Source organism: Erinaceus europaeus, unplaced genomic scaffold (genome assembly GCF_950295315.1).
Source record: "Erinaceus europaeus unplaced genomic scaffold, mEriEur2.1 scaffold_401, whole genome shotgun sequence".
In the NCBI taxonomy this organism is placed as follows: domain Eukaryota; kingdom Metazoa; phylum Chordata; class Mammalia; order Eulipotyphla; family Erinaceidae; genus Erinaceus; species Erinaceus europaeus.
This window is the reverse complement of record NW_026647500.1, coordinates 3,059-75,147: the sequence shown is the minus strand read 5'-3', so window position 1 is coordinate 75,147 and position 72,089 is coordinate 3,059. Positions and strand designations below refer to the sequence as shown.

The 72,089-nt window shown below is 41.5% G+C and overlaps 1 protein-coding gene across 1 annotated transcript; it reads right to left on the bottom strand.

Annotated features, from left to right (window-relative positions):
• Positions 1–21,706: 21,706 nt before the first annotated feature.
• LOC132536357 (uncharacterized protein DOCK8-AS1-like) lies at positions 21,707–50,478 on the bottom strand (the record flags this gene model as incomplete). The annotated part of the gene is made up of 4 exons (XM_060184075.1): positions 21,707–22,650; positions 23,346–23,437; positions 23,726–23,801; positions 50,350–50,478. Coding segments are annotated over 4 exons (945 nt in total), but the record flags the coding sequence as incomplete, so codon positions are not given.
• Between the last annotated feature and the right edge of the window lie 21,611 nt (positions 50,479–72,089).

Genomic DNA, 72,089 nt, shown 5'->3' with positions numbered 1-72,089 from the left:
ATAACAAAGGTTTCTCTCCTTGTGTATTAAAGACCATGTTTATGTGTGTGTTTAAAGTTTGGTAACATTAACTTTAAGGTTAAAAATATAACTTTAAGGCTATATTCTTACCAGACAGAGTTAAATAAAAAAGGTTTTCAACATAGTTCTCATAAAGGTAAAATAAACTTACATTTAAAGTCTAAGTTAAAAATTAGTTAAAAATCAATATATTTTAACTAAGTTAGTCTAAAAAAAAAACCTGCACACACCTAGGGTGTGTCTCCATCTTCAGTGGGTGTAACAAAAGGTTAAATAGACTTGTTGATATGTAAAACTCTCGATTACCTTCTCAATTAGAAATGTTAGATTGTGCTATGGTTATGCTAATGATTCTCATGCCTGAGGCTTTTTTCTTTCCATGGTTCTTATGTTTACCTTTCCACATTCTATTGTTTAAACTTTAAACAACCTTAAAATCATACTAAAAAAGACCTCCAATTGTAATAGAGTTACCAATTGTGATAAACTTCTAACCTGCTACAAGTTTGGTTTCATAGTAAGTAAATTGCAGCTGTCAAGTTCTCTAAAGAAAAGCAGAATTCCAGCAACTGACCTTCCTCATACAACGTTCCACCCCCTGGCATTCTTCCGTGGACATCTGCTTTGGACTAGCACTTCTATCGGACTCACTGGTACACCTCTTGGACACTTTGCACAAAACTAGCAGCTTCCCTTTATGCTGCTGGTTTTCTCAAAGACTGACTGCAGCCAGCTGCCTTGGGACTCCAGGCCTTACCCTGCCCCCATGCTAAAAAATGCCCATCGAGGCAAGTAACGCCCCCCAGAGGCATAAATGGTCCCCCTCAGGCCTTCCCTTGGCAGCACACTGGTTCTTGTTGCTCGCTTACATGTTCCTCCATGTTTGTGCCAGTTTCTTTTTTTTAAATGCCTGTACGATATAGGTTTCTGTTCACCCCACACCCCTGATACTATGGTCATTTAGTTAAAAAGAAAAGGGGGAATTGTTGCTATGCTTTACATTGGTTTGGTCTCACCCCCCCACCCCCGCCTCTGGGAGATTGTGGCTTGGCCCCTGCTAGTTTTGCGGGCCCCCTTCTCCCCGCCCCTGGAACCCTACGGACTTCGAGAGTTCTTGCCGCTGCCGCTAGAGGAGAAGGATGCAGGACAGATCTGTGTGGTGATTGGTTTGGGTTAGTTTTTAAATCGTTGTTCGTGAATAAAGAAATACAGCTTCTCTGCCCAGCCATGTGTCCTCGAGTCTCTGTCTACCGCCGCAAAGCTAGCCCGGCCTGCTGGAGCCCCAAACCTTAATGACAATGCTGAGGTGGCACTCGTTGCATTGATTAGGTTGTGATAGGTGGATGCAATATTATTTGATATGAATTGAGAGAAGCATGCAGAAAAGTGCGCCCCACCCTAAGATTCCAGGATTGGGGGAAATATAGGCTCTATAGTGGAAATGTGAGGTTCCTGCAGTCTTAGGGTTGAAGAAGACAATGAATAGTTATTGTTATCATCACATTATTTGGTAATTGGGTTAACTTTGAAAAGTCCCTTTGTTAGTGTTTGCTGTATAGTACCCAACATCTTGTATATAGCTGTGCCACCAGTTGCTTCTGTTCTCCCTGGTCTAGGCTTTTGAAAGAGTCAACATATCAAAGACTCAGCCTGTGTATTAAAAAAGTTCAGTTTGTGCTAAGTCTGTGTCAATTTGAGACATACAATCAATTTTTCCCCTCTCATATTAATTAGTGATTTATATGACTACATTTTAACAGGAGTGTACATAAACACCATTCCCACCACCAATAGACTGTGCACCATCCCACCTACCCACTACCCCAGGAAATCGAATATCCACCCTCACCCTCAGCACAGGGTTTTTACTTTGGTGCCCTACTCTAGGTCTTTTTTTTTTTTTTTTTTAAACTACAACACTGCTCATCTCTGGTTTATGGTGGTGTGGGGGATTGAACCTGGGACTTTGAAGTCTCAGTCTTGAGTATCTCTTTGCATAACCATTATGCTATCTCCTGCACCATTTTTCTTTTAAGAGAATGATCAGAGCACTGCTCAGTTCTGGCTTATGGTGGGACTGGGGATTGAACCTGGGACCTTAGAGTCTCAGGCATGAAAGTCTTTTGCATGGCCATTATGCTGTCCCACAGCTTAAATAAAATTTTTTTAAATCTGTCAATCTGAGAGGTGCCGGGCAGTAGCACAGCGGGTTAAGCACACATGATGCGGAAGTGCAAGGACCCAAGTAAAGATCCGGTTTAGAGCCCTGGCTCCCCACCTGCAGGGGGGTCGCTTCACAGGCAGTGAAGCAGTTCTGCAAGTGTCTATCTTTCTCTCCCCCTCTCTGTCTTCCCTTCCTCTCTCTACTTCTGTCTTATCTAACAACAATGAGGTCAATAACAACAACAGTAATAATAACTACAACAAAAATAAAACAACAAGCGCAGCAAAAGGGGGAAAAATAAATAAACCCATCAATCTGGTGATAGAGGACCCATGTTCTTATAACTGAAATGAAGTAGCACTGTCACACTTTAACCGAGGATGTCCTCCTCTGCTTTCCTCAAACTCATTTACTTCCTATTTGGGAAGACTAAGACTGCTTCTTTCTTTACAGTTCCTTACTTAGCCTTAGTGGCGATCTGACCTTGTTATGTTAAAACTGGAACAACAGCTGTTGGATTGTTTGTTTCTTTGTTTTTAAATTGAGCCATAGCTAATAAAACAAAGCTCACTAATCTTGAATGTGCAGGCTGGTGATTTACTTACCTACTTGTTGAACCAGTACACACTACTATTTCCATCTCCTCACGCTTCCAATGTGTTTACCTTGCTTATATTAATATTTACTTTAACATCATGATGGCTGTGTAAACATTCACAGTTGAACTTCTTACTGTTCTGTGAGGATTTTTTCCTTTCCTATTCAACTGTTTGTTTTCTCTGAAATTAATACTTTATTGGTTCTGTTCTGCTTCCTTTATATCATACTTTTCCACTAACATGGTTAAACCTCTTAAATGCTTATAAAAAAGATCCTTTTAGGGGGTCAGGCGGTGCAGCGGTTTAAGCTCATGTGGTGCAAAGTGCAAGGACCTGAGTAAGAATCCCGGTTCCAGCCCCCAGCTCCCCAAATGCAGAGGAGTAACTTCATAGGCAGTGAAGCAGGTCTGCAGGTATTTATCTTTCTCTCCCCCTCTCTGTCTTCCCCTTCTCTCTCCATTTCTCTCTGTCTATCCAACAATAAATGACATCAGCCGCAACAAGGCTACAACAAGGGCAACAAAAGGGGGAAAAATGGCCTCCAGGAGCAGTGGATTCATGGTGCAGGCACTGAGCCCCAGCAATAACCCTGTAGGCAAAAAAAAAAAAAAATCATTTTACTGTGTTCAGTGGGGCTAATGTTCCCTTGATATTACACTTTTCAAGAAATGTATCCCAGGCGGTAGCACAGCCGATTAATCTCACTCACGTGGCGCAAAGCACAAGGACAGGCATAAGGATACTGGTTCGAGCTGGCTCCCCACCTGCAGGGGAGCTTCACAGGCAGTGAAGTAGGTCTGCAAGTGTCTATCTTTTTCTCCCCCTCTCTGTCTTCCCCTCCTCTCTCCATTTCTCTCTGTCCTATCCAACAATGGCAACAAAAGGGAATAGATAAATACTTTCTAAAAATTTCTTTAAAAAAAATAATGAGGGGGGGTCGGGTGGTGGTGCAGTGGGTTAAGCGCATGTGGCGCAAAGCGCAGGACCGGCGTGAGGATCTCGGTTCGAGGCCCCGGCTCCCCACCTGCAGGGTAGTCGCTTCACACGTGGTGAAGCAGGTCTGCAGGTGTCTATCTTTCTCTCCCCTTCTCTGTCTTCCCTTCCTCTCTCCATTTCTCTCTGTCCTATCCAACAACGAATTGCGTCAACAAGGGCAATAATAATAACCACAATGAGGCTACAACAAGGGCAACAAAAGGGAGAAAAAAAAATGGCCTCCAGGAGCGGTGGATTCATGGTGCAGGCACCAAGCCCAGCAATAACCCTGGAGGAGGAAAAAAAAAAATAATAATGAGGCAAAAAACAACAATAGCAACACAAGGGAATAAATAAATATTTTTTTAAAAAAGAAATGTATCCTGGTATTTAAAAATATATTTATTTATTTATTCCCTTTTTTTGTTGCCCCTGTTGTTCTTTTATTGTTGTAGTTATTGATGTCATCGTTGTTGGATAGGACAGAGAGAAATGGAGAGAGGAGGGGAAGACAGAGGGGGAAAGACAGATAGACACCTGCAGACCTACTTGACCACCTATGAAGCATCTCCCCTGGAGGTGTGGAGCCGTGGTTCCTTAAGGCGGTCCTTGTACTTTGTGCCACATGCACTTATCTCGCTGCGCTACCACCCAACTCCCCTCTTTAAATTTTTAATATAATTTTTTGGTGATTTAATTGTGACTTAGAAGATTATTTTGAAAGAATTTAAAAAATATTTATTTATTCCCTTTTGTTGCCCTTGTTGTTATTGTTTTCAGATAGTGTTGGGCATTATGCCAGCTCCCCTGCACTGCTTAATGCTGTGGTCTGTTTACATAATCATTATTTTGCCTGAGACCCGCCCTGCCTGCAGGGTATTAGTTAATCCCACTGGTTAAAACCTTCACAACAGCTGCTATGGAAGCTTTCTACCTTCCCAGAGTGCCTTGTTTTCTCCACCCCCTTTCCTAGCCAATCCCGTTCCTGACTTGCCACTTCTATTTTTACCCTATAAAGCCTGCTACTGTTCCTGGTTTCGCCCTCTTTCTTTCTCGTCCCAACCTGGATAAGACCTGGAGGAGGGCTGGCGTGCATAGTGGGAGGCGGCCATTTTGCTAACTCCACGTGGCCTAAACCCTCTGTGCTTACACCAGACTCATCAATAAAAAATTGTATTACCACGCCACCATGAGTTCTTCATCTCTCTCTCAGGCAAAGTTAGCCCACCAGGATAGGACAGAGAGAAATGGAGAGAGGAGGGGAAGACAGAGAGAGGAAGAGAAAGACACCTGCAGACCATCTTTACTGTTTGTGAAATGACTCCCCTGTTAGTGGGGAACCTTGAACTAGGATCCTTAGGTCAGTCCTTGTGCTTTGCGCCACTTGGCGCTTAACCCGCTGTGCTACCGCCTAACTCCTGTGATTTAAAAGACTTTAAAAAAATATTTATTTTTTTATTGCCTTTTGTTGCCCTTTTTTATTGTTGTAGTTATTGTTGTTGTTATTAATGTCATAGTTGTTGGACAGGACAGAAAGAAATGGAGGGGGGGAGACAAAGAGGAGGAGAGAAAGATAGACACCTGCAGACCTGCTTCACTGCCTGTGAATCGACTCCCCTGCAGGCGGGGAGCTGGGGGCTTGAACTGGGATCCTTATGCCGGTCCTTGCACTTTGCGCCAGGTGCTCTTAACCTGCTGTGCTACTGCGCAACTCCCTGATTTAAAAGATTTTTATGGTCCGGGAAGTGGTGCAGTCCACTTAAAATAAAGCATTGGACTCTCAAGCATGAGGTCCTGAGATCACATGTGCTGCTGATGACAGAGTGATGTCTGATTCTTTCTCTAGTCCTATCTTCTTCATGAATAAATAAATAAAACCTGTTTCAAAAAAAGCTTTTAAGATAATACAGGTATAACTGGGGAGACAGCATAATGGTTCTGCAAAAGACTTACATGCCTGAAGCTCTGAGCTCCCAGGTTCAATCCTAAACTAGAGCTGAGCTCTAGTAAAAATCACAATGAGATAAATAGAAATATATATATATTTAATTACGGGGGATAGTTTTACACAGCACCCAATGCCAAAGTTCTGTGCCCCATCCCCTTCTATGCCACCATTATCACCATAGTTTTCATGGTCTTAGAGACAAAACAAAAAAAGTCTTACAGACAACTTGGTTACTTCTTTTCCTCCTCCTAATCCTCCCACTTCCCTTCCCCTCTTTACCCTCCTTCTCTTCCCCTTCCTCTTTCCCTCCTCCTCCTTCACATCCTTCTCCTCCTCTCTCCTTGCTCCCCTACTTCTCTTCCTCCCCCTTCCTTCAGCTCTTCCTCTCCTCCCACTTCCTCACCCTCCTCCTCCCCTTCTCTTCCTCCTGTTGAGGGACAAGGAGTACCAGGATGGTTCAATAGTACCACCCAGAAAACATGAGTGGTTATAGGTGTGGCTTGGAAAGGTGGAGACAGGGCTTGGGTTTTAAAGCAAGATGGCTGGTTTTGAACATGCTCTTTGCTCTCTACCTGGACCATTATCTAAGTGATAATGTGGTTTTTTTTTTTTTTCCTCTTTTTCTCAAGCCCTAACAGATGAATGTTTAGGGAACAAATGCCAGCCTCCCTTTTCCTCCATAACACTCCTCTTACTATTACTGCACCTTTTCTTCCTTTTGCCCCTCCTTCTTCCCTTCCACTTCCCCTTTCCCTTCCCTCTTCCTTCTCCCCCTTCCATTTCTCCTCTCCCCTAGTTACTAGTCTACCAGTCTTCCCTCTACTCCCTTCTTTAAAAAAAAATTTTTTTTTTAATTATCTTTATTTATTGGATAGAGACAGCCAGAAATCAAGAGGAAAGGGGGTGGTAGAGAGGGAGAGACACCTGCAGCCCTATTTCACCATTCATGAAGCTTTCCCCTTGCAGGTGGGGACTGGGGCCTCGAACCCTGGCCCTTGTCCATTGTAATACAAGCACTCAACCAAGTGTGCCACCACCCGACTCCACCCTCTATGCCCTTCCCATTCCCTTTCTTTTCTACTTCCTCCTTCCCCTCTTGCCATTCTTCTTCAAGTTCAACTATTTCAATTCTCTATATTCTACATGTAAATGAAACCACCTCCTTACTTCACTGAGCATAATCACCTCAGTTTTATCCATTCTGTCCTGAAGGACACAGGACCATCTCTTTAATTACAAAGTAGTATTCCATGAAGTATATGTCCCATCCCAGAACTTCTTTGCTTAGCAAGCAACTCTGGCAAGAGTTTATTATCTTTATTTCCTGAGTGTTCTTTTGAAAAACAGTAGAGTCTTAGTGTTTCATGGGTGCAAGATGGTCTCTTATCCTCCTTGGGCAGTAGTAATTAAAGTTCTCTCCTTCCCTCATAGTCTTGCTTTCCTCCAAGTCATTTGTTGTTTGTCTTCTACATTCTTTGTTGGGCATTTTCCATATAAATCTGAAAAATCTGTGCTTGTCTATTAAAACCAATAATTTCTTGGTGAGTGAGCCTTGCACACTGTTAACTTCAGTTTCAGATTATCTGACAAGACCATTGAGTTGAACCACTCTTTTATTTTAGGGTTTTGTGCACAAATGATGTCACTCTTGGGTGGCTAAACTGAGTCATTTTTTAAAAAATATTTTATTTATTTATCCACTGCACCACCTCCTGGACCACAAATATGTTAATTTATTATTGGCTAGAGACAGAGAGAAATTGAGAGGGGAGGAAAAGATAGAGAGGGAGAGAGACAGAGAGACACCTGCAGCCCTGTTTCACCACTCATGAAGCTTTCCCCCTGCAGGTGGGTACCAGGGGCTTGAACCCAGGTCCTTGTGCACTGTAATGTGTACACTTAACCAGGTGTGCCACCACCTGGCCCCCAGTGATTTTTTTTTTTTTTTACAAGGAGAAACAGGAAGAGTGATGAGTAAGAGAGATGTTACATCACTGGTTCATCACCTATGGAGCTCCCCCCACACAAAAACACACACACACTGTTCCTAATGCTCTTATGATGGTAAAGTGGATGTTCTACTGGGTAAACTATATCCCAACCCAAGTCAGGGTGTTCATTATGCTGTGAGAAAGCGAGTTTACCAGAGGCTTTTCTCAGAGCTCTCCATTTTTTTTCAGGTGGCCAGACAGAGGCCACCTGGCTCCTCAGATATTGGGAAACTCCCTCTTGCTAAGCACCCAAGGCCAACTGGCTCTTCAGAAGTTAAGAGATTCCCTCCTGCTGAACGCTCCAAGGACAACTGTTTACAAAGAGTGAGATTACAGAACTCACAAAAGAAAAAACGCCCCTTTGCCCCTCTGCCCCTCTAGATAAGAATGACCATCCTGTTCCTGACCATTATAAAAAGACATGGGTTTAAAGATTCTCTGTCTCTCTCTCCCAGGCAATGAGGCCACTTCTGGCACTCCAGCTTGTGGGGGAGGGCACTCAGCTCTCTTGAGGTCCCTGTGTGTGTCAGTTCCTGTGTCTTTACATGTGTAACTTGTTATAATGTCTATTATATGTGATTGTATGAATAAATCATCTTCCTCTATTTCCTGTGTCGGCCTCAGTTTGTCTCAGTTTGTAATGGGTATGGTCTGAAGCAAAACTTAACAATGCCAGTATCCTTATTTATTTTCTTCTATTGGTCAAGTGAATACCCCAGAAAAGATCTCAATGTCCAGTACTCTGGAATTAGAAAGGAGGTGGAAGATTTGGGATTTCATTGGGTTAGAAATGTTTCCATAAGGAGGTCCAGGAGGTGGTGCAATGGATTAAAGTATTGGACTCTCAAGTATGAGATCCTGAGTTCATTCCCCAGGAGCACATGTACCAGAGTGATGTCTGGTTCTTTCTCTCTCTCCTTCTACCTTTTTCATTAATAAATAAATAAATAAAATATTTAAAAGATAAAGAAATGTTTCCATAAAGGTTCAACTAAAACCACCCTTTGTTTATAGTCCTGGATCCTAATCCCAAATTTGCTGAGTGCCTCCCAGAAAATGATTCTCCCCACCTTATCCCTCTTCTGCCAGGTCATATTATTTTTAGTAGGATCTCACACACATGCAATTGTAGAGAAAGAGGACAAGGAGATATTAATTTTTTTCCTTTTAATTTTCAGATGAGATCAGGTGCATTCAGGGTGTTATGGCTGTAGACTCCTTTTAAAATTTCAGACAGAGATGATCTGGTAGGCAGCACAGTGGATAAAGCATTATACTCTCAAACATCAGGTCCTAAGTTCAATCCCCAGTAGCACAGTGTCAGAATGATGTCTGGTTCTCTTTCTCTCTCTCTCATCTTTCTCATAAATAAAAAGAAACAAAATCTTTAAAATTTCAGACAAAGGAGAGAATGAAACAGAGAGAAAAAGAGATAATTATAGCAACACCTCACAATTCATGAAACATGCTCTAATATGTATAGTAGTTTCTGGGGCTCCAATCTGGGTCCTCCTACATGGCAATGTGTAAATCAGCAATCCCATGAATGCGGGGGTGGGGATGAACACATCATATAACGGAGCTTCCTATGGTGCCATAGAACCGCCCATGTAGTGCTTTCGTTCAAACCTGGGTAGCATCCTTAGCAAGTGAGATAGATAGATAGATAGACAGACATGTAGATAGACAGATAGGTAGATAGATAGATAGATAGATAGATAGATAGATAGATAGATAGATAGATAGATAGATAGATAGATAGATATAGATAGACAGATATGCCAAAGCAATGCTCAACTCTGGCTTCTGGTGGTGCTAGCGACTGGATTTGGGACCTTGGAGACTCAGGCATAAACGTCTTGCCTTTTGCCTTTGCCTTTCCAAGTCTTCACTACTTCAGGATAACTTTCTCAGAAAAAAAGAGAGACTGAATTTCTCTATGATTTCCTCATGATCATGATCAGATTCAGGCCCCCTGTTTTAGGGCATAATAAATTCCATTTCTGGGAATCTGTTAAGAAGAAAGAATAGTAAACACATTTTTTTTTAAGCAATATAATGTCGCTTTATAGCCACACAAAGACCAAGACAGAGCAATTATCCTGTCATAGTCTGAGGGTGCAGAGTGAGCTGGAGCTTGGAGGCCAGCAGCAGCTGCCCTTCCTGTATGTGCTTCTGCCCTGATCTTAATAAATTGGGTGTGGCTGCTTCTTCTGGCAGCCTGCCCAGATGCTACTCTACTTTGGCAGCTTCAGAGAATGAATGAGAGTCTTTCTAGCCAGCCAGAAAACCCCATCCTGTCTGTAGATAACCAGGCCTGTCTGCCTCACTGTCAGGAGTGGCTTGGACACCCTTTGTGGCAGTGATTATTTTCTTTCTTTTTTTTTTTTCTTCTTTTTATTAAGGGGGTTAATGCTTGACAGTGTGTTCATTGACACATTCGTACAATTTTATTATCTACCAGCTTCCCTCCCATCAGAGTTTTCTCCCTCTCTCCCCAGAGTCCTTGTATCCTCAGGCATTAGAGGCTGCTTGCATAACCATTCTGTCATCTCCCTGACCCCCTTCCCAGAGTCCTATGCTGCAGTACACCACGTACAATCCATGGTTCACTTTGTGTTCTCCCTCCCTGTTCCTATTTATTAAGTTCTGCTAACAAGTGAAATCATTTGGTATTCATCATTTTCTTTTTGGTTTATCTCATTCAACATGATGTCCTCAAATTTGATCCAAGAGGATGCAAAGAAGACAAATTCATAATTTTTAACATCTAAGTAGTATTCCACTGTGTATACATATCACTTTTTTTTTTAGCCACTCCTCTGATGTTGAACATCTGGGTTGCATGGTTCTAAAGACTTCCTGCAGGGATTCTGGGTTCTAAAGACTTCCTGAAGGGCTCCCAAGAAGCAAAGCTTCACCTTCTCTCTCTTCTCTCTTGGCCACTGGTGTGAGCTGCTCCAAGTCATAGGAATCATCTTGTGCCCAGGAAGTCCTAAGAGGGATAGCTGAAAACCAGCATGCTAAGGATGGAAAGTAGATGAACAGGAAAAACCAGAGTGCTCTATAGAATTATCACTTTCTTTACCAATTCCTAGAATACTGTCTTTGGTTTCCATGAGTAATGAGTTTGGAGATGAACATTGTTACTGTTATTATTGATATTATCCAATCCTTATAACAATCCTGGCAGTATGTAGCAACATTAGTTTGTTTGTTTCTTTATGGAGACAGAGACAGCAGGGATGGAGAGAGATGAGGGGGAGAAAATCTTTCTTTAATGCAGTGAGATCAGGTTCAAATCTGGGTTGCATATAGACAAAGCAGCATACTATCCAAGTGAGCTATTTCTTATAAAAATATTATAAGGGGCTGGTGGCAGTACAACTATTTGAGCACACACATTATAGTTCTCAAGGACCCGGTTCAAGGCCCCAGTCCTCACCTGCAGGGGTGAAGCTTCATGAATGGTGAAACCATCAGGTGTCTTTCCCTCACTCTTCTCCCATTTATCTCTCTCTCTCTTATTTATCAATGAGAGGGATAGGAAGAGAGAGAGAAAGAGCCAGACATCACTCTGGTACATCTGATGCTGGGGATCAAATTCAGGACCTCATGCTTGAGAGTCCAATGCTTTATCCACTGCATCACCTCCCAGACCACTCTTCTCCTCTTTCTCTCTCAAGATCTCTGTGTCTATCTAAAATAAATAAATAAATAAATAAATCCTGAAAAGATGAACAAACCTATTTATTTTAACCTCTCTCTCTTCCTCTATCTCAAAGATACAGAGAAAAACTAGTTCTGGGGATTAACTTGGGACTTCACAGCCTCAGGCAGGAAAGTCTTTTCAGAAGCATTATGCTATCTCCCTGGCCTTCCAAGTAAGATATTTTTCTGGCCCAAAGATTTATTTGTTACTATATGAGAGAGAGAGAGAGAGAGAGAGAGAGAGAGAGAGAGAGAGAGAGAGAGAGAGGGAGAGAGACTGAGAAACAGATGATACATCTGATACCAGTGTTCGAACTAGGGACTCACACTTTTAAGTCCAGTGCTCTAGCTACTGTGCCACCTACCAGGCTGAAAAATAGTACCAATACCAAATGCATTTCATATGTGAAGAAATCAACTACAATCTGGAATGGAAGCCTGCCACTGACTCCCCCAAGCACAGATCAAGGTCCTTTCCCCTGTGCAGGTACAGCAGAAATTGAAGAAAATACAACATGGAGTGAAATAGATTAATAGGGAAGTGGACAACCAAGTGAGAGTCAGGAGGAAGCAGCCCAGAGGACCAAGCCTGCCTTTCTCTAAGAGATAGCATATTAAGGAAACTGCCTAACTTCTTCTATCAAGACCTGTTTCATTTAGGAGTGGGAGACAGCTCACTGAATAGTACACATGCCTCTCAATTTAGGCTCAAGTCCTGGTAGGTACCACATGGCAGCAGCAAGGGAGCTACCAGTGGAGGAATTATCATGAATAGTAGAGAAGTATTCTGATGATTCTCCTCTCTCTGTCTGAAATAAAAAGAATGAGATAGTAACCTTGGAGGTAGTGCAGTGAATGAAGTCTTAGATTCTCAAGGATGAGGTCCTGAGATTGACCTCCTAGCATTACATGTGCCAGAGTGGTGCTCTTGTCCCTTCTCCCACATTGACAAAAGAAATAAACCTATAGGGGGCTGGATGGTGGCACACCTGGTTAAATGAACATGTTACCACATGCAAGAACCTAGAGGTTTGAGCCCCCACTCCTTGCTTGCAGGGGAGACACCTCACTAGGGTGAAGCAAGTCTCTCTCTCTCTGTCTCCATTCCTCCCTCCTTTCTCAATTTCTGTCTGTCTTATCAAATTAAAAAAGAAAATAGAAAGGAAAACAGCAGCCAAAATCAGTGGATTCAACATCCCTGGTGAAAAAATAAAAGAAAAGAGGGGGTTGAGTGGTAGCACAATGGGTTAAGCACAGGTGGTGCAAATCACAAGGACCAAAGCAAAGATCCAGGTTTGAGCCTTCAGCTCCCCACCTGCAGGGGGGCTGCTTCACAAGTGAAGCAGGTCTGCAGGTGTGTATCTTTCTCTCCCTCTTCTCTGTCTTCCCATTCTCTCTCAATTTCTCTCTGTCCTATCCAGCAACAATAACAATAATAACAGCAAGGGCAACAAAATGCGAAAAAATGGCTTCCAGGAGCAGTGGCTTTGTAGTGCAGGCACCAAGCCCCAGAGATAACTCTGGAGGCAAAAGGAAGGAAAGAAAGAAAGAAAAGACAGGAAGAAAGAAAGGAAGAAAGGAAGGAAGGGAGGTAGGGAAGAAGAGGAGGGAAGAAAGAGAGAGAGAAAGAAAGAAAAGAAAACTACAAAGAATAGGAAATTTGGGGAGCGTGGATAAATAGCATAATGGTTGTGCAAAGAGACTTTCATGCCTGAGGCTCCGAAGTCCCAGGTTCAATCCCCTGCACCACTGATCAGTGCTCTGGGGAAAAAAAAAAAAAAAAAGACTCAAATGAACTAAATACTTCTTTCTTCATGTGTGTCCAGTGTGGGGCAGGGATAATGGTTATACAAAGAGACTCACATGCCAGAGGCCCCAAAGTCTCAGGCTCAATCTCCCACACCACTATGACTTTTTGGAGAGTGGTGTCTCCCAGCTCCAGCTCCTTCTGCGGGATGCATTGGATCGACCTTCTCATGGTGCATCCCGTGAGTACCCATTCATTGGGGAAACTGACGATCCTTCCTAGCCGACTGAATCCACATGGATCCCAGTCACTTTCAAAGCCAGCAACAAGCAGCTCCTGACAGCTTTCAACCTGACGCTGTTGACTGGCTATGGAAGAAGGGCAAATGCTAGAAGAAGAAGCTCCTTCTGCCCGGGGTATCCTGAATATGCTCTTCTCTGCCTGGGCAATGCTTCCTTGTCGTTTAAGACCCAGTTCCCATGTCGTGCTTTCAGTAAAGTCATTCTACATCAGAGTTGACTTCTCTGACAATACCTTCCCCACAAGAATAAATCACTTCCTGTCTGTGCTTCCTCAATCTCAAAGGGTTTTGTATAGCAAGACATTCCTGCATTGTCTCATAGAACTCAAATGTCTCTCCCCCCACCTTTTATGTGTATCTTGTTCCTAGAATGTGAGTCCTGGGAAGTCAGGACTGTTCATTGTTCTTTGTTTTGTCCCTAATATCATTTAGTGTAGAGGTTGGCATATGGGAGCCACTTAGTAAATGTCTGGGGAGTGAATTAGAAAGCACATATAATGAAAGAGTTCACTCTTTTACTCATGAATTAACCCAAGGTTCTTCTATTATAAAATGCCATGATGTGAATATTTCTATTGAGTATGAAATAAGACTAAATATTAGGAAATGGTCTAAATTCTAAATGTAAAATACATACATTAACATATACAAGTAAAATACATGTACAAATATGTTATAACTGTACACATATACATATATCATCATATTTTATAAGGAAAACTTTCTTGATCTTTGTTATTTTCATATTTATATATGTATCATGACCATGTGAAGAATGAAGTGGAAAAAATTAAAAAAGACAAATTCTAATGTCTTTGCTTTGACCGTCTACATAAATCTGTCTGTTTTTGTCCCAAATTATAGGACAACAACTGAGATACTACTTTCTACTGCTAATAATTTATGTGCTGGTTTGATTTCTCAGCCTAACAAATACAAAACAGAATCTGAAGATACTCAGAGAAAGGAGTAACTGAAATACTCAAGAGAATAAAATCTGACTTCCTTATGAAAGGCAAAGCTGGGTCACTTCCACTCAGGTACATTAGAAGTATTTATTGAGTGTCTTCTCTGTGTTCAGTATTAAGTGAGTACCCATTCATTGGGGAAACTGACGATCCTTCCTAACCGACTGAATCCACATGGATCCCAGTCACTTTCAAAGCCAGCAACAAGCAGCTCCTGACAGCTTTCAACCTGACCTGTTGACTGGCTACGGAAGAAGGGCAAATGCTAGAAGAAGAAGAAGTATTAAGTCAGCAAGCAGTGGTCAGTACAAGTACTTACTGCACACTTACCAGATATATATTTGACACTCTTTGAGGAACTAGACATAGAATAATAAAATAAAAGTCCTTGCAGTATGGGGCTTCTATTCTGAAGCATGAGATAGCAAGCACATAAATAAAATACATGGTATATTAGTGTTAAGTGCATTGGGGGGAAAAAGTTGGAGAGCAGTTAGGAAATGTCAGAATGTGGGAAGGAGCCACAGGAAATTAAGTAGAGGGGGTGGGGGGTGGCACACCCTATAGAGTGCCCACATTATTACGCACAAGGACCTGGGATCAAGCCCTCAGTCCCCACCTACGGAGGGGTGCTTCAGGAGCGGTGAAACAATGCTGCAGGTGTCACTTTCTCTCTCTCTCTCTCTCTCTCTCCCTATCTTCTCCTTCCCTCTCAATTTCGCTCTGTCTCTAGAAAAATAAGTATATAAATGATTTTTTTAAAAAAAGGAATGTGAAATAGTTATAGAAGGAAGCATTTGAACAAACTGTTGGAGGTCTTGAATAGAGAATAAGGAAAGAGTGGTTCGGGAGGTGGCACACTGATAAAGCTTTGGACTCTCAAGCATGAGGTCCCGAGTTCGATCCCTGGCAGCACATGTGCCAGAGTGATGTCTGGTTCTTTCTCTATCTTCTTATCTTTCTCATAAATAAAATCTTTTTTTTTAAAGGAGAGAATAAGGAAACAAATGTATGAATCATCACATTTTTTTCTTAAGAGTGCTGTTTAATTTGCACACCACTGGGCTGTGTGACCACCGACACTAATTACAAGTTCTGTCAAACTAGTAGACTATGAAGGAGAGACAGAGAGAGAGAGAGAGAGAGAGAGAGAGAGAGAGAGAGAGAGAGGTCAAGACGGGAACACTGTTTAACTCTGGCTTATGATAGTACTAGAGATTGAACATGGGGCCTTAGAGCTTCAGACATGAAAGTCATTTGTAGAACCATTATCATTATACTGTCTCCCCAGCCCCCGATAAATTGTTTTAGATAGAGGTGGAATTTTTTAACCTGTCTCAGACTTTTTTTAAAAAAAAATATTTTTATTTACTTATTATTGAAGAAAGATAGAGAAATTGAGAGGAATGGGGAGATAGAGAGATACAGAGTCCCCTGCAGCCCTGCTTTACCACTTGTGAAGCTTTCCTTCTGCAGGTGAGGGCCTGGGCCTTGAACCTGGGTCCTTGTGCACTGTAATGTGTGTGCTTAACTAGGTGTGCCACTGCCTGGACCCCTGTCTCAGACTTTTAAGAGCAAACAGAGGCTGGAAGAGATGTTAGATGAGGCCAGGAGGAAAGATGTCACAAACAGAGGTAGTCTCAAGCACAGGAGAACACTGCTTCTCTAGGGGCAAACTGGAGACTTTCCTACTTCATCAGAGAGCTAAGGGAGGAACGCTGGAAAGAGAGAAGCTGCCATAAGCCAGTTGGAGCTGGTCACTAGGCCAGAGAGGCACTGAAAAGCTCCTAAGTCAATTGAGCAGAAAAGAAACAACACAAGTAGTATTTAAATAAAACTAATACAGGGCTGAGCTGGTGGTACCACTGGTAAAGTGCACAACTCACCATGCTCTAGAACCTGGGTTTGTTTCTGGTCCCCACCTGCAGGAGGGAAGCTTCACAAGCCATGGAGCAGTGCTGCAGGTCTCTCTCTCTCTCTTCCCTTCGCTCACTTATTTCCTTCAGTCTCTATCATAAAAATCAATCAATCAATCAATCAGTCAATCAATCAATGAAAAAAATGGCCACTGGGAATGGTGGATTCATTGTGCAGACACTGAGCCCAAGCAATAACTCTGGTGGCAGAAAAAAAAACAAGTTATAGTAAAAAAATAAACAGTAGAACTAATACAGTCAGTCTTCTCAGAATAAGAAGAATCTATTAGTGCTAGGGAGATAGCAATAGTAGTTATACAAAGAGACATTCATGCCTAAGGCATCAAAAGTCCTCGGTTCATTCCCTAGCACTACCATAAACCAATGTTGAGCACTGTTCTGGTAAAATCATCATTATCAAGTAAATATATCTACCAGTAAGGAGCCTACTCAGTCTCATTTGATATACAGACACACAGGTTAGGGTCAGAATTGAAATAGTGAGAAGAATGGCATTTATAAAAGAGTGATTTCCCCCCCCCCTCTTTCATTTTACCTTAGATTAACAGAAGTGTGTCCGATGCCTAAACATACAATATGCAAACCAGGGGGGCTGGTGGTGGCATACCTGATTGAGTGCACATGTTACAATGAGCAAGGACCCAGGTTCAAGTCCCTGGTCTCCAAATGCAGGGGGAAAGCATTGTGAGTGGTGAAGCAGTGCGGTGGGTACCTCTCTCCCTCTCTTTCTCTCTCCATCTCTATCACTTTCTCCTCTCTTTATTTCTGGCTATCTCTATCAAGTAAATAAAGATAATTTAAAATAATAAAGATTCCTTAGGAATGACTCTTGTCTGTAGTTTTATGCTTTTCCATTCTCACAACTGTGGTTTTGTAAAGGAGTGATATTAAAATTTTTTTTTTATCTTTATTTATTTATTGCATAGAGACAGCCAGAAATTGAGAGGGAAGGGGAAGATAGAGAAGGAGAGAGACACCTGCAGTGCTGCTTCACTGTTCACAAAGCTTTTGACTGGAGGCTCAAACTCGGGTCCTTGTGGATTATAACATGTATGCTCAACCAGATGTGCCACCACCCGACCCCCAGGAGTGATGTTTGTAAGAGTAAATTCTAGGCCTTGGTTGATGGTTCAATCTGAAAAGTAAAGAGGAAGAAGAGCTGACAGAATACAGAGTCTAGAGGCGAGTGGATGGTTTCATTATGAGAAGGAGGGCTCCTGGGTCCAGGCAGGGTGATTCTATTCAGGATTTCAGGGCTAGTCAAAGGCTGGAGCCAAGCCCAGCTTTTCTATTTTCCCCACTAGAGTAGTCAAAAGTTTTAAACCTGGCAAGCGAAGCACTAGTGTCACTATGGAAGGAGTGAGTTTATGATTAGCTAGAGGAGACAAGGAGCTTTAGTCTTATATTTGTGGAGTCTGGAGATACGCAGTGGACATAGCTGAGAGGCAGGCAAAACTTCAGTATGAGAGGTGGCTCTGTCCCTCACTGGTTCTGATCTGGGGTGAATTCCTGACCCTTTTTAAACCTCAACTCCACCAGCTGCAAACATGGTTATCATTCATTCATTCATTCATTCATTCATTCATTCATTCATTCATTCTTATAAAGGGCTTGGAAACCTCTTGTATACTAGATGTATTATTAAACTATTTGTTAAATAAAATAGGTAAGCTGCATTGTAAAGAAGGAAGCTGGGGGACCGGGCAGTAGTGCACCTGGTTGAGAGCACATGTTACAATGTGTAAGGACCCAGGTTCGAGGCCCTGGTTCCCATCTGCAGGGGGAAGGCTTTGCGAGTGGGAAAGCAGGTCTCTCCCTCTCTCTCTCTCTCTCCCTCTTTCTCTCTCCTCCCCCTCCCCTCTCAATTTCTCACTGTCTCTATCCAATAAAGAAATAAAGATAATAAAAAATGTTAAAAAGAAGAAGAAGGAGAAGGAGAAGGAGGAGGAGGAGGAGAAGAAGAAGAAGGAGAAGAAGAAAGAAGCTGGCATTTCAGGGAAGTAGGATGTGGGGGTGGGGGAGAGAGCATAATGGTTATGCAAAAAGACTTTTGTGCCTAAAACCCTAAATTCCCAGATTCAATCCCTACTATCACCACCACCATAAACCAGAGCTGAGTAGAGCAACTGGTAAACAAATAGACAACAAAGAAAAAGAAAAAGAAAAAGGAAGGAAGAAAGAAAGAAAAACAGAAGAAGCAGCAGCAGTAGAGGAAGAAAAAGGGAAAACTGGAGAGTCTGGATAACTGACATAATGTCTGTCATAGTCAGTAGAGGAGTTGTATAAAGGGAGAAATAGGATTGAATGACAATAAGATGCAGATGAAGAAAGAGGAAGGTGACATGAAGTCACAGTGTGGAAAGCAATAGGCCTTTCAGAATAGGCTTTGCACAGGGGATCAATGAAGAGAGAAGTAGAAGCAATAGGGAACTGAGAGTGAGAACTGGGAAGAAAAGCACTTGGCTAATTGTGAAGTCTGCCAGCAACCAGCCAATGTATTAACAGCAAGGAGATAAAGTGCAAAAATAGCCAAGTGACTAAATTAGATGGTAACACAGTCCAGGTGTATTGTTTGCTAGCCTGTTGAGGAAATGCGGAGTTCTTTCTAAGCATCAAGAAAAGACCTGGTAGGGGATAATAATGTTGACCCGACCTCATCATTAGGCACCAAACACTAACTTGAATGCAGCAGGAGCTCACTTAACAGGGAGATTTTGAGCTATTCCAAATTGTGTTGTTTTGGGGCTGGTTGGTGGCACACTTGGTAAAGCACACGTTACATACAAATTGTGTTGCTATGAACATAAGTGTACACAGATATTTTTGGATGGGTGTCTTTCTTTCTGTAGGCTATATCCCCAGAAGAGGGATTGCCAGGTCATTGGGCAGGTCCATTTCTAGCCTTCTGAGAGTTCTCCAGACTGTTCTCCACAGGGGTTGGACCAATTTACATTCCTACCTCTCCAACATTAGTTGGTACTATTCTTTCTGACTCTGGAGGAGTACAGGGAAAAGAGGGAGAGGGAGAGGTAGGCTTTCAGGTCCTGGTATTTGATGATAGAAAAGGTACTAAGTTGGAGGTGACAGTGTTCTGCAGACATCTGTCATGGTGAGATATGAAACTGTACCCATGTACCAACAACTATCTGTATGCTATTAACCTCCCAATTAAAAAAAAAAAAGCAAGATTTTGGATTCTTTCATTCCTCCCCTCATCCTCACCGAAGAAATATTTTCTTGATTGCAAAATCTGAAAATGTGAGGTATTCTCATTAAATTTTGTTAAAAATAAAATCATTTGTGCAGAAACCAGTATATTTTTGCTCTATATGAAAGTAGATGTCACATTCAGAAACTCAAAAGTCAAAATGACAGTCTATTGTGTAAATAATGTTCAATGCATTATCTATTTGTTTTCAAGTTTAAATACAGAATTGTTGTCTTGGTATTGTTCTGTCTAAGGGTTTTGTGTTCTTCTTCTTCTAGAGTTTGCCCTTCTTCCGTAGCCAGTCAACAGCGTCAGGTTGAGCCTGATGTAAAGTTTCGAGACCTCCTTTGAATCTGGAGAGGTGGCAGTCATTGACTATGTGGGTCATAGTCTGTCTATAGCCGCAGGGGCAGTTCGGGTCGTCTCTGGCTCCCCAGCGATGGAACATAGCGGTGCACCGGCCATGGCCTGTTCGATAGCGATTGAAGAGGGCCCAATCATAACGTGCTAGGTCAAAGCCGGGTTGACGCTTGCAGGGGTCTGTGATGAGGTGTTTGTTCTTTACCTCAGCTGACTGCCAACTCTGTTTCCAAGAGTCTGGAACAGAGAAGTTCAGAGGGTTTTGTGTTAAGGCAGGGGAGATAACATACTGATTATGCAAAAAGACTTTCTTGCCTGAGGTGCTGAAGTCCCAGATTCAATCCCCAGTAACACCTTAAACCAGAGTTGGATAGTGCTCTGATAATAAATAGGTAAGTAAATAAATAAATTAGATGCTTGTTATCCAGTGTAGTAATTATATCTAGAATTCTGAAAGTCAAACAATTCACATGACAAAAAAAGTTCTCCAGATCTCTTTCTTGTAGGCTATGCAGTATTATACTTAACCAACTTTGTCATATGCTTCAAGGCACTGTTAATTTGGGTAAGGGGTGGTGGTTTACCTAACCAACTGTGAAGAATTCCTACATCCTGGAAGAAAAACTAGAGAAAGGCAGCTCCAGAAATGGACAGCTCCATTCTCTGGTGTTTTACTATTAGGTTGCAAATTTGGCTTGATTGGAACAGTCCTGTTCAATTAATTGTAAATATGACTCACATGTGTGAGCTACTTATGTAATTAGGTAATGTGATTCAAGTATTACTTTATTTTATTTTATTTTATTTTATTTTAATGAAAGAGACACAGAAATATTAGAACACTGCTCAACTCTGTTTTATGGTGGTGTGAAGAATTAAACCTGGGACTTTGGAGCCTCAGGTATGACATCTCTATGTAATCATTATGCTATCACCAGTGACCTTCAGGTCACATTTTAAAGAGAACAACAACAATAACAATCAGGCTTATCCTGGAAGATTGCTCAGTCTTAGGTATGAAAGTCTTTTGCAGAATTATCATGCTATCTCCCCGCACTTATTTATTTTATTTTTAAAGCACAAACTGATACAAGTATCACAGAGAGCTGCAGTACAATGAAACTTATAACTCAGTGCATTATTCCCAATAGCCAGAGTGGAAGCAGCTAAATGCCCATCAACAGATGACTGGATAAAGATGCTATAAGATATTTACTCCATAGAATACTACTTTGCAATCAAAAAAGATGATTTTGCGTTCTTTGAGACAAAATGGATGAAACCGGAGGTAGTTATGCTTAGTGAAATAAGAGATGAAAGACAACTACTACTGCCTGGTCTCACTCATATGTGTAATCTAGAGAACTGATAAACAAACTTGCAAAACAAGTAAATAAAACAGAAGCATAGTGTTTCTAAGATTTTGTGAGAACTTTGGTGGGTATGGTGTGACTTTAAGAAATAGTATAACCCACTATTAATCACGAAAATGGGGTGGGGGGGCAGAGAACACAGGAACTTAAAACACCCCCTTCCTCTATTTTTTCCACTACACATTGAGTCTTTCTTACTTTCTTGTCGGAGTTTGAGTTGGATTCTTAGTATCCATTCTCAGTCTGGAACTAAAATAAACAGGGATGCAACATCTTGAATCACAGAAATGCCGTGTGCAGTATTTTTTCCCCTAGACAAAAGCATCTATCCTCAGGTCGTAAATCATAAATAAATAAATATATATATATATATTTTAATTTAGAGAACTCATATGAGACCGCCTCTGATTAACTCATTCCATTTATTCAACGCACAGGAAAGAATGTTTTTGCTGACTTGTATCCTGGAGTCTTCCGCGGCTCGCTGGCTCTAGCACCACAGCCTGCATTCTCCCGGGATTGCGCAGCACCCTCCCGAAGGGCCGGTGCACAGCAGCCGCCGGCGGGTTCCGGGGCCCGGCCAGGCGCGCGGCGTTGGCGGCGGGAGCCCCCGTGTGGCCCACGGCTCACGGCGGATGGAGCTTCCGGCCTGGCCTCGCGCTCTCGGGGTCGCCGGCCCGCGCAGCCTCCCGCGCGAGCTCAGGGCCCCGGCCGGAGCGCGCCGCCGCTCGCAGCATCCGGAGGGCATTTCCGCGGGCGCCCACACCCTCCGCGCCCGTCGGCCCCTGCGTGCCAGGCCGACCACGCGCTGTCCGGCTCTCCGCCGCGGCCTCCGCGCCGAGCCCGGGCAGCCCCCAGGGGGCAGCGCAGCGCCCCAGGTGGAAACGCGGAAGTCTGCAGCTCTGGCGCCTGACAGCTGAGGAGGGCGTCCCGCTCGGGTCGGGCAGGGGCTGCAGCGGCTCCGCGACGCGCGCGCCCCCCGAGGCCATGGCCACGCTGCCGAGCGCAGAGCGCCGCGCCTTCGCGCTCAAGATCAACAGGTAGGGCGCCCTGCGGGGGAGGGCCGGCGCCCGCACAGCTGCGGGAAGCGCGCTGGGGGTGGGGAGGGCTACCGGGCTGCCCCGCGGCTCCACTCCAAGCAGCCCAGCCCCTAGGAGCCCGCAGCCGTCGGGGTCCCTTCCCCAGCACCCGGGTCTGCACCTCCTTCCCTGCACCGCCGCTTAGGGATTCTGACAGGTGGCCGGCCGGGAGGGGAGCGAGGGCGCGCGGCCGCCACCTTCCAGTCTTCTCCCAGGACCCGGCTGGGAACGGGGTGACTGCGCCTACAGGTTTGCTTCGAGGCAACTTCTTTCATTTCTTTTTTAGATTAAGTTATTTACTGTATAGACAGAGAGAAATCCAAAGGGAAGGGAAGGGGGGAGAGACAGACACCTGCAGCACTATTTCACCAGTTGGGGAGCTCCCCCCCCCCCCCCGTATGTCGGGGGCCAGGGGCTTGAACTTGTGTCCTTGCAAATTGTAACATATGCACCCACTAGCTGTGCCGCCTGGTACTGAGGCAACTGCTTTGAGACCTGGAGTGTCCCAAGCAAGGACGCTTCCCCCTCTCTCCCCTTTTCTCTTTAAAGAAAAAAGAAGTTGGCTTCCTATGGCATTGCTATTTTTATTCCCTGGTACCAAGGAGCCAGGGAGTGGAAAAAGTGATTTTTGAAATTCTCTTGCTTAAGTAAACAAAAAGGAACCGGGCTGTGCACAGGGTTGGCATTTTCAAGTTTATGGCACTCTAACCCTGAGCTGAGGATGTGACTTAAGCACACACTGAAATGGAAGCATATTTGCATCTTAGAAGTGCTCCCCCCCCAAAAAAAAAAGAAGTGCTCCCTTTGCCAGGCAGGGCAAGAGGAGACAGCACAGTGGTTCTGCAAAAGACTTTCAAGCCTGAGGCGCCCCAAGTCTCAGATTTAACCCCCTATGCCACTGTCGTCAGCCAGAGTTGAGCAGTGTGTTCTTCCCCCCCCCCTTTTTTTTTTTTTAATTCTCACCGGAGGTGCTTTAGCTGCAGTTTTTCCTCCACTGAAAAGTGCTGACCAGTATGTGGGAACATTTTTGTCTAGTCCTGAGAAATCTAGACTGTCTGGTTAAAAGATAATATGAAACTCGTCCTGAAGGGTCAACCATTCTTAGTGCTCTGGGATTTGTCGGATTGTGGAGGAGCCTGAGAAAGGCAAGTTCCACAGTTCAACTTTGGAAGGGAGAGTTCCACAGTTCAACTTTGTGGGGAGAGTGTGTGAGGAGGTTTGTAGGACAAGGAGTTAGAAGCCCAAAATAAGGAGGTGGTAAGGACTGGTCAGTAGGGCACTGGGGTTTACCAGTGATTCTGTTTGCACCTGCTGGGTAGCTGTGAACACACATTTCCTCTTACCTTGTGCTTTCTTCACATTTAAAATGACTTTAATTATTGGTGTGTACTGTATATTAATGTCGAAGGCCAAAAGGTGCTAGCCAACGTTCATAAACTAAATCAGGGGCCTCCCTATGGGGCTTTCCCCCACCTTGGATTAAGTTTCTTGATTATCACAGAAGGGGCAATTCATGTGGGGGCTCAGGAATTATTGCCATAGCAACTGTTCTCCTAGCCCTCAGGATTTTCAGTCAGGAACTATGACTCCAACAGAAAGACTTTAGAGTTGGTGGAGTTAATCTGGGCAGAGCAGCGAGAACCTGCAGGAATTTTACAGGTAGTTGTGAAAGCAGTGGTGGTGGATTGGCTTAGCTTGGGTTTTGGGAATAAAGGCACTGGCTGGAATCAGGTTGCAGAGATTAGCCCTGTGCTGGGATCTGTGTGACACTGGGCATGTTGCTTAACTTCTGCAAATGTTAATTTTTTAACATGTCAAATGGGGTTGATCGTAGCCTCTCTGTCTTTCTCTTGCTCTCTTATTATTATTCAGATTTTTATTGGAGGATTAATGGCTTTATAGTCAACAGTAAATACAGTAGTTGGTACATGAGTAACATTTCTCAGTTTTCTCGTAATATAGGCAGTCAACCAGGTGCATCACTGCCTGATCCATTTTATCAGTTTTTTGCGTAACACTCTAACCTCCCACTCAGGTCCTCCACCACCATCACACACCAGGACCTGATACCTCCCCCCACCAGTCCTTTACTTTGGTGTAATACACCAAATATCTTGCTGTCTTTAACCAACATTCAGTTCTTTCTTCTTGCGGTGCCAGGGTTTGAACCTGAGTCCTCAGAGCCTCAAGGTATGAAAGTCTTTTGCATAGCCCTTGTGCTATCTTCCAGCACTATCAACCTCTTAAAACTACTGGGAGGGGGTGGTTAGGTGAAATAATATACAAAGTGCTAGTAGTGACTGACTCCACATAAACATTAACTGAATGCTAGCTGTCAAATGTTGACTAGTCATCATTACCATCATCTTTATCATTGTCATCCATTTCCAACTTTTATGAGTCTCTAAGACAGCAAAGTAAGAAAAGCTGAAGTTGGAGGACTTTCTAGACTGAGACCAATTTGGACTCAGTAGGAAGATGCTAGCCACCAGTCGGAACTGTCTTGAGGTAGATACATACTGTCCCCCATAAGTCTTCTGTTTCTGAGAATGGTGACACAGAACTCTGGTGGTGGGAATGGTGTGGAATTATATCCCTACTATCTTATAATTTTGTAAGTCACTATTGAATCACCAATAATATAAAATATACAATATATATATTTAATATATATATATATATATATAATACAAATTAAAAATATATGTAGCTGTATAAGGACATGCATTTTGAGGCCATACAAACAGGGATGCCAGAACTGGAATTACAAACTGCTCTTCAGGTTGCTCTGAACTGAGATGCTGGATGTTAAGGATGACCTTTCAAAGTAAGCAGGGAGGGGCACATCCAGTGGAGTGTACACATTACCATGAGAGAAGACCTTGGTTCAAGACCCTGGGAAGATTCAGGAGCAGTGCAGCAGGGATGCAGGTATTTCTCCTTTTCTTCTCAGCACTGTGTCCTAGTGATAACCCTGGTGGAAGCAAAGAAAAGAAAAGCAAGGAATTAATTTTTCACTCATTATTTCAGTGGCTGCACTGGCAAATTATTCTGTTTTCTGAACAGTTTTTCATAAGCAAACAAATTGACAAAGTAATGTTTTGTAACTTAAAAGTTGGAAAAGAAACTGTTTTTCCTTGCATGCCTAGCTATATTTTCTTCTTCTTCTTTTTTTAAAAAGTAGATTAATTTACAAAAGACAGCATTGAAAGATGACCACTAGTACATTTTACACATGATTATATTTTTCTACCTTTCTGCCCAGAATAATACAGACTAGCCCTTAAATACATTTGTGGGGGTAGAACCAATGTGCTTCCTATTAAGGAAATATTCAAATATAATCTATTCAGTTTTTTTATTACTATTTGTAAAGGACTCAGTCCTGCCCACGTCAACCTCAGTAAAGAGTGAGGAGGCTAGCTTGCAGGAGAAAAAGAGTGTTTCTACTATTCCTAAATTCTGTGGCTTCCCACAAGTAGCTCTGTCCAGTTTAAGGGTATGTCCTAAGGCCAGGGGGGAACCCAGGAATGCACACCAGTACCAGTCCCCTCAGGAGTATTCTGACTTCGAAAGAAGCCTTTATGTATTTCTATCAGTTGGAAATCACTGTATAGGATAATTTTTGTTTCATTTTGAGCACCATGTATAATTTGTATGACTTGTTAAGGTTAAGCATTTCTTTGGAACCCACAGCTTAAGGATATAAACATGATCCACTGCTATGTTTTTCTGACCTGGATGAAGAACATTTAATTTCTTTTAAGTCTCATCGATTTGTCCTCACTTCAGTTTGATTGTCACTGACTTCCTGTGCATAAAGAAGACATATATTGTCACAGCTTGTAGGTGAGCTTGTAGGGCACCCCCACTGGTGTTAGATAATTGCCTGGTGGGGTTGGAGATAGGAATTGGAATCATTACTAGCTTTCATAAAGTATAAAAATGACTTATAATAGACTGGAAAGTGATTAAATAAAACCCTCACTTCCAAGTGCAGAATAAATATACATCTTGATCAAATATGGAGATAAGGTAAAGAGAACAGAAGTATAGAATGCAGAAAACATTCATTATCCTTTGGACATTCGGAATTAACATTAAAAATAATAATGGCTTATATAATGTTTCCTGTATTACAAATATGGTTATAAATCTATTGATAAAGTAGAAATAGTTACCACTTCTATTTTACAGATGGAGAAACTGAGCACAGAGAAATTATGGAAATTTTCTTTGGTCAAAAACAGCTAATTAAGGGCAAAACTGGCATTCAGCTTTTCCCAGAATTTTCTCACTTAACCTCTATATATGCTGTGTTCTAATTTTATTTTAACTTAGTAATAAAATTAGTAACATTTCTTGACTACTTACTATGCCCAATTTCTGTGATAACAACTTTGCATACTTTCATCATTATAGAAAAGGAGTGAATTATTTGAGCTAAGAATTATCATTATAAAATGATTTTTTTCTGGGTGGTGACATCCAGGAAGTATAAAAACACAACAGGGTTGAATTAAATTTTCATTCCAGAATAACCCCAATAATTGTGGGCAGAGGGGTGGAAAGATGAAAGTATAGAGATCTTCCTAAGTATTTGCTATTTTTATTTGCAAAGATGACATAAGCCCAGCAAGTATATATATTTAAGGGCCAGGGAAGATAACACAGTGGTTATGTGAAAGATTCATGTTTGAGGGTCCAGGTTCTCAGGTTCAGTTCCTTGCATGCCTCGCTGTTTTTTCTTTCTTTTTTCTTTTTTTTTTTAAGTAGATTAATTTACAAAAGCTAGCACTGAAAGATGACCATTAGTACATTTTACACATGATTATATTTTCCTACCTTTCTGCCCAGAAAAATGCAGACTAGCCCGTAAATACATTTGTATTTTTTTTAAAGACAGTACTATAAAATAATGTACAAATGTATGTTTGCAATGCTGTTTTCCTTCCTTCCTTCCTTCCTTCCTTCCTTCCTTCCTTCCTTTCTTTCTTTTTTTCGTTCTTTCATTCTTTCTTCCTTTTACCAGAGAACTGCTCAGCTCTGGCTGTTGGTCCTGGTGCTGGAGACTGAACCTGGGAATTTAGAGCCTCATGCATGAAAGTTGCTTGCAGAGCCACTATGTTGTCTTCCCAATCCAGCAGTTCTGTTCTTTTGTGGAGTGGGGTGTTGGCATTTTCAGGGTTTGCTTCATTTGTTGACTGTGCTCTTCAAGCATTCAAACTCAAAATTTTAATCTTTCACTTTTTTTTCTTCTTGAAAAGCTCCACTTGAACTTCAGGTATCTAGTGGTATTGCAAAAACCTTCTGCCAGGAGAGAGGCTAATGTTTATTCCTCCATGGACCTATGGAAGGAAAATATGATTACATCATGCGGTTACCAAAGGAACCAGGGAGAGCTCAGGGGACCAGGTCTCCCAGATCAACTCCCCACACAGAAGTATGATGGAATGGGATAATAAACACATCTCTTGTCTCCTTCCTCTTGAGGTGGCAGGGTTGGGACCATATTCAGACTTTAAAAAAAGAAAAAAATTCTTTTAGGGTGGGGGTAGATAGCATAATGGTTATGCAAACAGACTCCCATGCATGACACTCCAAAGCCCCAGAATCAATCCCCCACACCACCATAAGCCAAAACTAAGCAGTGCTCTAGAGAAAATAAATAAATAAAAATTTAATTTTAAAGATACTATTTTTTAATTAAACTTTTTTGGCATAATTTTACTGCTCTCAGGTCAACATTTTCATTCAGACAGAAAGAGTTAGAGACATAGAGAGAGATGGAAAGAAACCTCAGCGTGAGAACTTCTCTCAGTGCCATAGAGCCTCCCATATGGTCCTGGGCTTTGATCTGGGGCCCAACATCTGGCAAGACAGATACCCTCTCTGGTGAAATTAATGTTTCTTAATTTCTCTAACCTATTTAATTTCTCTCTCTCACTCTCTCTCTCTCTCTCTCTCTCTCTCTCTCTCTCCCTCTCTCTTTTTCTCTCTTTCTCCAGAGCTCTGCTCAGCTCTGGCTTGTGGTAGTACTGGGGGTTGAATCTGGGACTTCAGAGCTTTGGACATGAAAGTCATTTGCAGAGCCATTATGCTGCCTCCTCAGCCCCTTACTTAATGGTATTTTTAAATTTAAAAAATATGAACAATTTTCCATGTATGCCAATCAGTGTAGATTAACACTATAATTTTTGTAAGCTATAGAAAGTCACACTGTCTGGACATATGATGCTTTATTAAAATAATTTTCTGTTATCAGACATTAAGATAATTTCAGTTTATCACAATAATGTTCTGAGCATGACAGAACCATCTGTCTGGGTTATACATATTTCCATGCTAGTATAAGTACTTTCTTAAAAATAACTACCAGGGTGCAGGGTTAGATAGCATAATGATTATTCAAAGAGACTCTCATGCCTGAGGCTTTGAAGTCCTAGGTTCAATTCCCCACACTACCATAAACCAGAGCTGAGCAAGCAAACAAACAAAACCTAGGTGTCATTTGCTTGCTCCAGAGAAAGAGGCACTTTTCAGTGTCTTGATACACATTTCAAATAGTTTCCCAGAAAAGTTAAAACCATTGACACTCCCACCAGTGACCCTAAAAATGCTCATTTCCTCATATTCATAGTCCTCGGGTTTTATCGTTTCTTTAAATCTTAGTTCAAAAATCTTAGCCCTTCTCTTAAATGTTGTTCACCTCTTCCTGTTTAACTTCTCTCCCAGATCTCTGCCTGACTTCTGGAGTCATTCTTTGGGAGTCAAATAGTTATGCTTCTCTCCTTTTTCCTTTGCCTGTGACATAGCTGAAGACACTGGTCATCACCATCTCCCTTTCTGTTAGTGTTCTGTGAATGGGTGGACTCATGAAAACTGTAGATTGTTCCAACAACTTTGTTCTTTCTTGATTCTGTTTTTGACTCACCAAACTTTTCATTTTTGCTTAGTGATTAAATCCAGTCTGTTCTGTCTTTTTATTTTATCTTATTTTATTTTGGAGTTGGAGCTTTGCAAAATATTTTGAGTGTCCCTAGCAATCTCCTCCTTGGAAGGGGGGGGGGTATAATATATTGTGTCTTGTGCTGCGTTGTATTTTTCCTTTTTTAAAAATTAGTGATTTAATAATGATTAACAAGATTGTAAGATATGTTAGTTTTTTTTTTTTTTTTTTTTTTTACACTTCTCACATTCTTTCTTAGTTTCCCAGCACTAGAGCACAGGACCGACATGTGTGAGGCCCCAGATTCAATTGCTAACCCCACATGTGCCAGAGCTGAGTGATGCTCTAGTTTGTCTCTCTTTACTTAAATCTCTTTCTCAAAGATAAATAAATCTTACTAATAAAACATTTTCTTAAATGTAGATAAATCTTTAAAAAAATTAAATGTAGAAAGTACAGATGATATATATTTTAGGGCCCACTGACCAAAATTAATAGAATTAACATTTAGATTTAGATAATTTTGAATTAAAAAAGAAAAAGGAGAAGAACATAGTATAGCTGCCCAGGAAGTTGTATTGTGGATTAGAGCACCTGATATTCAAGAACGAAATTAGAGTTCTAGCTCCAGCTGTTCATATGCCAGTGTGATGCTGTGGTTCTCTTGCTAATAAATAAGTCTTAAAAAAAATTGCAGCATTACAGTTAAATGCGAAGTTCCCGTTGTTCTGTTTGATCTCCATTCCCATTTTTTCCCCCTCCAAGATTATCACTGGAGCTTAGTGCCTGCACTGTAAATCTACTGCTTCTGGTGGCCATCTTTTTTCTGTTGTTGTTGCTATTGTTGTTATTGTTGTTGTTGCTGCTGTTGTTGTTGTATAGGACAGAGAGAAATTGAGAGAGGAGGAGAAGACAGAGAGGGGGAGAGAAAGATAGACGCCTGCAGACCTGCCTCACTGCTTATGAAGTGACACTCCCTGCAGATGGGGAGCTGGGGGGCTTGAACTAGGATCCTTGTGCAGGTCCCTGTGCTTTGCACTATGTGCGCTTAACCTGGTGTGCCATTGCCCAGCCCCCTCTATCCCATTTTTTTTATATGTTTTGCATTCAACAGTAAATACAATAGTTTGTACATGCATAACATTCCCCAGTTTCCCATATAACAATACAGCCCCCACTAGGTCCTCTATCATCCTTCCTGGACCTGTATTCTCCCCACCCACCCACCTCAGAGTCTTTTACTTTGGTGCGATATGCCAATTCCATTTCAGGTTCTACTTGTGTTTTCTTTTCTGATCTTGTTTTTCAACTTTGGCCTGAGAGTGACATCATCCCATATTCATCCTTCTGTTTCTGACTTATTTCACTTAACATGAATTTTTCAAGGTCCATCCAAGATCGGCTGAAAACGGTGAAGTCACCATTTTTTACAGCTGAGTAGTATTCCATGGTGCATATATACCACAACTAGCTCAGCCACTCATCTGTTGTTGGACACCTGGGTTGCTTTCAGGTTTTGGCTATTACAAATTGTGCTGCCAAGAACATATGTGTACTCAGATCTTTTTGGATGGATGTGTTGGGTTCCTTAGGATATATCCCCAGGAAAGGAATTGCAAGGTCATAGGGTAGGTCCATTTCTAGCCTTCTGAGAGTTCTCCAGACTGTTCTCCACAGAGGATGGACCAATTTACATTCCCACCAGCAGTGTAGGAGGGTTGCTTTGACCCCACACCCTCTCCAGCATTTGCTGATGTTACCTTTTCTGATGTATGACATTCTCACAGGAGTGAAGTGGTATCTTATTGTTGTCTTTATTAGCATTTCTCTGACAATCAGAGACTTGGAGCATTTTTTCATGTGTTTCTCAGCCTTTTGGATCTCTTCTGTGGTGAATATTCTGTCCATGTCCTCCCCCCATTTTTGGATGGGGTTATTTGTTGTCTTGTTGAGTTTGGCAAGCTCTTTATCTATACTGGTTATTAAACTCTTATCTGATGTATGGCATGTAAAGATCTTCTCCCACTCTGTGAGGGGTCTCTTGGTTTGGGTAGTGGTTTCTTTTGCTGTACAGAAGCTTTCTAATTTGATATAGTCCCATAGGTGTATACTTGCCTTAGTCTTCTTTGTAATTGTCCATCCCATTTTTTATTCTCTCATACAGTCATACTGTGTGTGTGCTTATGTCTACATATTCATAAGCATTATAGTGTGTGGCTTTGGGAATAAGCTGACGTCATTAACATTTAAGCAAAGCCTGTTTAATTACATAATATAGTCTGAGTTAAAGATAAGATATGAATGGAGTGATTTTTTTTTTTAGCAGGAGCACGCTGCTCAGCTCTGGTTTATGGTGGTGTTGGGGACTGAACCTGGGACTTCAGTCTCAGGCATGAAAGTCTTTTGCATAATGACTATAGTACCCTTCAGCCTCTTTATGCTTTCTTTACATTACTCATTTCCTAGAATAGCCAGGAAGTTTTCTCAACTTTTTTTCCGTCAAATTTGCCTTGAGATAAGCAACTGAATTGATAACATGTTTATTTTTAAATAACCCAGTTTTCAAAGGACAGAATAAAGATTTTTAGCTCATTGCTTAGGTATTTAAGCAGAGAAAATACATGGAAGAAGGTGTGAGGTTTTCTCATTGTCTTTATTTATTTATTTTTTAATTCTTTAATTTTTTTATTATCTTCATTTATTTATTGGATAGAGATAGCCAGAAATTGAGAGGGTCGGGGTGATAGCGAGGGAAAGACAGAGAGACAACCGCAGCACTGCTTCACCACTCACAAAGCTTTCTCCCCTGCAGGTGGGGCCTGGGGGCTTGAACCTGGGTCCTTGTGCATTGTGACAAGTGCACTCAACCAGGTGAGCTACCACCTAACCCCTCACAGTGTTTATATAGTCATCTTGGCCTTAGAATAACTGAGTGGGAGGCTGGATTCTCTCCTATTTGCTGACTGAGTAGTCTTATTGCATCATACCTGAAATTAGACTGACTGGAATGAATGGTTCTAGGTAGGAATGCTTTTACTCAAACCTCTGCTTTGCCTTGAGGGTAACACTCAATACAGAAAACACTTTCTTGAGGTAATCGAGCTTACTGTACTGAGTTCTGCTGTGCATTGTAAGCACTTAAGAGAAGTTGGGTTATCAGCAAGAAGTTATACACAAGGGTTCCTGGGCTCCTTCAAGAGGAGACACTGATTTGCTTAAACGGCAGATATGCACTTGATTGACAGCCAACTTTCTCTTAGGCTGGTAGAAGGCCTCAGGTTCAAAGTCTGCTAACAATGGGCTGTATCCTGCTATTAAATATGCATCTGAAGGCAGTGATGGCTGTTTTTTCTCTGTGGCAGCAAGATTTTCATTGCCCTGATGAAATTCTGGCTGGTTTCCCTTACTTGTGTTTTACCTGTTTACTCCAAATCACTACCCATTCTCACATTATCCTGTTAGAAGCAGTATTCAGTTTACCTAGCATAACTTGTTGTTGATCTAATAGTTTCATTCAACTCAGCAAGTAAATTTTTTAATGCCTTTGCCTTTTCTGAGGTATCTTTAAAAACAGGCAAAAATGGGGGAGTCAAGCAGTAACGCAGCGGGTTAAGTGCACGTGGTGCAAAGCACAAGGACTGGAGTAAGGATCCCGGTTCGAGCCCCTGGGTCCCCATCTGCAGGGGAGTCGCTTCATAAGTGGTGAAGCAGGTCTGCAGGTGTCTCTCTCTCCCCCTCTCTGTCTTCCTTTCCTCTCTCCATTTCTCTCTGTCCTATCCAACAATGACAACATCAATAACAACAACAATAAAAAACAGCAAGGGCAACAAAAGGGAAAATAAATAAATAAATATAAAAAATTAAAAAAAAAAAAGCAAAATTGAAAACAAACCAGGATTTGTCCATAGAGTCTAGCTAGCGCAGGGTGGCAGTGGGGGGGGGGGGAGAATTCAGCTGGCATGATTAGTTAACAAGAAGAAAACAGAGGAGCTGGTGTTTGTGTGGTGAGGTGAGGGTTAAGAGAAGGAGTATTGACAGAATTCCAGGGAGAAGAGTTGTAGCAGCCTGGAATGCTTGAGGAAGTGAGGCTTCAGCCCAATCCTGAAGGATGGGGAGGTAAGAGGTAGATGGAACTAATAAGATGGGAATAAGCACTAACAAGGTGCAGAATGAGTGAAGGGGTTTGTGGGGAAGGGGTGAGGAGGGAACTGTAGTTATCTCCATGTGAGATCCAGAGTTAAAATGGGTAATGACACAGGAAAGAAAAAGAGTTGTAACTTCAGACATTTCAAAAGAAGTCATCAGGACTTGGAAAGCAGCTAACTATGTATGTATTCATTATCTCAATTCTTACATATTGATTGTAGCCCACTATGTCTTGAGTACTGAGGAGAGAGCGGTGAATGAGACAATCTTGCTCTAAAAAAAAAAAAAAGAAAAGAAAAAAAAGTAATGTTTCAGTGGAGAGACAATACAGAAATAAGCCAGGAAACAAAAATAAACAATTATTTCATAAAATCAGTGCTATGCAGAGAATGTAACAGGACTGCATGGGGCATTCCTAAGAAGGTAACTTCTGGGTCAAGTAGTGGAAATATCAGGGGTCATGCTTGGGCAGGAATAAGTCTGAAGAGTTGGAAGAAAAAAGGAAAAGGCTTTGTGTCTGAAGTGGAGTGAATGAAGGGGAAAGTGGTAGAGATGAAGGAAAACAGTCTGTAGAAGCCAAATCATAAAAAAAAAAAAAGCCTTCTAGGGGGCTGGGTGGTAGTGCAGCGGGTTAAGCACACATGGTGTGAAGTGCAAGGACTGGCGGCTTAAGATATCCCTGTTCTAGCCCCCGGCGCCCCACCTGCAAAGGGGGGGGATCATTTCACAAGTGCTGAAGCAGATCTGCAGGTGTCTATCTTTCTCTCTCTCTCTGTCTTCCCTTCCTTTCTAGATTTCTCTCTGTCCTGTCCAACAATGACAGCAATAACAACACAATAATAACAACAACAACAATGATAAAAGACAAGGGCAACAAAAGGGAAAAAATGGCCTCCAGGAGCAGTGGACTCTTAGTGCAGTCACTAATCCCTAGCACTGCAAAAACGGTATCATCTGTTTTCCATCTACACCATGCCTCGGCCTCGCATGAGCTTAATGTGCAGCTTGACAATACGAGAATCCGGCATGAAGCCCAGCCAGTCTATCTTGGCGTTAATCTCGATCGCACTCTGTCATTTCACAAACATCTCATAAAAACTGCAGCAAAGGTGGGCGCGAGGAATAACATCATTGCAAGACTGGCCAGCTCCTCATGGGGCGCGAGCGCTTCCACACTACGATCATCATCTCTGGCATTATGCTATTCCACTGCAGAATTCTGTGCCCCAGTATGGTTCCGTAGCCCCCATGTCCACTTGGTCGATTCCAAATTATATTCCTCCATGAGGATAATTTCTGGAACCATCCGTTCCACCCCGGTTCCATGGCTGCCAGTTCTTAGTAACATCGCCCCGCCAGATATTCGTCTGGATGCGGCATCATCTAAGTTCATTTCCCACGTCTACGCTCGACCGGACCTGCCAATATACGCGGGTATCTTCGCCCACCCTGTCCAACGCTTGACGTCTCGTCACCCAATCTGGTCCCCTACGCCTACACTGAACTTCTCTGTTCCAGACTCTTGGAAACAGAGTTGGCAGTCAGCTGAGGTAAAGAACAAACACCTCATCACAGACCCCTGCAAGCATCAACCAGGCTTTGACCTAGCACGTTATGATTGGGCCCTCCTCAATCGCTATCGAACAGGCCATGGCCAGTGCGCCGCTATGTTGCATCGCTGGGGAGCCAGAGACGACCCGAACTGCCCCTGCGGCTACAGACAGACTATGACCCACATAGTCAACGACTGCCACCTCTCCAGATTCAAAGGAGGTCTCGAAACTTTACATCAGGCTCAACCTGACGCTGTTGACTGGCTACGGAAGAAGGGCAAACACTAGAAGAAGAAGAAGTACAGGCACTGAGCCCCAGCAGTAACCCCGGAGGGAAAAAAAAAAGCCTTTTAAGTCATGCAAGCAGTTTAAATGTCATACTAGAGGTGTCAGGAAGGTTTGGGAAGCAGAGACATAATATGTGTTTAAAAGATCATTCTGACAGGGACAGGTGGTGGCACGTCTGGTTAAGCACTCACATTACAGTGTGTAAGGACCCAAGTTCAAGCCCCTGGTCCCCACTTGCAGGGGGAAAGCTTCATGAGTGGTAAACAGGTCTTCAGGTGTCTCTCTGCGTTTCCCTCTATCTCTCCCTCCCCTTTTGATTTCTTTCTGTCTTTATTCAGTAATAAATAAATACATTTTAAAAAAGGATGATTCTGACCACTAAATAGAGAAGCCAAAAGAAGAAACACTGCAAGCCAGTTGGAAGGTGCTACCCTGTTCAGGAGAAAGACGGTAGTGGTGGGGCTAGAGAGCAGGGCATGGGGCCTTCATCTTAGGGATGGACTTTGGGAGTTAGGTTGTTGGGTTAGCTGTGAGGTAGGGGCAGGGGGAGAAAAAGAGAAATCGATGTTTCTATGGTTGATTTACTGGGTGATGTTGGTGCTTTTAACAGAGTTTAATTTGGTACACATTAAGTCTAAGATAAAGATGAGAAATTCTAACAGATTACCTAATGTGCAGTTTTATTTAAGATTCTGAGACTCAGAAAAGTAGTCAAGAGTTGGATATTTAGATTTGTACGTTATTTCTTTAAAAAAATTTTACTATCTATTTATTTATTGGATAGAGACAGAAATCGAATGGCAAGTGGGACATGGAGAGGAAGAGACCTATAGCACGGCTTCACCACTCGTGGAGCTTTCCTCCTGCAGGTGGGGACCTGGGGCTCGAATCTGGGTCCTTGCAACATGTAATTTGTACATTATTTAAAAAAAAATCAAACAAAATAGAAGCAAGCATATTGTTTGTAATACTTAAGAAACTATGGTGGTTATCTGTGTGAGTTGGGAGGATGGGGATCCAGAACTTTAGTGGTGGTGTAGTGTGGAACTATATATTGTAATCTTACAATCTTGTAACAAACTATTAATGACAAAAAATTTAAAAAATCTGTAAGTTATTATCAGGTAGGTGATTTGTTAAATTTAAAATGTATTTACTTAGGGTAGGAGAGGTAGCATAATGGTTATGCACGAAACTTCATGCTTGAGGCTCCAAGTTTCCAAGTTCAGTCCCCTGCACCACTAAAAACAACTGAACAGTGCTCTGCTCTGGTCTAAAAAAAAAAGATATATATATTTGCCACCGGGGTTATCAGTGAGACTTGGTGCCTGCAGAATGCCACCATTTCTGGTGGACACTTTTTTTTTTTTATAAAGGATTAGTAGTTGGAAGAAACAAAACAGGGAAAAAGAATCAAACAGGAGAGACAGCTGCAGCACTGCAGCGCTGTTTCACTGCCTGTGAAGCTTCTTCCCTGCAGGTGGGGACCAGGGACTTAAACCAAGGTCTTTTTACATGATAACATGTATATAGGTGATATTTTTAAATAATGGAGGAAAAGGACATATTGGAATTACCTTGATAGGCTTTTTCTTAGTAGCCATAAATCACATACATGGTACAGTATGAATTTTTAAAAATATTATTTTACTTATTTATTCTGGATAGAGACAGAGAGGATTTTAGAAGGGAGGGGGACAGAGAGGGAAAGAGACAGAGAGACACCTGCAGACCTGCTTCACAGCTTGTGAAGTGACTCCCCTGCAGGTGGGGAGCCGGGGGCTGGAGCCGGGATCTTTATGCCGGTCCTTGCGCTTTGCGCCACCTACACTTAACCCACTGCGCTACTGCCTGACTCCCCAGTATGAATTTTATAATAATATAGATCTCCATATCAAGACAGTATAACAGAGTGAGGGTCAAAAGGATATATGCAACTGGGTATTGGAATTATTGGTGATTTTTCTTTAGTTGTAGGCAGGGTTGTATATGTACATGTATTTTCCATGTTTTCTTTAAATACTGCATTTGAATTAATGAAAGTAATATTTATGAAAGAAATTTCATATTTTCATTCTGGGAAAATTGATAAGGGTATTCATGGAAAGATAGTTTTGTACTTTTCTGACAGAGTTTCTGTTACAGAGAATGTAGCAGACTGCACATTTCTGTATGTATTTCTCTCCTTCCCTATGAGATGATTTTTACTTTTATCCTTGTTGGAAGTGTGAAGTGTTAAGAGCAGGTCTGGCATTAGTCATGTCATTTCTTTCCTGGCTCTAGACAAGGTGGAACACTTCACATAGGCTGATAAAGGCAATAGAGACAATTAGTAACAGACTGTAGATATGATCCCTAAAAGCTTAGTCTTAGGACAATAAAGACAATTAGCACAGAGCCACAGTCACTCTCCCAAAGCTTTTGTTTTTATAAGCCACCTAGAGTTTTGGATTATTTGTTACTGCAGCAGAATTGAGCCTACTCTGACTATTATAGATGAGCATGAAATGTACAACATCTCTATTGGGCAGCTTGAGATCTAGGCTTGTGGCTTGAATGATAAATCAGAATTAACAGTAATCCACTAGGAAGCCATCACTGAAATGGGGTGGGAATTGAAGAATGAATCCAGCTGTACAGTGGAGAGAGAAAAGGGAGAGACCCAGGGGGGAAAATCACTGCCACTCTACAAAAAAGTAGAAGAAGAATTTGGCTAAGATACAAGCAGTTGGGATACAGTCCATAAAGGGAGCTAACAGTGCAGTGAGAGAGTTTGATGCCAAATTATGAGGACATGAGCCAATAGATTAGCCTTGAAGATGGTCAGTGTAAACCTCTGAGACAGCAGTTTTAGTCACACTGTGGGGAAGGAAGTCAGATTTCACAGGGTTATGGAGGGAGTCAATGCAGAGGAAATAGAGGAAGCTGGTGGAGACCACTCCTTTGAAAGTTTGGATGAGGCCGGAGAGAAGTAGGATAGTGGTAACCAGAGGTTCTAACAAGGTTATGACTTTTGCACAGATGGTCTGATTTTAGAAACAGAGAGCATGAGTTATTCCTACAAATTTTACCCATAGATAAAAACTGTTCAGAATAACCCAATACTGCCAAATAGAACAACTTTGCTTTTTTTTTTTTTTTTACTAGCAATAAACTACTGACAATAAGCAGGACATTCCTTTAAAAAAAAGATTTAAAACATTTATTTTTATTTATTTTTTAATTTCCACCAGCGTTGTTGCTGGGGCTTGATGCCACACTACAAATTCACTGCTCCTGGTGGCCATTTTTTTCCCTACTTTTTTCTTTAATTAAATAGAACATAGAGAAATTGAGGAGGGGAGGATAGGGAGAGGGATAGAAAGACACCTGCAGACCTGCTTCACCACTTATGAGGTGTCCCCTTGTGCGTGTGTGTGTGGGGGGGGGACGGGGGAACAGGAGCTTGAACCCAGGTCCTTGTGCTTAGTAATATGTGTGCTGAACTAGGTGCACCATTGCCCAGCCCTGAAATTTAAAACATGTAAAAAAAATTACTGGCTAGTGGACCGGGAGGTGGCATAGTGGATAAAGCATTGGATTATCAAGCATGAGATCCTGAGTTCAATCCCCGGCAGCACATGTGCCAGAGTGATGTCTGATTCTTTCTCTCTCTCCTATCTTTCTCATGAATGAAATAAAATCTTAAAATTTATTGGATAGAGAAAGAGAAATTGAGAGGGAAGGGGGAGGTAGAAAGGGAGAGAGAAAGAGAGACACTTGCATCACAGTTTCACTATTCATGAAGCTTCTCCCCTGCAGTTGGAGACTAGGGGCTTGAAACTGGAGAGACAGAAGAGGAGATGTCTGGGCAAAGGTTATGCAAAGAACCCTTATGCCTGAGACGCCAAAGTCCCAGGTTCAATCCCCACACCACCATTAAACCAGAGCTGAGTAGTACTCTGGTAAAAAGGAAAGAAAAGAGAGGAGAGGAGCGGAAGGGAGGAGAGATGAGGGGAGGAGAGGGGAGGAGAGGGGAGAAGAGAGAAGAAAGGAGAAGAGAGGAGAAGAGAAGAGAAGAAAAGAAACATCACAGAAGCTTTCCCTTTGTGTGGTGCTTTCATGGTGTGGCCAGGGATTTGAACCTGGGTCATTGTGCATAGTAATGTACTCTGCCACATAGTACTCTGCCAGCTGCCCAGGAGACTTCAACATCAACTTCAACTTCACTGGTATTGCTATGGATTACCTTTTAAAATGTGAGAATCCTTTCTATGTCATTATCTTTAAATTTTAAAGTACAAAATAAATGATAGGAAACAGTGAGAATTATACTGTTGCAGTCATATTTTTTGCTGTTTAACAAATCATCTTTTGTGAGTTGAATTAAATCCCCACCAAAAGATTCCTAAGTCCCAGTACTTGTGAGTAACATCTTGCTTTGGAAATAGGGTTTTTCCAATACTATCAAGTTAAATTGAGATCATTACTGGATTAAGGTGGGCCCCAAATCCAATTATTGATCCTTATAAGAAAGGACAGAGATGAACTGGAGAGGTAACTCACCTGGGATGGGGCATACTTTGCCATGGGCATGGCTGCTGGTGGGAAAGGAGATATTGGGAAGTGCTGTCTTGTAGAGTGTGAGGAGGCTCTATTACTGTGGTGTCTCTTCCTCTTTCTTTTCTCCCCCCTTCTTTGTATCTATCTGAATGGAAAGGTGACCTGGAGTGGTAAAATTATGTATGTATGAAGGTAGGCTCTGCCAAAACAACGAGAGAGATAGAGAGATAGAGAGAGAGAGAGAGGAGAGAAGAAGAAGGAGGAGGAGGAGAGGGAGAGGGAGAGGGAGAGGCCCTCAGATGTTACAAAGAAGGCCATAGAGGGGTTGGGCTGTAGCACAGAGGGTTAAGCGCACATGGTGCAAAACTGGTGTAAACATCCTGGCTCCTCACCTGCAGGGGGGGGGGTCACTTCACAGGTGGTGAAGCAGATCTGCCGGTGTCTGTCTTACTTTACCCTCTTTGTCTTCCCCTCCTTTCTCCATTTCTTTCTGTCCTATCTGGCAACAACGACACCAATAACAACAATAATAATAACCACAACAATGATAAAAACAAGAAGATCAACAAGAAGGAAAATAAGTAAATAAATAAAATATTTTTTTTAAAAAAGACCATGTGCTGTCAGAGACAGATTGAATTTATGTCACCATAAAGCAACAAATGCCAAGGCCTATCAGCCACCACTATCAGCTGAAGCAAGGAAGGATTATTCCATAGAGCCTTTAAGTCAACATGAGCTTACTCGTACCTTGACTTGACTTTGAACTTCTGGCCTCCAGAACAGTGAGGGAAGGAATATTTGTTGTTTCAGACACTTGATGTGTGGTCATTTGTAATGGTGTCCATAGGAAACTAAAACATGACCCAGAGTTTAGTGACTTACTTATATTGAAATTTGTATGTGTGTGGGAGGGGTAGGGGTGGGCAGCTGAGGAAACAACACAATGGTTCTGAAAAAAACTTTCATGCCTAAGGCCTTGAGACCCCAGATTCAATCCTTGGCACCACCATGAACCAGAGCTGAGAAGTGCTCTGGTCTTTTTTTCAGTATCTCTCATTAAGATAAAGTAAATAAGAGAGAGAGATAGACAGACAGACAGACACACACACACACACAGAGAGAGAGAGAGAGAGTGAGAGAGAGAGAGATAGTCACCAGAGCATCACTGACCTATGTAGTGCTGGAGATTGAACCTGTGACCTCATTCTTAGAAATCCTGTGCTTTTCCAGTGAGCTATTTCCCTGGCTGACAGAAGAACTTTATAATTACTCTTGGTTTTGAGGACTGGTGGTGAGGTTGTGCTCTTTCAGCAGTTCTCCTGCTGGTTTTCTTGGGACTTCGATTGAACTTGGACCATCTACCATGACCTCACTCCCAAGCCCAGGGCCTTGGTGCAGCCCTGCCAGCTGGACTTTTCCCCTCTTCAAGTGTGCTCTCAGATTTCAGTCGCCTCGCTTTTCTTCTGTACATGTTGGAGGGAATTTTCTGAGAGGCTGAAAGTGGAAGCTGAAACTTGTTGTGGATCCTCCTTGAGGTTCATACTGGAACTCATACGTGGTCCTTCCTCCACATTGTTCAAAGGAGGGCATGAGGCAGCCTCACATCAAGGCACAGGGAAGGAGACTCAACCTCTTGACAGGAGAAGCTGATAAATATCTGGCCATTTCAATCTATGACAGTGCCTGTCAATGAAAGCAGTCGTCTCCTGTTTCCCATTTTTGAATGTTGAGATCTAGGTTTTGTGACTGCTTACTAAGATCACTATGCCCATTTCACTGGCAGAGAAACTAAGAGGACACTAGATGGACTCTTCAAAGTTACCAAGTGAGTCATGTTGTGTGAGAAACTTTCGAATCTGTGAGAGACAGCTCTGTTTCTGAGGGAGTGAAACATAGCCCTGCCTGGAGGCAGGTGAATAAACGTATTAACTTCTTAGGTTTCTTTGAAATCCCATAATTACATTTATGGGCCAGATTGCAAGCTGTCTGGTCTAGGGATGAAGAAGCAACTTGAGGATGTCAGGGAGAGAAGGTGCTGAAAAACATTCCCATGTGTCTTATTTTATTTTTTTACCAGCGCACTGCTCAGCTCTGGTTTATGGTGGTGAGGGGGATTGAACCTGGGACTTTGGAGCCTCAGGCATGAGAGTCTGTTTGTATAAAGATTATGCTATCTACCCCTGCTCCTTACCATGTGTCTTTTAAAGGAGGAAGATTGAGATCAAATTAAATGGCCAGGAAAAGAGCTAAGGAACCTTTTATCTCCAGGAGTTAGCAAATGGACTTAGAATTCAGAGACTGCTGTGGTCCATTGCATGGATTTGGGAGAATTAAAGGGTGTTTATGAAAAGGATAGAGCAGGAAAGCACAGAGACCAGACTGCTAGCAAGATGTATGCTATGCGCTGTCTTAGAAAGATATCCTTTGTTTACATTTATTTTGATAGAGACAGAGAGAAATTGAGAAGGGGGAAGAGAGAGGGCAAGAAGAGAGGCACTTGCAGTACTGCTTCATCACTTATGAAGCCCCTCCCCCCCCGCAGATGGGGACTGAAGGCTTGAACCTGGGCCCTTGTGCATGATAACATGTGTGCTCTATAGGGTGTGCTACTGCCTGGTCCCCAAAAGATATATTTTTTTCTGTCAACTTGGACTGCTTTTAGCTGTTGCTAGGGACAACACAACTAACTAGTGAATTGAACAAATTAGCAAGCTGTTTATTTTCCACACATAACAAGAATTCCTGTAATTGGCAATACCAGTGTGTTGTGAGAGCTCCTTATACCACTTCACTGCTGGGTTTTTGTGTCTTCATGTTTCACCCTCCACCACTGCTGTACCCTTCAAGTTCACAGAACGGCATCCCAACTAGTCATTGAACCAATACTGAGGACAGGAAAATGAAGGAAATGAATGAAGTATGCCAGATCAATTTGTCCTACTTCAAGCAACTTTTTCTACAAACTCGCACAATGATTTATTTCATTGGTCTGGTCTGTGTCACTTCGCCTACAAGGGAGATTAGAAAAATGTCATTTTTACTAGCTCAGAAAATTGCCACTTTCAGGAAAAACTAAGGTTGAGGGCTAGCAAAATAACTCATTTGGATAGTGCACTATTTTGTGCTGTGCTGTGTGTGTGTGTGTGTGTGTGTAAGAGAGAGAGAGAGAGAGAAAGAGAGAGAGACTGACTCAAGTCCCATCTAGGTCCCCAACACCTTGAATGGAACTTTGGTGCTGTGGTTCCTTCCCCTTCATCTCTCTGTCTCTCTGAAAAAGCCTAAGCCTGGAGCAGTGAAGCCCTGGAGCAGACATATACTTTTTTTTTTTAAAGAAAAAATGAGGGTGAGTAGAAAAGTAAGGGGTACTGGGTGTTGAAATGCATCTAGTGAGTTCCTCCATAAACTCAAGCAATTGCTGTATGCATGACTTAGTGACGAAACTCTCATGGTGCATCACTGCATCTGTCCTTTTTACTACCTGTCACAGAATCGAGTCCATTTAACCCAGGACCCTGACCCAATGAGGAGGGTTCTTAAGATCTAGTGTTCCTAGGGGTCCTGGAGCATGTTAGTGGGAAAGGACCTAAGTTGGGGTAAGAGCTTTTCAGACACTTATCATGATGAGGAGAGAAATTGGACCCCTGTGTCAACAACTGTACTGTAAACCATTAACCCCCCCAATAAAATAGTAAGAGGAAAAATGATACAGTGTTAATCAAGGCAAATGAGCTTTTCTTTTTAAAAAACAGTTATAGCCCAATTTAAAAAATCTTTTTTAAAAAGACTTTATTTATGAGAAAGGAGAGAGAGAAGGAACTAGACATCACTCTGGTATATGTGCTACTGGGGATTGAACTTGGGACCTCATGTTTGAGAGTCCAGTGTTTTATCCACTGCACCATCTTCTGGACCACACAAATGAGCTTGTATAAAAAATTGTCCCCAAAAATCTCAGTGGATTAAACCAACAAAAATTTATGTTAGGGGGTTGGGTAGTAGTGCAGTGGGTTAAGTGCCCATGGCACAAAGCCCAAGGACTGGCGAAAGAATCCTGGTTCAACCTGCAGGGGGTCGCTTCACAAGCAGTGAAGCAGGTCTGCAGGTATCTGCCTTTCTCTGCCCCACTCTGTCTCCCCTCCTCTCTCGACTTCTCTCTGTCCTCTCCAACAACAATAACAATAATAATAACAACAACAAGGGAAACAAAATGGGAAAAATGGCCTCCAGGAGCAGTGGATTCATAGTGCAGGCACCGAGCCCCAGCAATAACCCTGGAGGCAAACAAATAAACAAACAAAAAACTTATGTTAAGGTGCTGGGTGATGGCACATCAGGTTGGGCACATATGTTACAGTACCCTGGTTCAAACTCCTGCTCCCCACCTGCAGGGGAAACTTCATAAGCAGTGAAGCAGTGTTGCAGCCCTCTCTCTCCTCTCTCTCTCTCTCTTTCTTTCTCTCTTTTTCTTCCCTTTCCCTACCACTTTCACTCTGTATCTATAACAAAATAAATCAATAAAAATATAAAAGAGCTTATTTTATATCATGTTGTAATGCCTACTTGGTGGCTCTCCTGTAAGCACTGACTTGGGGACCTCAGTTGCTTCTACCTTAAGGTTCTGCCCTCACATATTGTAGATGCTCTGAAAAGAACATTAAAAGTAAAGTAAACAAGGACAAGGACCATCACAGACAACCTAAAATATGATTTGAACTCATTTTACAGAAGCAGAACTTGTTTTTTTATTTTATTTATTTTATTTTTTATTTAAGAAAGGATTAATTAACAAAACCATAGGGTAGGAGGGGTACAATTCCACACAATTCCCACCAGCCAATCTCCATTTCCCACCCCCTCCCCTGATAGCTTTCCCATTCTCTATCCCTCTGGGAGCATGGACCCAGGGTCATTGTGGCTTGCAGAAGGTAGAAGGTCTGGCTTCTGTAATTGCTTCCCCGCTGAACATGGGCGTTGACTGGTCGGTCCATACTCCCAGTCTGCCTCTCTCTTTCCCTAGTAGGGTGGGTCTCTGGGGAAGCTGAGCTCCAGGACACATTGGTGGGGTCTTCAATCCAGGGAAGCCTGGCCAGCATACTGGTGGCATCTGGAACCTGGTGATTGAAAAGAGAGTTAACATACGAAGCCAAACAAATTGTTGAGCAATCATGGACCCAAAGCTTGGAATAGTGGAGAGGAAGTCTTAGGGAGGTACTCACTACAAACTCTAGTGTACTTCTGCTTTCAGGTATGTATTTTGTAGCAGTTTATGGATACGTGTGAACATAAGCTCTCTCTCACAGAAACTGGTTTATATCTAGGTTTTGGGACTTTGTTAGAAAGTGAACCACCTGAGATGAAATTGGAGTGTACTATAAAAGGAAAGGTCTCACCCGAGTACTGAAGCTGAAGGGTTGTCATTCCACACGTGAAGTCTCTGGACACAGTCTGAGGTGAAGCATGTTGAGGTTGCAGTCGTTGCGTTGGTTAGGTTGTGATCGGCGGATGCAATATTATTTGGTATGGATTGGGAGATTCATATGGGAAAGTGGGCCCTATCCAAGGGTTCCAGGACTAGGGGAAGTAGGGGCTCTATAGTGGAGATGTGAGGTTCCTGCTGCCTTAGGGTTCAAAAAGACAATCGATAGTTAATGTTATCATCACATTATTTGGTAATTGGGTTAACTTTGAAAAGTCCTTTTGTTAGGGTTTGCTGTACAGTATCCAGTATCTTGTATATAGCTGTGCTATTGGTTGCTTCTAATCTACTTGGTCTAGGCTTTTGAGAGAGTCTGCATATCAAATACACAGCCTATATATTAAAAAGATTCAGTTTGTGTTTTGAAAAACTTTGAGGCATACAATTGATTTTCCCCCCTCTCATATTAATTAACTACTGATTTATATGTCTACATTTTGCTAGGAGTGTACATAAACACCATTCCCACCACCAAAAGACTGTGACCCATCCCTCCCACCCATGTTGTTAAAGCATACAACACACCCACTCCCACCACCCACTGGCCCAGGAAGCTACATGTCTCCCCCTCACCACAGGGTTTTTACTTTGGTGCCCTACTTACAATTTGATCAGGTCCTGCTTTTAGTTTCCCTTTCAGATCTTCTTAGTCAACTTCTGTTGATGAGTGGGATCATCCCATACTCATCTTTATCTTTCTGACTTAGCTCACTTAACATAATTCCTTCTAGCTCTGTCCAAGATGGGTCAGAGAAGGTGGATTCATTGTTCTTGATAGCTGCATAGTATTCCATTGCGTATATATACCACAGCTTTCTCAGCCACTCATCTGTTGTTGGGCACCTGGATTGCTTCCAGGTTTTAGCTATTATGAATTGTGCTGCTATGAACATAGGAGTTCACACCTCTTTTTGGTTGGGTGTTATGGAGTCCTTGGGGTATAACCCCAGGAGAAGAATTACTGGATCATATGGAAGGTCCATGTCTAGCCTTCCGAGAGTTTTCCAGACTGCTCTTCACAGAGGCTGTACCAATTTACATTCCCACCAGCAATGTAAAAGGGTTCCTCTGTCCCCACAACCTCTCTAGCATTTGTTGCTGCAGTCCTTTTTGATGTATGCCATTCTTACAGGAGTGGGTGGTATCTTAGTGTTGTCTTAATTTGCATTTCTCTGACAATCAGTGACCTAGAGCAGTTTTTCATATGTTTGTTAGCCTTTTGGATCTCCTCTGAGGTGAATGTTTTGTTCATATCCTCTGCCCATTTTTGGATGGGGTCATTTGCTTTTTTGGTGCTAAGTTTGCTGAGCTCTTTATATATTTTGGTGATTAGTTTCTTGTCTGATGTCTGGTATGTGAAGATCTTCTCCCATTCTGTGAGGGGTCTCTCTGTTTGTTTAATAGTTTCTTTGGATGTGCAGAAGCTTTTCAATTTGATGTAGTCCCATTGGTTTGTTTCTGCTTTAGTCTTCCTTGCAATTGGGTTTGATTCATCAAAGATGTCCTTGAGGTGTAGGTGGGAAAGTGTTTTACCAATGTTTTCCTCTAAGTATTTGATTGTTTCTGGTCTGACATCTAGGTCTTTGATCCATTTGGAGTTGATTTTTGTTTCTGGTGAGATAAAGTGGTTCAATTTCATTCTTCTGCATGTTACAACCCAGTTTTCCCAGCACCATTTATTGAAGAGAACCTCCTTTTTCCATTTAATCCTTTGGGCCCCCTTATCAAAGATAAGATGTCCATAGGTGTGGGGATCGGCAGATGCAATATTATTTGATATGGATTGGGAGTGGCATGCGGGAAAGTGGGCCCTATCCAATGGTTCCAGGACTGGGGGAAGTAGAGGCTCTATAGTGGAGATGTGAGGTTCCTGCTGTCTTAGGGTTCAAAAAGACAATCAATAGTTAATGTTATCATCACATTATTTGGTAATTGGGTTAACTTTGAAAAGTCCTTTTGTTAGGGTTTGTTGTACAGTAGTACCCAGTATCTTGTATATAGCTGTGCTATTGGTTGCTTCTGATCTACTTGGTCTAGGCTTTTGCGAGAGTCTGCATATCAATTACACAGCCTATATATTAAAAAGATTCAGTTTGTGTTTTGAAAAACTTCGAGACATACAATTAATTTTCCCCCCTCTCATATTAATTAACTAGTGATTTATATGACTACATTTTACTAGGAGTGTACATAAACACCATTCCCACCACCAAAAGACTGTGACCCATCCCTCCCACCCACTCCCACCCCCCACTGGCCCAGGAAGCTACATGTCTCCCCCTCACCACAGGGTTTTTACTTTGGTGCCCTACTTACAATTTGATCAGGTCCTGCTTTTAGTTTCCCTTTCAGATCTTCTTAGTCAACTTCTGTTGATGAGTGGGATCATCCCATACTCATCTTTATCTTTCTGACTTAGCTCACTTAACATAATTCCTTCTAGCTCTGTCCAAGATGGGTCAGAGAAGGTGGGTTCATTGTTCTTGATAGCTGTATAGTAAGAAGCAGAACTTGTATTCAGAGTTGACAAAGCCTGTTTCCCTAACAGCCCCCCAATGTGCGCGCGCACACTCACACACACACACACACACACACACACACACACACACACACACACACACCACATACACCACATACACCACATACACACACAAACACACTACACACTTCTCCTCCATCTGATAAGTAAATTTGTAAGGACAGAGATATATACAGGTTGAAGGGAAATTTAGGCCTCAAATTCCCCACTGGTATTTTCTGAATACTGATAGAGATGGTAGATGCATGCTGGTGCCATTTCCCAAAAGTGATTTATGGGAAATCCTGGCAGTTATGAAAAACTAAAAAGAAACTTAGTAGAAGCACATAGGTAATTTGTGTGAAGTGATCCCCAGGAATATTTATATTAGAGGTGGAAAAGAAAAGAAATGCTGAAGAAGTAGAGACATTGAGGGGAAGAGGTGATTAATCTTGAAAAGCAGCAACTACAGTTAGATTGGAGACCTTCAGAGATGTCTCCTATCCTAGAATTTAAAATGGTTTATTTTTTAAAGTTTTTTTTCTTTATTTGGATTAATGGTTTACAGTTGACAGTAAAATACAGTAGTTTGAACATGTATAACATTTCTCAGTTTTCCACATAACAGTCTGACCCCTCACTGGATCCTCCTCTATAAAATGGCTTATTTCTTCATCTTCTTCTCCTCCTCCTCCTTTTGTTTTTTGCCTCCAGGGTTATCATTGGAACTTAGTGCCTCTACAAGGGGTTCTTACGCTGGTTCTTGCGCTTTGTGCCATGTGCATTTAACCCACTGCTTTACCTCCTGGCCCCAAAATGACTTATTCTAAATTCTAATTTCTAAATTCTTTGAATTATGTAGACACTACCTCAATTTGAAATAGACTTGAGTATTTAACTTACATCAGGGTTCAAATGCCCATTTAACCACTTTCTAACCAAACTTGAGCAAGTAACTTAGTTTCTCTGGGCTTCAGTTTCCTTATCAGTTAAATAAAAAGATAATATTATCTTTCATAGGATTGCTATGAGGACAAAGTGAAGCTATATGGAGATCACTTACTATGTATGTGTTTAATAAATTTTGGGTTGTTGGACAAGTCATGACATATTTTTCTGTTTTCCTGTGCAAAAAGGCATGACTTTCTGACAACTCAATATAATTTATCTTTCCTATTAGTATTTGGAAAGTGGAAAGTGACTTGGTGTTAAGTTATTGGATTCTCACTTGAGATTAAGACCTTAACAGATCCTCTAGTTCATATGAAAAGAAAAGGTAGGCATGCATTTTAAAGTGTTTTGCTTTCTTTTCTTTTCTCTTCTTTTATTTTCTTTTTCTTCTTTTAAAAAATTATTTATTTATTTATGAGAAAGACAGGTGGAAAGAAAGAAAGAAAGAACCAGACATCATTCTGGTACATGTGTTATTGGGGATCTCATGGTTGAGAATCTAATGCTTTATCCACTGAGCCACCTCCCAGACCATCTGCTTTATTTTCTGAGCAAAATTATGTAGCTGCTTCATCATGGAGAAGGGCAGCTTGAACCTCCATATCATGTGGTTCTGATGATTCAGGTTTTCTTTTACCTCTTCTCAGACACAATCTGCAGTACTTTAGAAGTCTCCTCTCCCTCTCCTCCCTCCCAATTCCATTTCCCTCCCCTCCCCTTCCCTCCCTGGCCCTCCCCTTCCCTTCCCACTCCTTTTCTCTCCTCCCCTACCCTCCCCTATCTTCATCTTTTCTTTACCAGAGCATTGTCAGCTCTGATTTCTTGTGGTTGGTGCTGGGGATTGAACCTAGGATCTTAGTCTTGAGCAGGAAAGTCTTCTTTTATATAACCATTATACTGTCTCCCTGACTCAGGACTTTAAATTTATAGATTTCATCTTTTCTGGTCTCAGTTTCTTCAAGCTGGAGTTACCTTAGATTATCTCTTAAATTCCTTTCAAAGTTAACCAAGACTTATGTTTGGTCTTATATGAAGAATTTTCCTACCAGATTCACTCTTAACAGTGGCTTCCAGACCCCAGCCTGTCCCTGAAAGGAAATTTTGGACCCAAACCTATGAGTAATGATAGCAATTTGACTGGGGACTTTTTTTTTTTTTTTTTAGCTGCTTTACTGAGACAAAATGCAAAGATAACTGAATAATTTACAGTCTGTGAGAGGGAAGAACATAAAATAGAAGAAACTGAGAAATAAGTGGTATATTTCTTGTGTACCAGAAGGGAAGAGATAAATACAATGATCTCTGGAGCTGGTATCTACATGTTAATTTCTGCATTTGTTGAGTACATACTGTCTCTGAGTGTATCACCTTGTGTAGTTCTAACAGCCCAAAAGGTTAAGTATATTCCTACTATCCTAAGGATGTGTGGTTTTAGAAACGGAGATCAAGGTTATGCAATTTCTGTAAGGATATAGGTAGTAAAGGCCAGTTCTGGCTGAGACCAGACCTAAGATCTTAAACATTTTCTTGTTTTTGCTAACCCTTGCTGCCAACATGTCTCCTTCCTTGCTGAAATAAGTCTTCTTCATGGTCTTGCCATAGAACTTGTTGAGATTATTTTTTCTATATGCTGTAATATGTTTGCTTTCGCCACAGATGGTTCGGATTAACTTTCAAGAGGGGTAGACCGTGTCCACTTTAAACATTACTAGAGGTAACTTTACAGCATTTGAAAATCCTTCAATGTTATCTTTTCATCATGGCTTGCATTCAGTCTTATGTCCCCTCCCTTTTTTTCTATCTTTCCATTAGAGTAGGCCAAATGGACTTTGGGTTTCTGTGAAACTAGCTGTGAACAAAGAAGAATTTTCAAACTAAAGATTCTAACTTTTCCTTTCACCACATAATAAAAACATACAGTTTTGACACATTTTTGCATAGAGGAACATGAAAAATACATCATGATTTTTTTCTGACAGCTCAATAGAAGTCATTCCCTAGAAAAACAGCCCAGCCTCTAGAGGGTTAGTCATATCAGTAGTAGAAGGCATGAGATCTGATTTTCAAATGGTAGAGAGAATGTTCGGGATTCTGGGGTCAGGGTGTGTGTGTCCGCCATTTCTGTCTTTCTGGATAACAAATATGTTTGCCTCCACATTTAGCCCCTTCAGTCTAGCCCAAAGTCCCACCCTTCTATGCTGCTAAGATTATGAACCATCCTGAAAACCCACATTGTGGTGACTGTTGTGTTAGTTCCTGGGAAAGACATCAGAATGAGGAGAAGCTCTGACTTAGCTGTTGGTCAGACTTGGATTCTAGACTCCCTGACAGTTCAGTCTCTACTGGCTGAAATCTTTTTCCTTTTATATTAAGATTCCCAGAGTGCCCCAATTTGGAAAACTGTTATGAACCTGATTTCAGTTTTATGTTTTCCTTTCCTACTTAGCCTTCCCCTTAGGGCGCAAGTGAATCCAGATGAAATGGAGTGTGTGTGTGTGTGTTTCTATGTATATCCTTGTCCAAATCTAGGTAACTCTGCCAGGGCATTTCATTTCATTCACTAGAAAAGTATGTCAGGAAGAGACTTCTGGAGGTGGGGCTACAAGCAGCAGCAGATCTGTTTCTCTCCTCTCCTTCCCTCCCCTCCCCTCCCCTCCCCTCCCCTCCCCTCCCCTCCCCTCCTCTCCTCTCCACTCCCGGATCAACTAGGAATACCAAAGGAAACCACCTGGGATCCAAACGAGACAGGACTAGAACGACTTCAGGAACCCACCAAATCACCAGTGAGTACAAACACATGAGGCTGGTTGACAGAGAGGAGCCTAGGGAGATATTAAGTGGCTGGTAACAGTCCGGCAGTTTATCAGAGACACAACCTCCAGTCTGTTCCACCAACAAGGGGACAGCTGAAGGGAGGAGAGGACTTCCCAGAGACTCACCAAGTGCAACTCTGAGTCTCCATTTCTACTGCCCTCAGAATCTGGAGCAGTGGCAGGGAGGGACAGTGATTCCATTTCTACTGCCCTCAGAATCTGGAGCAGTGGCAGGGAGTTAGTGATTAAGCTAAGAAGCCTACTTATAGTTTAGAAACCCTCAGGCTTCCACAGCCTACAGGGGAAAAAAAGCACAAAAGAGGCTTTTAAGCCACTGAGCTCCAAATCAGGGATTAAAATACTATTGAAACAACTGTTAACTTCCACCACTGTGAACCCTTTAGTTACTTTACTTAGACACAAATCAATCCAGGCAATAGTGATCAGTAATTTGAAAATTACTGAGAGAGGGAACTCATAACATAATATATAAAATGGTTAAACCAACAAGAAGAAATATTGGAGAAATGAACCAGGACAAGAGTCCAGCTAAAAGCCCCCCAAAGGGTGAAACACAAAATAATGAAGTCAACATACAAACACTAGCTAAGGAAATAAAGGAGTGAGTAAAGAGTTTGAAAGAATTGTAATTAGAAATACAGGAACAACAAATGAGAAAATGGAAGAAAACACTAATTATCTCAAGGTTATTAGAGAGCTGAAAGGTGAAATAGCTGAGCTAAGAACACAACTAGCTGAACAAGCTAAAAGATTATCAGAACAGGGTAACAAAATAGATGAACTCCAGAAAACAGTAGATGGGAGAGAGAATAGAATCAATGAGGCTGAAGACAGAATTAGCAACATCAAAATGAATTGCAGCCAACTAAAAAAGAAGTAAGAGATCTCAAAAATAGATTAAGAGATACAGAAAACAACAACAGAGTCCTATGGGATGACTTCAAAAGAAACAATGTACACATTATTGGCTTACCAGAGAAAGAAAGAGAGGGAGGGGAAGAAAGCATTCTTCAGGACATAATAGCTGAAAACTTCTCTAGTTTAGACAATATCAAAGACATAAAGGTTCAAGAATCCCAGAGGGTCCCAAACAGAATTAACCCAGACTTAAAGACACCAAGACACATAATCTTTAGAATGGAAAGGAATAAGGATAAAGAAAGGATCCTGAAGGTTGCAAGAGAGAAACAGAGTCACCTACAGAGGAAAACCCATACGATTAGTAGCAGACTTCTCCACACAAACACTACAGGCCAGAAGAGAATGGCAAGATATCTATCGAGTGCTCAATGAGAAAGACTTTCAACCAAGACTACTGTGTCCTGCTAGACTGTCATTCAGACTAGATGAAGGCATCAAAACATTCTCAGAGAAGCAACAGTTGAAAGAATCAACTATCACCAAGCCTGCCCTGATAGAAGTTCTGAAAGTTCTCCTATACACAGTCATACCACCATAAATAGGCCACATATCAGAACACTCTAAAACTCTACAAGAATGGTGTTAAAATATCTTCAATCTTTGATATCAGTCAATATCAATGGCCTGAATTCACCTAATAAAAGGCACAGAGTAGGAAGATGGATCAGAAAATACAACCCAACAATATGCTGTCTACAGGAAACCTACCTAACTCAACAAGACAAACACAGACTCAAAGTAAAAGGATGGAAAACTATCATACAAGCCAATGGCTCACAGAAAAGGGCAGGAACAGCTATTCTCATATCTGACACGATAGACTTTAAAATAGATAAGATTAAAAAAGATAGGAATGGATACTACTTAATGCTCAGTGGATCAGTCAATCAAGAGGACTTAACAATTATTAACATCTGTGCACCCAATGAGAAGCCATCTAAATACATCAAAAGTCTACTGAAAGAGCTACATCAATATATTAACAGCAACAAAGTCATAGTAGGGGACTTCAACACCCACTCTCTCAACTTGACAGATCATCCAGGCACAAAATCAATAAAGCATAAGGGAGCTAAATGAAGAGATAGATAAACTAGAACTATTGGACATTTTCAGAGTCATTCATCTCAAGAAACTGGAATACACATTTTACACAAGTCCACATGGGTCATTCTCAAGGATAGACCATATGTTAGGCCACAAAGAGAGCATCAGCAAATTCAAGAGCGTTGAAATCATACTAAGCATCTTCTCAGACCACAGTGGAATTAAACTAACAACAATCAACAAAACATTAGTAAGTGTCATAAAATGTGGAAGCTCAACAGTACACTACTTAACAACTACTGTGTCAAAGAGGAAAATGAGAGTTCAGTGAAAATGAAGACACAAGGTGTCAAAATATTTGGGGCATAGCTAAGGCAATACTGAGAGGGAAGTTCATAGCCATACATGCACACATTAGGAAACAAGAAAAAGCACAAATAAACAGCCTCATTGCACATCTTAAAGACCTAGAAGAGGAAGAACAAAGAAACACTAAAGCAACCAGGACAGAAATCACTAAAGTTAGGGAAGAAATCAATAACATTGAAAATAAGAAAACCATGCAAAAGATCAACGAAAATAAATGTTGGTTCTTCGAAAGAGTGAACAAATTCAACAACCCTTTAACCAGACTCACAAAACAAAAAGGGAGAAGACCCAAATAAATCGGATAGTAAATGAAAGAGGAGATATCATAACAGACACCGCAGAAATTCAACATATCATGCGAGGCTTCTATGAACAACTATATGCCACCAAGCTAGAGAACCTGGAAGAAATGGACGGTTTCCTAGATACCTACAAACTTCCAAAACTAAGTAAAGAGGAAGTAGATAACATGAAAAGGCCCATCCATCACAGGTAATGAAATTGAAATAGTTATCAAAAATCTTCCCAAAAATAAAAGTCCTGGACCAGATGGTTTTACAAATGAATTCTACAAACCTTTAAAGGCGAACTAATACTTCTACTTTTAAAAGTCTTCCAGAAGGTTGAAGACACTGGAATACTCCCTGCCAGCTTCTATGAAGCCAACATCACTCTGATACCAAAAGCAGACAGGGACACAACCAAAAAAGAAAACTACAGACCAATATCTCTGATGTACATAGATGAGAAAATATTGAACAAAATTCTAACTAAACGGATACAGCAGTATATCAAAAAGATTGTTCATCATGACCAAGTGGGGTTTATCCCAGGCATGCAAAGTTGGTTTAATAAATATAAAAATCAATCAACGTGATCCACCACATCAACAAAAGCAAGACCAAAAACCATGTGGTCATATCAACAGATGCAGCCTTTGACAAAATACAACATCCCTTTATGATCAAAACACTACAAATAATGGGAATAGATGGAAAATTCCTGAAGACTCTCTATATAGTAAATCTACGGCCAACATCATACTCAATGGTGAAAACCTGGAAGCATTACCCCTCAGATCAGGTACTAGACAGGGCTGCCCACTATCACTATTACTAGTCAACATAGTGTTGGAAGTTCTTGCCATAGCAATCAGGCAGGAGCAAGGAATTAAAGGGATACAGATTGGAAGAGAAGAAGTCAAACTCTCCCTATTTGCAGATGACATGATAGTATATGTAGAAAAACCTAAGGAATCCAGCAAGAAGCTTTTGTAAATCATCAGGCAATACAGTAAGGTGTCAGGCTACAAAATTAACATTGAAAAGTCCGTGGCATTCCTCTATGCAAACACTGTTAGAAGAAATTGAAACCCAGAAATCAATTCCTTTTACTATAGCAACAAAAACAATAAAATATCTAGGAGTAAACCTAACCAAAGAAGTGAAAGACTTGTATACTGAAAATTATGAGTCACTACTCAAGGAAATTGAAAAAGACACAAAGAAGTGGAAAGATATTATGTGTTCATGGGTTGGAACAGTTAACATCATCAAAATGAATATATTACCCAGAGCCATCTACAAGATCCCAACCACATTTTTTAGGAAAATAGAACAAATGCTACAAATGTTTATCTGGAACCAGAAAAGACCTAGAATTGCCAAAATAGTCTTGAGAAAAAAGAACAGAACCAGAGGCATCACATTCCCAGTTCTCAAATTGTATTATAGGGCCATTGTCACTAAAACTACTTGGTACTGGAACATGAATAGACATACTGACCAGTGGAATAGAATTGAGAGCCCAAAAGTAAGCCCCCACACCTATGGACATCTAATCTTTGACAAAGGTGCCCAGACTATTAAATGGGGAAAGCAGAGTATCTTCAACAAATGGTTTTGTAAAAAATGGGTTGAAACATGCAGAAGAATGAAACTGAACCACTATATTTCACCAAATACAAAAGTCAATTCCAAGTGCATTAAGGACTTGGATGTTGGACCAGAAACTATCAGATACTTACAGGAAAATATTGGCAGAACTCTTTTCCGCATAAATTTTAAAGACATTTTCAATGAAATGAATCCAATTACAAAGAAGACTAAGGCAAGCATAAACCTATGGGACTACATAAAATTGAAAAGCTTCTGTACAGCTAAAGAAACTACTACCTAAACCAAGAGACCCCTCACAGAGTGGGAGAAGATCTTTACATGCATCAGACAAGAGGCTAATAACCAGAATATATAAAGAACTTGCAAATCTCAACAACAAGACAACAAATAACCCCATCCAAAAATGGGGGGAGGACATGGACAGAATATTCACCACAGAAGAGATCCAAAAGGCTGAGAAACACATGAAAAAATGCTCCAAATCTTTGATTGTCAGAGAAATGCAAATAAAGACAACAATGAGATATCACTTCACTCCTGTGAGAATGTCATACATCAGAAAAGGTAACATCAGCAAATGCTAGAGAGGTTGTGGGTTCTAAGCAACCCTCCTACACTGCTGGTGGGAATGTCAATTGGTCTAACCTCTGTGGAGAACAGTCTGGAGAACTCTCCGAAGGCTAGAAATGGACCTACCCTATGACCCTGCAATTCCTCTCCTGGGGATATATCCTAAGGAACTCAACACATCCATCCAAAAAGATCTGTGTACACATATGTTCTTGGCAGCACAATTTGTAATAGCCAAAACCTGGAAGCAACCCAGGTGTCCAACAACAGATGAGTGGCTGAGCAAGTTGTGGTATATATACACAATGGAATACTACTCAGCTATAAAAAATGGTGACTTCACTGTTTTCAGCCGATCTTGGATGGACCTTGAAAAATTCATGTTAAGTGAAATAAGCCAGAAACAGAAGGATGAATATGGGATGATCTCACTCTCAGGCCGAAGTTGAAAAACAAGATCAGAAAAGAAAACACAAGTAGAACTTGAACTGGAATTGGTGTATTGCACCAAAATAAAAGACACTGGGGTGGGTGGGTGGGAAGAATACAGATCTAAGAAGGATGGCAGACGACCTGGTAGGGATTGTATTATTATATGGAAAACTGGGAAAACTGGGAAATGTTATGCATATACAAACTATTGTATTTACTATGAATGCAAAACATTAATTCCCCAATAAAGAAATTGAAAAAAAAGAAAAAGTTTGTCAATGCAAAGTACCCCATTGGTCAATAGTCTCTCTTTCCCTCCATAACTCTATTATATATCTTCAAAAATAATCTCTTGTCCCTGTACCTCTGAAGTCTTATTAACTTGGGGTGGGGCTAGATAACATAATGGTCACACAAAGTGACTCTCATGCTGAGACTCCAGCCAGAGCTGAGTAGTGCTCTGGTAAAAAAAAAAAAAAAAAAAAAGGCATGTTAACTCAGCCTTTAACATTAGCTTGCATAGTTTTTTTTTTTTTTTTTACCACAATTCCAAGGAGGAAATGTACTTTCATGTCTCTTTACTGTTATCTCTCTTATATACTCATTACCAGCTAAGATGAAAGTTTCAAGAAACCATAATCAGCTTGTATTATTTCCAGGGCACCTTTTCTTCTTCTAGCGTTTGCACCTTTACCCATTCATATCATGGTCCAGTCTTTTCTGTGATACTGTATTTAAGAAAAATCCTGGTCACAGCCCAGTACGTTAATCTGAGATTAGATTTTTAGTAAGTCAGATTCCCTCTTTTATATACACAGAACACTTTTCTACTTCTTTCCAACATTTATCATAATTTGTAATTCTCAGTCTATATGATTTTTTACTAAAGTTTACCCTTCTCACCTGCCCCTTACTGAAAGTTATTTTATTTTATTTATTTTTATTTATTTATTTTACCAGAGCAGTGCTTAGTTCTGGATGATGTTGGTGCTGGGAACTGAACTTGGGAACTTTGGTGCCTCAGGTATGAAAGGCTTTTTGCATAATCATTATGCTGTCTCCCCAGCTGAATGGAAACTTTTGAAGGATATGTTTTGCTCACCTTTGGATATTTAAAGTTTAGCTTTAAGTCTGAATGATTCCACTGCTCCTAGTGGACAGTTTTTTCTTCTTTTTTATTTTTAAAAATGTTTTATTTATCTGTTCATGAGAAAGATAGGAGGAGAGAGAGAAGCAGATATCACTTTGGTATATGTGTTAATGGAGATTGAATTCAGGACCTCATCCTTGAAAGTCCAATGCTTTATCCACTGTGCCACCTCCTGGACCACTAGTGGACAATTTTTCCCTTTAATTAAAAAAATTAATTATATTCATTTATTTATTCGATAGAGACAGTCAGAAATTGAGAGGGTAGGGGAGATAGAGAAGGAGAGAGACAGACACCTGCCATCATCACTTGCAAAGTTTTTCTCCTGCAGGTGGGGACCAGGGGTTTGAACCTGGGTCTTTGCACATTGTAATGTGTGCTCAACTGGGTGTGCCACCACCCACCCCTTCCCTTTCATTTTTCCAACAGAAAGAGATAGAGAGTCAAAGGAGAGAGACTACAGCATTGATCCCATATGGTTCTGGGAGGCTGGGACCTGAGTCCTCATGCATGGTAAAGTGTGAACTTGAACAAGTGAGCTATGTCCCACTTGCCACCACACTTGTAAAGTCTAATGTTTGCTCTCAGCTATGAAGGGTTGAAGTTCAACTTTATTGGAGATGCTGCCCCTTAAAACCCTATTGCATCTCTTTTCTAACCCATCTGTCAGCCATCATGTCAGATGGGCCAGTATGTTTTGAAGGAGGCTGATTGCTGACTTGCCAAGTTAAGGTGGTCAGTGCTTTCCTCCATGAAAATTGGTGGAAGAGATCCCTGGGGGGTCAGGCAGACTGATGGAAATCACAGCTCACTTGGATTTTCTGAGTGCTAACCACTGGGTTGCCTGCTTCAGGAGAATTTATCACTTTGACTCACCTACCTCCTCAGGTTGCTTCTCTGGTTCCTGAAGCCCCAGGTTCCTAACTCTTCACTCCTCTCCATGGCTACACCACTTCTGTGTGACCTGAAATTCTTATTCAGATCTGGTCTCCAAGGGCTGGATATCAAAATGTCTTTCTTCTTCTCCCTCACCCATGTTCTGAATCAGCCGTCAGCAGCTCTGTCCTCCAGTATGAAATGTTATGTGACTGGTGCACACTTAGTGGGTGTTTGCTCAGACAGATAGTTGCATTTTTACTGAGATACAAGCTGCTCTTACCCAGCTCTTACCTCAGGCTTGCTGTCTGAGGAAGCAGAACTCGGAGAAGTGGGGACTTACCAGAAACATAATGATTTTATAAGAGGGCATCTGTGGTCTGAAATTGTCACTTTTTGCAGAATACAGGTTGAGATGAGGGTGAAGCAGAATGTGGATTTATGGGAGGAGGATTAGATAGTCTATAGACAAATTGTAGGGAGGCCACACTTTTCCCTGTAGAACCCAGTGCCCATTTTCTCATTTCCCTCTTTGTAACTGTTGTCATTGTTATAAACACTTTCCCTTACCAGGGCCCTCACAGGACAAGATAAAAATAGAGGCAAAAGGACTGCTGGGAAATTGCCCAGCTCTTGAGTCAGTGCCAAAACATGACAAGTTTTCAAATTCAGAGCTAGTCTTGCAGCATAACTTTTGGGTAGACGAGCAAGTGCATCATCTAATATATGCCCCCAGTGAGTTCTTCTGTCTGGCAGTGTAGACTCTAAAGCAGTGCAAGGAAAAGCCACCCAGGCTTAGGGTGGTTCAGATGCAGTCTGCTCTTCCACAAAGACAGGTGAAATGGGAGTCAGGTGGTAGCGCAGAGGGTTAAGCACATGCGGTGCAAAGTGCAAGGACTGGCATAAGGATCCCAGTTCGAGCCCCTGGCTCTCTACCTGCAGGGGAGTCGCTTCACAGGCGGTGAAGCAGGTCTGCAGGTGTCTATCTTTCTCTCCCTCTCTCTGTCTTCCCCTCTTCTCTCCATTTCTCTCTGTCCTATCTAACAATGATGACATGAATAACAATAACTACAACAACAATAAAAAAAAAGGGCAACAAAAGGGGGGAAAAAAGACAAATGAAATGAGAAAAGTCAGCCATGTTTTCCATAGTTAGAACTAATCTGATGCCTCAATCAATTTCTCTTCAACACTTAATAAATAACGGCAGACCTTTCTTTTTTCTTTCTGATTAGAGTATATCATGCTATGTTTAGCCTTTCAGAAGATGTACAATTACTTTGTCTCTAATATAACATTAATTTGGAAGTTTTCTCAAGTTGCCAGTCAGTGATCAGAAGACTCTATCCCTTATTTTAGAGCATAGGTTTTGTGAAGAGTTAATGTCTGATGTCCATCTGATCTTCTTGATTGCATCCCACACACTTTGGGTCTTTTAAGCTGTTATGTTCTGGCACAAATATTTACCATGTCTTTAGGACTATGAGGGGTTCAAAATTTGAGAGCAAGAGAGAGTTGAGCTGTTTAAGATTAAACGAACAGGACACAGCCAAGGCTCATGTGTTGCTGTTTTCAGTTGAACAAAAGAGAATAAACTAATTGCTTTATAGACATTCCTTTCTACATTCCTCAAGGAAAAGTTTTCCATGTGAGCTAAGTAATCAAAATGGGCACTTGTGGGTTCAACAACTTTGACATTGTCCCTTGAAGGAATGAAACCAATTAAGGCAAGTGATTTCCTCTGAGAAAGGACCATTTAAAATAATCTGTCTACTATATAGAAATAGCTGCAGTGGACTCAGCACAAAACCCTCTACTACCACACAATCTTGTATTTTTTTTTTATCATTACTACAGGGTTACCCACTTTTCTTTGTAATACTTATCCATGTCTTTAGAAGAAGAGTTACTTAGCTGGAGCTGACCTTTCTTCTGTAAATTCAAGACTTACCCAAGTACAACCATTTGAGAATAAATAGTACTTAATAGGCATAATAAGGGTGGAAAATCAATTTAATAAACTGAACACTCCATTAAGAAACTCTTAGTAGAAAGTATGTATAATCCCATGGTGGTGGTGGTGGTGGTGGTAGTGGCTTCCTGAGGCTGGAGGTCAGCAGTGATGCAACCAAGATGTCAAGTTAGAACTGGACTGGAAAGAGATCACTGGCTCTTCAGCTAAAGGTCATTTGTGGTCAGTTCAACAGCAGCTTCTGCAGAAAAATGAGGGTGGAAGCCTGAGAGCACTGGATTAGGGAGTGAGGGAGAGTAAAGGAAGTGGAGGCTGGGTGGTCAGGGAAAGTGGAGAGATAGCTTGAGGATGAAGGGAATGTTTTCTTCTGAGATGGGACTCAGTTGAGTGGATTCCTAGGAAGAAGTTAGGAATGGGGGGGGTGAGGTGTAGAAAGTGCTGGTCAAGACCACATAGGAAACATTCAATAGAATGATCTTGAACGGGGGGGGGGGGGGAATGGGTGGTGGTTCATGGTTAAACACACATAGAACGAAGTTCAAGGACCCCTGCAAGGATTCGAGCTCCCAACTCCCCACCTGTAAAGGGGTCACTTCACAAGTGGTAAAGCAGGTTTGTAGGTGTCAATCTTTCTCTCTTTCTCTCTGTTTTAACCTCCTCTCTCAATTTCTCTCTGTTCTATCCAAATTTAAAAAAAAAAGAAAGAAGGAAAGGAAAGAAAGATCTTCATAGTATGAGGAGACAGCATAGCAGTTATGCAAAAAGGCTTCCAAGTCTAAAGCTCTAAGCTCCCAGGTTAAATCCTCATCACCATCATCAGCAAGAGCTGAGCAGTGCTCTGGTCTCTCTCTCTCTCCCTCTCTGCACTTCTCTTTCATTAATAAATTACACACACACACACACACACACACACACACACGAAAGACCTTGAGTAAAAAATTGAAGAAATACTGCTTACCATGGATATGAACCAGGTTTGAACCTGGTCTCCCCTACACTGAAGGAAGCTTTTCTTTTCCCTGTCCTCCCCTCCCATTCTCCACCCTTCCCTCCCCCTCCCCCTCTTCCTTCCCTCTCTGTCTTTCTTACCAGGGTTATCACTGGGGCTTGGCAACTGTAAAATGAATTCACTGCTCCCAGTGACCATTTCCCACCTCCTCCTCCTTTTTTTTTTTTTAATGTTCTTGGTAGAGAAATGAAGGTTTGGGTGGGGGAGAGGGAAAGAGAAAGACCCCTTTAGTACTACTCCACTGCCCATGAAGTTTCCTCACTGCAAGTGGGGACCAGGATCTTGAACCCATGATTATGTGCACATGATTATGTGTGCACTCTACATAGTATTGTGCCATTGCCTAGCCCCAGTACTGTGGTTCCTTTCCCACTCTCTCTGTCTCTCTCTGAAAAATTCAGCCTGGAGCAGTGAAGTCCCAGTGAGGAAAAACAAACAAACAAAAAACCACACACACACACACACACACACACACACACACACACACACACACGCACACGCGCGTGCGCGTGCGCACGCGCGCGCGCAGACAAAACCCCTTTCCATACAAGAACAGAACAGAACAACCCAAAACCACACAGAAAAAGAAAACTTAAATAAACTTCTTACTTTTTTTCTGTTATCTCTTCTGCCTTCTTCTCCCACATGTTGAAAAATATTTGTTACATTAGCAGATCTTGTGACTCAGAGAACTTCACTTTTATTCATTCTTGGTGAAACACAAAAAGTCAAAAGTGTATGGGAGAGAGAAAATCATACTTGATGAAAAACCAACCATTATTAACTGCTCTGAAATCTTTCTCCCATTGCTAACATGGGTATTTGAATTACATTTGGAACTTACTCCAAGAGAACAATCCCATGAAGGATTAATGATATTGAAGCTGGGTTCAAAGTCTCAACAGCAAGCCAAAGCCTGTTCTATAGCCTGTGTCTGTCTCCCTCAGAAAGCTCTCACACATTAAGGTTTCCATCAGTAAGCTGCTGTAAAAGGAAAATGCCACACGTTAAACTCCTGGAACAACCTTCTTACGCAAGCAACTTCACTCTGCTTGGCCTCAGTTTCCTAGCTTATAAAACAGAGATGCTCATATTACCTCCCAGAGTAGCAGTGGGTATTGAATGGGCCAGTTAAAACAGCCCTTGCAGATAATAAAGAATCATGAGACAGCATTGTGAACTGTAGTAGTAGGTTTTATTTATTTATTTATTTTTAAGCACTGCTCAGCTTTGGCATATGCTGGTGCGGGGAATTGAACCTGGAATCACAGAGTCTCAGGCATGAGAGTCTGTTTTTTCTGTTCATCTTTTTTTTTTTTTTTTTTTTAAAGATTTTTATTTATTTATTAGAAGGATAGAAGGAGAAAGAAAGAACCAGATATCACCCTGGTACTTGCACTGCTGGGGATCAAACTCAGGACCTCATGCTTGGGAATCCAATGCTTACCCACTGTGCCACCTCCTGGACCATGGCATGAGAGTCTGTTTACATAACGTTATGCTATCTCCTCTGTGGTCTTTATAGGCTTTGAGAATCAGGTAAGAATGATATGTTGTATATTTTTTCTGAGTCAATGCTGAATTGTTTTAAGAATACTTAACAAAGGAAAGAAAGCAGGAAACCACTTCATCAGAACACTGGGGTATGCAGATCCAAGCTCAGTTTCTTTTAACCCCTTGCTGGTATTTATATAGATTTTTATTTCTTTTTTTTTTTTCAGAATTCATAAGAAACTTCAGATTTCCAGTGTCACTAGGGATGCATCCTTATGTGGCAGTGATCATCTTTAACTTAGGAGTGCCTCTTACCTCAGGCTGGATCTGTGACCTGGGGTTTGCCAACTCTGGTGCCAAGAGCTGCCCTGAAGCATGGGCCTAAGGCCTCCATAGAAGCTCATGCAGGCTTCACTGTACCAGATGCTCAGCTATGGGCCAAGGGGTCTGGGCTGGATTTCTACAATCTGCCAAGGACTTTTTTTTTTTTTTTTTTTTTTGGTCACTGGGGCTTCACTGTACCAGGCTGATTCCCCCACCCTCCCCAAATAGAGAGAAAGACACCATAGCACTGAAGTTTCCCCAGTATCATGGTGGTCTGGTTTGAACCTGAGTTGTGTACCTGATAAAGCAAGTAAACTATCCAAGTAAGCTATTCTCCTCCCCTCCCCTCCCTCCTCCTTGTTTCTTCTTCTTCTTCCTCCTCCTCTTCTTTTCCCTCCCTCATTGTGTTTTATTAGAGAAATAATGGTTTATAAGACAGATATTCCTCTTCATGTATCTCTATGTCTCTGCACACTCCACTATGTTATACAAATTCACCAAGGTGTCCAGAAGTATACAATTAGGAGTGCATGAAACAGGATTTGAACCCAGGCTGAACACTTGTTAGAAAATGACTACAAGGTGTATGATTGAATGTATATGTTACAATGTGAAAGGGCCTGGGTCTGAGCTCACATTCCTTCCCTGAGGGGGAAAGGTGTGTGAATGGTGAAGCAGTGCCGCAGGTGTCTCTTTCCCTTTCTATCACCCCTTCCCTCTTGATTTCTGGCTGTCTCTATCCAATAAATAAAGATAATACAAAAAAAGAAAAAGACTACAATAGGAATTTATATCTACATATTGACACTAACTTCTTGTTGTATTTTCTTATGTAAAACAATGCTTAGGCATAACTTGGACTGGAGTTGGTATATTGCACCAAAGTAAAAGACTCTGGGCGGGGGGGGGGGTTTCAGGTCCTGGAACATGATGACAAAGGACCTAGTGGGGGTTGTATTGTTATGTGGAAAACTGGGAAATTTTTTGCATGTACAGACTATTGTATTTTCTGTCAACTGTAAATCATTAATCCTCCAATAAAAAAATTTAAAAAAATGCTTAGGTAGGTTTCCTTGTGTAAGTTAGGACAGGTTTTATCTTTACCTCTTATTTGCAACCAAATTTTTCCCTGACTTGTCACTTCCTAATCTAAGGAAATTCAGAAAATGTGCTAGACTGGCAATAGAGTACCCCAAGGTAGAATGCATTATTCTGGGGGATGGGTGGTGGCACACCTGGTTGAGCACACATGTGACAATGTTCAAGGACCTGGGTTTGAGCCCCCAGTCCCTACCTGCAGGGAGGAAAGCTTTCTAAGTGGGGAAGCAGTGCTGCAGGTGTCTCTCTGTCTCTCTCCCTCTCTATCACTCCTTCCCTCTTAATTTCTGGCTGTCTCTATCCAATAAATAAGTACAGATAATTTAAAAAAAAGAATGCATTGTTCTATTCTTGGATACGAGTTTGATTAAAAATACAATACACTGGGCTAGGAAGACAGCATAATGGTTCTGAAAAAGACTCTTCATGCCTGAGACTATGAAGTCCCAGGTTCAATCCCCAGCACCACCACCTCATTCCCATGGGATTATCTATGCTTTGTTTTCTCAGTGTCTTCACATAAGACTTTGTGAGACTAGATGAATTTGATATAGTGACTTGATGCCACTATGGGGTTTACTTGATTATTCCAGTTAAATATTACATATATGCTTTAGCATGATGGGAATGAGAAGCAGGTAAGTTACAGTTGGTCAGGAATTTTTGCCCTCTTATAACCATAGCACATCGATTTATGCCTGTCATACCATTTATTTCTTTTATTGCCATCAGAGTTATTGCTGGGCCTTGGTTCCAGTACTATATCTACCACTCATAGTGGCCGGCCTGCCTCCCCCCCCCACTTCTTTCTCTTTCCTCTGTTTGTCTGTCTGTCTGTCTTTCTTAATAGGTAGTATGATAGAAATTGAGGGGTGGGGGGTGGGAAGTGGCACACCAGGGTAAGCACACATTGTGTGAAGCGCAAGGACCATTGCAAAGATCCTGGTTCAAGCCCCTGGTTCCCCACCTGCGGGGGGGGGGGGTCGCTTCACAAGGGGTGAATCAGGTCTACAGGTGTCTCTCTCTCTCCCTCTCTATCTCCTCCTCCCCTCTCAGCTTCTCTCTGTCCTATCCAAAATAATAATAATTATTATTATTATTTCTTAAAAATAAATTCAGAGGGGAGAGTGGAACATAGAGAGGGAGAAACAGAGAGACACCTACAGACTTGCTTCACTGCTGGTGAAGCATACCCCCTGCAGGAGGGGAGTGGAAACTTGTACCCAGATCCTTGCACATGATAACATGTGTGCTCAACCTGTTGTGCCACCTCCTAGCCTTCAACCGTCATACCTACGTAAAGTAAGTTTCTTTAAGAAAAAACAAAACAAACAATAAGAACAACAACAAAAACTCGAAAAAATTAAATCTTGAGCATTTAGAGAAATGAGTTCTTGTTTCTGCTTCATCAAGTTTAAGTTGTGTTAGCTTTGGGAAGTCCCTTAACCTTGCTGGGTGTTGCTGACTTGTTTTGCCAGCTGTATAAGTAGTGGACCATGAAGGTGATCCTCTGTAGGTTTTTAAAAGTTACACTAAAACAAGATACTAGCTAAGCTGGAGACAAATTCAGCTTCCTTCTTGTTGAGAACACTGACCGTTGAGCTAAAAGAACAACCCAGGAAGAACTGTGTGGACATTGCTTTGTGCCAGCTGACTGGCCTCTCCATCATGTGTAACAATATCATTTCAGAAACCAGTTTTAAGTTTCTTATTTCTACAGTCTCATTTATGTCATTTACCAAGTGTTAACTCCAACAGTTACCTGGTACAAAAACCTTTGAACACACACTTGGATCATAGCTGCACATCTGTGCCTGAAAGAAAGAGTGGCTGATATATATGTATGTATATTTCCACCAGGGTTATCTCGGACTTGGTACATGCACTACAAATCCACTACTCATGGTGGCCATTTTTCCTTCCTTCCTTCCTTCCTTCCATCCTTCCTTCCTTCCTTCCTTCCTTCCTTCCTTCCTTCCTTCCTTCCTTCTTTCCTTCCTTCCTTCCATCCTTCCTCCCTCCTTCCCTTCCTTCTTCCCTCCCTCCCTTTCTTTTCTTTTTCTATTTGATTTGCTAGAATACAGAGAAAATGAGAGGGGAAAAGGAGACAGAGAGGGAAAGAGAAAGAGAGATACCTGCAGGTGAGCAGGTGGGAAGCAGTGACTCAACCCCTGTTCCTTAATAAGGTTAATGTGTGTAACTGGGTGTGTCTTTGCCTGACCCTATGGCCATTTTAAGATGTTTTCATCTGTTGTTAGGCACCTGGTTTACATCCAGGTTTTAGCTATTACGAATTGTGCTGCTGTGAACATAGGTGTACACCTATCTTTTTGGTTAAGTGTTATGGAGTCCTTGGGGTATATCCCCAGTAGAGGAATTATTGGGTCGTATGGAAGGTCCATGTCTAGCCTTGTGAGAGTTCTCCAGACTGTGTGCTTTCCACAGAGGTTGGACCAAGTTACATTCCCACCAGCAGTGCAGAAGGGTTCCTTTGTCCCCACAACCTCTCCAGCATTTGTTGCTGCTGTCATTTTTTAAAAAGAGATTTTATTTACTTATGAAAAAGATAGGAGGAGAGAGAGAGAGGAACAACCAGACATCATTCTGGTACATGTGCTGCCAGGGATCGAACTCAGGACTTCATGCTTGAGAGTCTAATGCTTTATCCACTGTACCACCTCCTGGACCACCACTGCCGTCATTTTTGATGTATGCCATTCTCACAGGGGTGAGGTGGTATCTCAATGTTGTCTTTATTTGCATTTCTCTGACAATCAGTGACCTGGGGCAGTTTTTCATGTGTTTGTTAGCCTTTTGGATCTCTTCTGTAATGAATATTCTGTTCATATCCTCTGCCCATTTTTGGATGGGGTCATTTGCTTTTTTGTTGCTAAGTTTTGTGAGCTCTTTATATATTTTGGTTATTCGTCTCTTGTCTGATGTATGGCATGTGAAAATCTCTCATTCTGTGGGATTCTCTTTGTGTGATAGTTTCTTTTGGCTATGCAGAAGCTTTTCAAATTGATTTGTTTCTATTTTAGTCTTCCTTGCAATTGGGTTTGTATCATCAAAGACGTCCTTGTGGTTTAGGTGGGAAAGTGTTCCACCAATAATTTCCTCTAAGTATTTGATAGTTTCTGGTCTAACATCCAGGTCTTTGATGCATTGGAGTTGACTTTTGTTTCTGGTGAGATAAAGTGGTTCAGTTTCATTTTTCTGCATGTTTCAATCCAGTTTTCCCAGCACCATTTATTCAAGAGAGAGAGAGAGAGAAAAACAAAAGATGTTTTCAGATGGAGCAACCTCTTAAAACACCAAGTACTCCAAACTGTAGGAAAGTAAAGCTAAGTCTTATTCTCTTGCTGAAGGTAAAAAACAAACAAACAAAACCTCTGTTTTTTAGGAAAGTGCTTTTCTTTGAGTGATGACTATTTGTGAACTACATAGTTTAATTGTACCATGGTATCATTAGTAAAGTATATTCTTTTTTATTAAGCAATCACTTAAATCAATTTTTAATTTAATTTATAAAAAGGAAACACTGACAAAACCATAGGATAAGAGGGTTACAACTCCATACAATTCCCACCACCAGAACTCCTATCCCATCCCTTCCCTTGATAGCTTTACTATTCTTTGACCCTCTGGGAATATGGACCCAAGGTCATTATGGGGTGCAGAAGGTGGAAGGTCTGGCTTCTGTAATTGCTTCCCCACTGAACATGGGCATTGGCAGGTTGATCCATACTCCCAGCCTGTCTCTCTCTTTCCCTAGTGGGGCAGGGTTCTGGGGAAGCAAAGCTCCAGGACACATTGGTGGGGTTGTCTGTCCAGGGAATTCTGGTTGGCATCATGCTAGCATCTGGAACCTGGTGGCTGAAAAGAGAGCTAACATAGAAAGTTAAACAATTTGTTGACTAATCATGAACCTAAAGGCTGAAATAGTGCAGATGAAGAGTTGGAGTGTGTGTGTGGGGGTTGTCTCCATTTTATAGATAGCTAGTAGGCATATTTTAGTTATATTACAAAGGGCCTGTGGCTATACTAGTTTTTTTTCCTTTTTTCTTTATTTTCTCCTGAGCCTGAAATCTGATATGCAGGTGGATCCAAGTTATTGTCCAGAAGATGATGTCGTGGCTGGAAAAAGGATCAGGAAGCTGGATCAGGGAAGAGAGTAGCTCCCTAATATGGGAAAGGTGTATAAATATTGTTGACTGTAAACCCCATCGATTTGATATGATCTGGGGCCCATATTCAGCTTAGGTGCCTATGTGACCTCTGCATCCCTGTAGATCTGAGCTCACATTCTGTGGTCATGAGTAGGAACGTTTCAAGCTGCCCCAATTTCAGAACCCATCTTCCTCCCTTCGGGGCATGGAACATTCTCTACCATTGTTGATCCAAGTTTTTACCAAAGCACTGATTAGCTCTGACTTATGGTGGTATGAGGGATTGAACATGGGACTTAAGAACCTCAGGCATGAGAATTTCTATGCATAATCATTATGCTATCTGTTGCTGCCTGTAAGATATATTCTTTATGGAATAGCCAGACCTAGGGCATAATTTGGTAGTCATATGGGTGATTGAAGAAGGACTTGGTCTGTGAGATCTCATCAAAAGATACAATTAATTCCATTCCACAATTTGTTTTGGATTAAGACTTTCTCAACCCTCACAGGCTCTGCAGAAAATATAAAACCAAGAAAGCAGTCATGTCTCTCACTGTTCGGTTACTTGCCAGTCTGCTGACTTAGCTAAGTGTTTGCTTTCTGAACAGAGTCTGCAATCTTTCAGCATTTACATTTGCAGTTCATCCCACTTATGTGTGCAACATTACCTTTCTTTATTTTTTCCTGTTTTTTTTTTTAAACCCTCCTCCTCTTTTCCTGGCTTCTTTTTTGTCTTTTTCTTAATTCTTCTCATCCAAAATGCTTCAAACCTATTTGTCTAGTGGTAAAATCTTGAAACTTTGGGAAAAAACTTGGGAAACCTTGACTTTATTGTCTTATGTATCATTTCCCTGCTGTGGGAAGTATGAATTTATAGAAAGAATCACATGAATACATATTGTCCTCTAAGTTTATCAGTATGAATATGAACACTAAGAATATGTTATTATCTGGGATTTTATTATTTTTAAACATTCATTTTATTTGACATAGATATAGGGGGCAGTGAGAGGAAGAGAAAGTGGGGGGTAGGAGAGAGGAAAGGAGAGAGAAATCAGAGCACTTCTCAGTTTTGGTGAATAGTGGTGCTGGGGATTGAACCTGGAACCTCCAGGGCCTCAGGCATGAAAGGAAGTCTGGTGCACAAACCACTGTGGTATCACCCCATCCCTATTATCTGCTGTTTTAAAGTTGCGTTTCCCAGGGTGAAGGTATGAATTGACCTGCCAATGTCCACACCCTCAGAGAAGCAATTACAGAAGCCAGAACCCCCACCTTCTGCATCCCGTAAGGAATTTTGGACCATACTCCCAAAAGGGCAAATGATAGGAAAAGTAAATCAGAGGACTCTGTACCCCCATTCTACCAGGACCTAAAGTGTGATTCAGCAGAAATCTTGTTTTTATCAGTGAAAGAGAAGTGAGTTTGAAAAATACCAAAGGAAGTCAGGTACTGTTTTTCTTATCTGAGACAGAAGGGGCAAAAAAAAAAAAAAAAAAAAGACACCTGGAAGTTTTAATAGAAGTAGGAGTGACTTAGAAAAGCAAGTGAAGGTAGGACCGTTGAAAAAATCAGGAAGAAAAAAATATAGAGATAGATGGTTATAGAATCTGCCCACATCAGTGACCTTGGGAGAACTACTACAGTTTCCAATGGAGGGTTGGCCCTGTGGAGAGCAGTCTGGAGAACTTTCAGAAGGCTAGAAATGGACCTACCCTATAGAACTTGCAATTCTTTTCCTGGGGATATATCCTAAGGAACTAAACATACACATCCAAAAAGATCTGTGTATACCTATGTTCATAGCAGCACAATTTGTCATATCCCAAACCTGGAAGCAACCCAGGTGTCCAACAACAGATGAGTGGCTGATCAAGGTGTGGTATATATACACAATGGAATACTACTCAGCTATTAAAAATGGTGATTTCACCGTTTTCAGCCCATCTTGGATGGGGATTGAAGAAATCATGTTAAGTGAGATAAATCAGAAGTAGAAGGATGAAAAGCAAGATCAGAAGAGAAAATATTAAGCAGAACTTGGACTGGAGTTGGTATATTGCACCAAAGTAAAAGACTCTGGAGTTGGTGGGGGGGAGGGTTCGGGTCCTGGAACATGATGGTAGAGGACCTAGTGTGGGTTGTACTGTTATGTGGAAAACTGGGAAATGTTATGCGTATACAAACTATTGTATTTACTGTCAACTGTAAGACATTAATCCCCCAATGGAGGGGTTGGGGACACTTTAGAACTCTGGCAGTGGCAATGGTATGGAAATATCTCCCTATTATCTTGCAATTTTGTAAATCAGTTTTAAATCATTAATTAAAAAAAAGTCAGGTTTCCTAGTAGCTAGGCTTCTCAGGTTTTCCACTGGCTTTGAACTGTCTTTCTCTCCCCTTCTCTGTCTCTCTTCCTCTCTTGATTTCTCTCTGTCCTACCCAACAACAGTAATGACAACAATAATAATGACAACAACAAGGACAACAAAATGGGAAAAATGACCTCCAGGAGCAGTGGATTCATAGTGCAGGTGCCAACCCCCCCAGCAATAACCCTGGAGGCAAAAGAAAGTACTTTATGGTACCTAATTTAAAAAGTGTCTTTTTTTTTTTTTTAGGTCTTTCTACTTGCTTGCTGCACTTATTGTGTCACTGCAAACTATTGTGCACTTTTACTTTAAGCTATATATTTCCCCTTAATTTATGGGAACATGTAGACATGTGTTCTGTCTTATGGGCCCTAGTCTATATCTAGGTTCTGTGGCTTTTTAGGAAGTGCACCACTAGACCTGGAATTGAGGAGTCCTATGAGCTAGGAATGGTCTCACCAGAGTGCTGGAGCCTGGCGTCTCTGGACACAAAAAGTTTGAGACTTTCAATCTATTTTACCCCTCTCATATTGATTAAGTAGTGATTTATAAAACTATAAGTTAATAGGAGTGTATATTAACATCATTCCCACCACCTGTGTCCCTTCCCCTACCCCCATATAGTGAAGCTGAAAATCTACCCTCACCCTCCACTCAGAGTTTTTACTTTGCTGAAGTATTCCAAACTCAGTCAAATTCTACTTGGCTTTTCCCTGTCTGTTCTTTCTTTTCAACTTCTGTTT